Source organism: Engraulis encrasicolus, chromosome 1 (genome assembly GCF_034702125.1).
Source record: "Engraulis encrasicolus isolate BLACKSEA-1 chromosome 1, IST_EnEncr_1.0, whole genome shotgun sequence".
Taxonomy (NCBI): Eukaryota; Metazoa; Chordata; class Actinopteri; order Clupeiformes; family Engraulidae; genus Engraulis; species Engraulis encrasicolus.
In genome coordinates this window covers 47,837,841-47,890,340 of record NC_085857.1, presented here as the reverse complement: position 1 = coordinate 47,890,340, position 52,500 = coordinate 47,837,841, and the positions used below count along the sequence as shown (strand labels likewise).

General features: G+C 41.2%; 3 protein-coding genes and 1 long non-coding RNA gene across 4 annotated transcripts; all 4 read right to left on the bottom strand.

Annotated features, from left to right (window-relative positions):
- Positions 1–2,334: 2,334 nt before the first annotated feature.
- Positions 2,335–18,296, bottom strand: LOC134438034 (adhesion G protein-coupled receptor E3-like). The gene is made up of 11 exons (XM_063187654.1): positions 18,239–18,296; positions 12,087–12,243; positions 11,443–11,556; positions 11,171–11,355; positions 9,452–9,613; positions 7,883–8,089; positions 5,251–5,483; positions 4,399–4,459; positions 3,898–3,989; positions 3,010–3,172; positions 2,335–2,507 (listed from the first exon to the last, which is right to left on the bottom strand). The coding sequence occupies exons 2-11, from the start codon at positions 12,214–12,216 to the stop codon at positions 2,373–2,375; spliced, it is 1,482 nt and encodes a 493-aa protein (XP_063043724.1). The 5' UTR covers positions 12,217–12,243; positions 18,239–18,296; the 3' UTR covers positions 2,335–2,372.
- A 6,590-nt stretch (positions 18,297–24,886) lies between these two features.
- Positions 24,887–26,455, bottom strand: LOC134437975 (uncharacterized). Its single transcript, XR_010032523.1, has 4 exons — positions 26,318–26,455; positions 25,990–26,115; positions 25,698–25,832; positions 24,887–25,009 (listed from the first exon to the last, which is right to left on the bottom strand). It is a non-coding gene; the product is annotated as an uncharacterized LOC134437975 (long non-coding RNA).
- A 1,911-nt stretch (positions 26,456–28,366) lies between these two features.
- LOC134457764 (adhesion G protein-coupled receptor E1-like) lies at positions 28,367–33,502 on the bottom strand. Its single transcript, XM_063209739.1, has 4 exons — positions 33,440–33,502; positions 30,379–30,441; positions 28,801–28,944; positions 28,367–28,503 (listed from the first exon to the last, which is right to left on the bottom strand). Exons 1-4 carry the CDS (start codon positions 33,492–33,494, stop codon positions 28,367–28,369), a joined length of 399 nt encoding a protein of 132 aa, XP_063065809.1. The 5' UTR covers positions 33,495–33,502.
- A 3,963-nt stretch (positions 33,503–37,465) lies between these two features.
- On the bottom strand, positions 37,466–49,276 carry LOC134437883 (microfibril-associated glycoprotein 4-like). The gene is made up of 6 exons (XM_063187483.1): positions 49,210–49,276; positions 48,238–48,291; positions 47,954–48,154; positions 45,468–45,564; positions 38,107–38,274; positions 37,466–37,771 (listed from the first exon to the last, which is right to left on the bottom strand). The coding sequence occupies exons 2-6, from the start codon at positions 48,238–48,240 to the stop codon at positions 37,518–37,520; spliced, it is 723 nt and encodes a 240-aa protein (XP_063043553.1). The 5' UTR covers positions 48,241–48,291; positions 49,210–49,276; the 3' UTR covers positions 37,466–37,517.
- Positions 49,277–52,500: the final 3,224 nt, after the last annotated feature.

The window sequence follows — 52,500 nt, the reverse complement described above, 5'->3', positions numbered from 1 at the left end:
TCACTTGTGTGCTGTGGAGTGCTCTGTCACAATGGGAGTTGGAGTTTCCCAGTTGGGCTTTCGCTTTCACTTCAAGTGTCCATGGGCCTCAACGCAAACGTTGTGTGTGAGGTTGTCATAGCAACTTGCTACTGTATATGTCCCTGCGGAAAGTTGTGGTGTTATCGCCCCCCGAAATGCAAACGTCCTGATAAGTTGAGTAAGAAAGACGTGTTGAGAAATCACATATCATGGCCTCTGAAGCATAGCTATGAGATAAGTCAAGGAGATAAGCAACTCTCATTTTCCTGGTACTGTTTAGCGCGTTTGGTATAGGCTACCTTCCAAGGCACGCCCGCCCGCGTGCTCGCCCGCACGCGCACGCACGCACACACACACACACAAACACACACACAATATATACTCACTGCAATATTGACATCCTGTTTCATTTTTTTGGATGTCAACAGTTTCACAATACTTGTTTGTCCTCATCATCCCCATGTCCCCATTTCTTCATGTCCAGTTAAAATAAAATAACCGTCACAATAACCTAACCCAACAGCAATGTGATGTGTAGCCTAATGCAATGTCATTGTTTCAAATGTACTGGACAAAATATTTCAACAAGTCTTCCAATGTGTCATCTCAATTCACTTTTAATCCAATATAACTCGCTGGCAAGCAACACGGAACAATTCCGTAAGTGCACACACAAGCAAGGTCCAGGTAGAGAAATTCTGATGCGCTCAAGGTTACAATTTTAACTTTTTATTTGGCTACAAAACCTAATAAGCACCAAGGGAAAAAGGTGAAGACCGAGAAGCACTCCGATTACCTGTTTGTGTTTTACACAGACAGGCGTTTCAATTCACTCCTTCTGTCTTAACATTCTGAACCTGAGGAACATTGCTCCAATGTCATTCATTTATTTAGAATATGAAAATGCCAGAATATATGGTACAATAATTATTTTCTTTTTTTTTTTCTTTCTTGTCTTTCTGTATGGAAAGGAAAAAAAGAGTTCCACGTAGCATCAGGGTGTTGACGGTTAGAATGTTAAAAATAGAAATATGTATGTTTTATACATATTTATATCCCCGAAACGCGGAGCGTCGGGGATGTAATGGTTTTGCGTGCGCCGCGTCCGCCGCCGCCGCGTCCGCCGCCGCCGCGTAAGGTCTTTCGTGTTAACGCGATAACTTTTGAACGGATGTTTGGATTTGTCCCAGATTTTTTGGGTGAATGCTCTAGGACAGGTTCATGAACTGATTCGAGTTTGGAGGTCAACACTTTCAAGATGGCTGAATTCAAGATGGCCGAATTTTTGTTTGGTCCATAACTTCTGACCGGGTGGATGGATTTGTCCCAGATTTGGTGTGTGAATGCTCTAGGGTAGGTTCATGAACTGCTTCGAGTTGGGAGGTCAACACTTTCAAGATGGCTGAATTCAAGATGGCCGAATTTTTGTTTGGTCCATAACTTCTGACCTGGTGGATGGATTTGTCCCAGATTTGGTGTGTGAATGCTCTAGGGTAGGTTCATGAACTGATTCGAGTTTGGAGGTCAACACTTTCAAGATGGCTGAATTCAAGATGGCCGAATTATTGTTTGGCCCATAACTACTGACCGGTTGGATGGATTTGTCCCAGATTTTGTGTGTGAATGCTCTAGGGTAGGTTCATGAACTGATTCGAGTTTGGAAGACAACACTTTCAAAATGGCGGAATTTTTCATAACTTCTGACTGGGTGGATTGATTTGCCCGGTAACACCTTTTTTTAATGGTTCACCATTTCAATGAATCTACCATATTAGGTACAGTGTAATAACCAATGCAACAATATTTAATACCATGTAATACTAGTGTAATACTAGTGTAACAATATGCAATGTCAGGTACAGTGTAGTAACGAGTGTAACAGTATGCAATACCATGTAATATAGTGTAATACCAGTGTAACAATATGCAATACCATGTAATACCACTTACGCACAAACACATGATGTAAGTAAAAAAATGACATTGTATTAAATATTGTTACACTGGTTATTACACTGTACCTAATGTGGTATATCCACTGAACCATTAAAACAGTATTACCATTTGCCCCATTTTTTGCTTCATTTTCACAATAGTCGTTTGGTTTTAAGCCTATGCGCGTCATGTCACGTCTGTATATACGTTTACGAAATGGTGGACGGGAGTGGTAGGAATGATGGGGGACTGGAAGCGTCGCGTTTCGGGGATATACCTTAAGCAGTCGAAGGCGACTGCACAGGCAGTCTAGTTATTAATAGGCTGTATGCTACAGACAAGTGTGTGCGTGTGTGCGCGTGCGTGCATGTGTGTGCGTGTGCGTGTGCGGGCATGCATGTGTGGGCAATGTGTGTTCAAGTGTCCCTGCTTGGCTGTTGGGTCAGACTGATGGAGCCAGTTCCTGTTCCTGATCCTGTCCCAGTTCCTGACTCTGGCTGCTTGCTGGACAGCCCGAACCTCTGCCACCACTTCCTGTACTGACACCGCACCTGAGAGAGAGAGAGAGAGAGAGAGAGAGAGAGAGAGAGAGAGAGAGAGAGAGAGAGAGAGAGAGAGAGAGAGAGGGAGAGAGAGAGAGAGAGAGAGAGAGAGAGAGAGAGAGAGAGAGAGAGAGAGGAGAGGAACAGAGGCAGAGGTAGAGTTCCAATAAGTTACATGCGAGGGGGGAGGGCATCTTTGCAAACTCCTGGTCCCAAGGCTGTAATCTGTACTTTGGAATGGCTAGAGGTGTATAAACATTTCTGGGGATGCTCTGTAGTTGCTCTGATCGATTATGAACCAAGGCGTCGAGGTATAAAATTTGGGCTTTGAACGCTACACGCCAAATGTGACTGACTCCTTGGCATGACAGTGCACACCCAGCGTCACAGTACCACAGAATCCCCCCTGAACACCACAGGATGTCCTGTGTGAGTTTACATCTTTTTTGAGGAAACAGTGGATGAGAGAGTGATTTTGTGTGTGTGTGTGTGTGAGAGAGAGAGTCTTTACCTCTGTGTTGAGGAGGCAGTGGATGAGGAAGATGGCGGTTCCTTGCTGGGAGGCGAGGAACAGGAAGAGAACCTCTAGAACCCGACTTGTGGCTGCCCCCATGCCCAGTAACCAGGGGCAACCCAGGATGAGGAACTGGACTGTCAGTTTGAACAGCAGAACCCTGCAGACATGATAGTTTGCCAACAACTCAGAGACTGTGTGTGTGTGTTATCTTATTTAAAGTTATGATGAATTAAATATGATAAATTAATGACTAACAAGAAATGGAGATGTTGTCTTTAACCCCTTAACGCAAAGCCTCTGTCATAACCTTACTATCATCAAAATCGTAATCACAAGTCTAAATCAGTTACCTAAGACTGCTTGCATTTTCATAGCAATCATGTAGCTGAATTATTGTCAGCAAAGAGTGAATAAGCCCGTCGACAGGCCCATCTGCAGTAAGAGTTTATCAGAGTATTGGTGAGCACTGGTGAAATTGCTTCTTAACTACAGATTATTCCAGGTATAGGAAACAACAGGACATGCATTATGGTCTCAAAGGTAGAGTACATTTATTGATTTATTTTCAAAAGATATTTTGCCCTTTTACAGATGTGATCTTTTATTGAATATGTAGAAAGCGAAAAACTAATATTTATTGCTCTGACCAAAGTACAGTACGCTACGTTCTGCAGCCAAAGATGTCTAGATGATTCAGACATGGAGGGTATCCACCTTTTCATATGACAAGTGTAATGAGTTTATAATGAACACTTGGAAATTCATAACGGTGGTATATATTCATGAAAATTGATGAAAAAATAATAAAAAAAGATAACATTTGTGAATGGGCATAATACGTTCTGGAAAACCTGTAAAATACCCCTAGGTGTTGCCTCATACCTTGTGTATTTGACCTTTGAGACGTCGCTGCGTACACCTTTCAGAGTAGACTGGATGGTGATGAGGATGATGACGAAGAGTATGGTGTTGACCTGGAAATATGAGAAAGAGAGTGACGATTAGGATGGTGGTGGAGAAGAACGTTTTGGTGCTATGCCATGCCAAGAGTACTGTAAATTAGACCATGAATGATGTCTGAAGAGCATGGAAGGAAGAGAGAGAGAGAGAGAGAGAGAGAGAGAGAGAGAGAGAAAGAGAAAGAGAAAGAGAGACAGAGAGAGAGAAAGCGAGACAGAGCAAACGAGGAGATCACACAAGAGTGAGAGAAGGATAGAGGGAATGAGTGAGTGGGAGGAGGACAAGGAGAGAGAGAGAGAGAGAGAGAGAGAGAGAGAGAGAGAGAGAGAGAGAGAGAGAGAGAGAGAGAGAGAGAGAGAGAGAGAGAGAGAAAAGAAAAGAAAAGAAAAGAGGAAAATAAAAAACTGCTTGTCTGATACTCACAACAAGGAGGAAACAAACAGGGCCAAGGAAACTCCATTTGAAGCCCTCCACTAGCCAGCACCTAATTTACATGAAATAAATAAAATAAGTTTCATAACTCCTTTATATCTGTAAAGGTGCACTGTGTAGGATGTGGTCAGAATGGGTACTGCAACTATGCTGCTCAAATTTATATTTTTGGAAATTCAAAATGGTGGACCATGGAGAAGATCCCCCATTTCATGTATGAAAAGTGCAATTTTCACAGTCATAACTTAGCATTTGGTGGTGGAGGTAAGTATTCATGAAAAAGGTGACATTTGTGTTATGGGCAGTATGAATTCTGGAAATAAACTACAAAAAAATATTACACGGTGCACCTTTAAAAAGCAAAAACAAAAAAATGTGGTCCCGTGCACAGAGGAAAAGTCTGCTGGCCCAGAACTCGGTACCCATTTCATTATATGTATTGAGAATGGCACACTTTCAGATTAATTTGTCCTGGGCCTGGCCAAAGCTGTCAGCAGCCCATTACATTACCCATGTATCATCCTCTCTTTTGTCTATCACCTTTATTAGTATTCTTACCATTTTCCGAACTGCTGTCGTCCCTCGTGCTCATGGCCTTGTGATGACGTTACAAGACGCATTGACGACAGAAGTTTAATTCAATATCTCGCAAAAGTGTGTGATTCCAAGGTCTTTTTCTCATTTCCAATCGGGATGTTGCATGGGAAAAGTACCCCAAAGGTTGTTGTGTCTAGACTGACTGAAGGGTAACTATTGTTTTCGCCATGGAGGCGGGGCAACAGCAAAGTGCAAGGCCACAAACACAGGTCACGATGGATAGGAGAATGGAACCCATATACTCACTTCTCACTGCCGTGTCCTTCAGGGTTCACTCCAGCAGACACGCCCACAATGATTAGAGCAAACCCGTAACCAATTGGGACGGTGACTTTCCACTGTAGCCACACCCTCTCGCTAGGTTTGACCTGCCTGAGCTTCCGTACAGACAGGAAGAGCATCACGGCCTCTATGAACATCCAGACGAATGAGGAGAGGAAGAGGAAGTGCAGAACTCCAGCCAGGACGCTGCACAGAACCTGTGTTGTGTGAGGTGGAGGACAGAGACAGAGGAAAATAGAGGCACAAATACGTGGTTTCACAGTTGTGTATTTGATGGATAGAGTCCTTAAAATGCGATGTGCTTCTAAAAAAATCACAAAAAGGGAACAGTCAAAAAGGTAACAGTCAAAATGTTCGCAATAGACATTGAAGGTGCGCATGGATAGAGCACATCATTTTCATAACACAGTTGTGTTGTGCCCCCTGAAGGAAAAAAAGAAAAATAATTGAAAAAAAGTAGTGTGCAATAGTTGGTAATCGATGGAAATAACATCTTAACAGGGTGTCTGCAGGTTTTAACAAGTGAAATTTTAGACTTTTTTAGACCTTTTTTAGACCATCATGGGCAAAAGTTTAGACCTTCGCGGAGTATTAAAAAATGAAATAAAGCCAGATTGTGGTCAATTGACACACGCGCGCACACACACACACACACACAGACCGACAGGGGGGGACAAAGGGGATAGTTGACCCGGGCCCTGAGAAAGAGGGCCCCCAGAATTGGGACCCAATTGTATTGTATTGATTGAGAGGGGGGCCCTTTCAGATGATTTAGTCCCGGGCCCGTTAAAAGCCGTCAGTGGCCCTGCACACACCACACACACGCGCGCGCGCGCACACACACACACACACACACACACACACACACACACACACACACACACACACACACACACACACACACACACACACACACACCTGTGCACCTGAATGAATGCAATAGTGCATATTATAAGCATAAAGAGATCTGATCAAAAATGACCAGTGAGAAGGTGCAATGTTCGCTTTCACAATTTCAAGTGATCAAAGCCAGCAATTGTGAACAGCCTCTCTTTACATTGCACTGACTGAGGTTTTTAAATGTGAATAAGAATGCCATATGTGCAAGCCTATATCAAGAGGACCTAACCAAGATAGAAGAACAGAACATGAGCTAACACCACTACTGTACTGCCATAAAATGCTGCCATAAAATGACGTTTATTTGTTTCATCTATTGGAGGTGTCCAAAAGAACGTCTTATGGCAGTTAATACTAATAACAAAATAGTTCGACATTTTGACCAACTCAGCCCTTGCCACTCAATCCAAAGATTCATGCCTTATTCGTTTTAGGGGGGTTGTACCAGAGGTCTCACGCAAGCGAGAGTGTAACCTGAATGACAGCTCAAGAGAGCGCGACGCGAGAAAGATTCTGCCACGGCGCGAGAGCGCAGCTGGCTATGGTATTCAAAATCTAGCGCTCGTTTGATCTATATTTATTTTCAAGCAGCATAACGTGAAGCTAAATGGTGATCAATTCAGAAGCAGCAGACAAAGAAAACGCAAAACGGTGTTATAACAACTAAATTATCCATCGACAGAGCATATATCTTATCCATTGCATAACTCGCTCATAATTTTCCCTGTTGCTGTTAACTCGCTCATAATTTCAGATTAGTCACACACACACCGTCGCTACTCTCTTTTGCTCGCACAGACACAATCAAGCTTCGCCAACTTTGAGGCTAACAACTACGCTAGACTGCTAAGCCACGGCCAACACCTGACTATTCCATCACCACCGCAAGGACTAAAAATCACTTCTTACCTGCAACGATTCACACGGGTGCTGACATATTCCCTTGGCTTGCACGGTCACATTTGTCTTCTGTTTTAAATCGACACCTTTCCTTCCAAATAGAAATCCGTTCTTTTTCAATGAGGTGGTGACTGACTTCCCTCATTAGTTAACTTCTTCCAGGTGTTTAAGACAGTCAAGAAGCCCAGTTATCAAATGTATGGCCACCGCAACGCCAATGTCGTTTTTACAACGTCTAGATATAAACAATGTCTAGATATAACACTACTAACGTGGGCTAGTAGTCAGACTGCGCGGGAATCTTTGGTCAGACTGAGCGGTGGAAGGGGAGGAGGAGCTACAGTACATTTCCGTATCACATCTGTAGTTTTATTATTGTACGTTGCAAACAGCAACATGTCATGTAGAACTACACAGACCATAACTGCCACAATACCAGAAAAAAGCGGCGTGTAAAAGGACGTAAAATGAAAGCAAAACAGAACAAATAAACATTAATCCTTTGTCGATATTTTGCATTGAAACGTAGGTCTTAAATTACTCAAACTCAATTTTAGACTAAAGTGCAAAAAATCCCTATATTTTAGACTTTTTTAGGCCTAAAATGGATAATGTGTAATTTTAGACTTTTTTAGACTTTTTTAGACCCCGCGGACACCCTGATCTTAACAGAGCTTATTGCCAATTTTCATGGTGCTGTCAGGGGGAGAGTTTCAGCGGTGCTGCCCTCTCACACATGCCATCCCGAGCAATCGCCCTGTCAGCCTGCCCCTTGGACCGCCCCTGTGTACTGTACCTGGTGGGCTCTGATTCGTCGGATAAAGTTTTGTGTAAGTAGGAAGAGGCTATGGGCCAGCAGCAGACACACACACAGGTTCAGGCGAGCCACGTTGGACACCCTGGGGTTCCATCGACAGAGGGCAAAGGTCATCACCGCCAAGGTCAGGAACAGCAGGCCAATCAGCACCAAGATGGTGTTCAGAATGCTCATCACAGGGTCACTCTGGAAACGTAAGAAACCACATCACTGATTGTTACATATATGATATACAATAAGTGCGCTTTGACTTTGACATTGACACTGTATAATCAGAGAGAGTAGAGAGATACTTAAAGAATCTCTGGTATAATGGCTTATACTATTACTTTTATAGTGTGCCTTTCCCAAGGTTGTTAAAATGTGTTATGTTATATTTTTTTACTAGTTTAATTCCAGAATTCATGCTGCCCATTCATATTTTTTTTTACCTTTTCCACAAATGCTTACCACCACCATCAAATTCTAAGTATTCATTATGACTGGGGTTGCACTTTTCATACACAAAAAGGTGGATCTTCTCCATGTCAGCTATTTTTAAATTTCAGAAATAGACATTTTTTTGTTTCAAAATGTAGTGTTCTTTGGTCATACTAGTAAATATTACGTAGTTAATTACGTAGGAAATATTCATGAAAAGATCCAATTTGGCAATAGGCAGCACAGTTTCAATGAGCAGCATACTTGCAATACCTACTCTGGCCACCATCCTATACAGTGCACCTTTAATGACAGGGGTAGAGGTAGGGGATTGGAAGGGGATTGGGGGGCATCTGCTGCTTTCTCTGCAGCTGACCAGAAGTGTCAAAAGTACAAGTGGAAACAGTAATAATAATAATAATAATAATAATAATCATAATAACATGCTGCAGTTTCCTTCCATCACAGACGACTTCACTGTATAGTTGGTCTACAGTTACTGTAGACTACAGTATTTGTCTTACGATTCTGAGCTGGTTGGATCAAATCTGTTGCCGTATTATTTCTAGATGTTTTTTTTTTTTAATTAACAGCAGTCTATCTCCGGCAGTGGGAGCAGTGGAATAGCTGGTACAGTATAACAACTATGTAATATAATGTTCTGGTACTGGTGTTGGTGTACTTACACCTCCACTATACGATATATACCTCCACTGAACACCCTTTAATGCAAAAGATGAATACTACGCACTTCAGTCCATCTTCACTTTCACCACCAGGTGTCACAATGACACTGTGAGATTAATACAGAGTGTTCCCCTTTGGGTCATAGAAGGAACTTAAGCAACCGCATCACAGTAAATGAGTAAATGAGCAACCACATTACTGTAACTGAGAATTGATACACTGTGTTTTGCTGAACTTAAGTCTTGGATCCCTCTTTCTTTCCATAAATAAAAGTATGCTCCTCTACTGAATTGTAGTGTATGTTACTGTACTGTACTGTGCTGTACAGTACTGTAGTGTACTCCATCCTACATTGACAATATTGTATGATTTCTACAGGACATTTCCAACTGAGAAGCGATAAGCTACCTTAAATGAAAGTTAATCAAGGGCAAGATTTACCTTTAAGTTGTCATCGACCGTCATGATGAGGGCAAAGGTGGAGAGGTGATCACATGAGCAGGTAGTGTGGCTGGAGTTGGTCGCACTGACACGGCAGCCATCTTGAATCCAGGAAGAGACTTTCCAGTACACACACCACCGCTTGTCCTGGACACTCACATTCTGACACAAAACACAAGGAAAAGGATATTTCAAGCAACTGAGTAACATTTCAACACAAAAGCACACCGTAATTGTCTCCCAAGGAAAAGAAAACAAAAAAACTAAGAAATCGAGGCCAATTACTAATTTAATTTTATTACATTTATTTTTAAATTAATATAACATGCGTAACTAATTTAATTGAGATTTGACTCATTTAACACACCATCATTTGTCCCCAACAATAACGGACTACAAGAAACACATTTGATACAATAGATGCACAATTTAAATAATGGTAGCTGTTGCCTAATGGTTAATGAGACAGGCTTTACAGGTCGCAGATTTGAATCCCACCACCCTTCCACAGCAAACCTCACTCTATGGCTGAGGTGTCCTTGAGGAAGGCACCTAACCCCACATTGGTGACTTTAACCAGTACCCTGTGAATAACTTGAAATTGCTTTGCATAAAGGCGTCAGCTAGGTATAATGTTATATAATGTCATGTAAATAATCTACAGATACCCAGACGTTGTCACCAAGGCTGACAGTGTAAGACAGAAAATGTAACTGTAAAATCCCTTTTACAGTTTGAACATTTCTGAACTGGTTCTTATGATATCAATGTATCATGCACACTGAGGTGTTGCATGTTGATATTGACTGGCTGTGGTGGTATCTTATCAAGCATCTTTGGCAAAACTAGATTATATAATCAAAAAAGATTGAAGGAAAAATCCTTGGTCCAGGCACTTGGTCCATTTGGTAAATGTGGTAAAAAAAAAACAAAAAAAACCTTTATTTACGGTAGTTTAGTTTATTAGGATCCCCATTAGCTGGCCGCAGACACAGCTATTCTTCCTGGGGTCCAACAATAAAATCTAAATTTAAAGGGCAAATGCATTAAAAAAACACCAACGCGTTTCGGCGCCGTGGCCTTAATTTTTTCCTTCAATCTTTTTTGAACATTGAACCCCTTCCAAGAGCAGCAGTTGGTTTTGAGGGACACTACTGGCGATCTACCAACTCTTCTGCTTAGATTCGATAATATTAGATATCAAATCAGTTTAGGTTTCATTCGTTTAGGTGAGATTCAATTTCATTTTCATTCATTTTGAACTCAACAACTAGATATGTTATGAGATTAAAGTGATTTGAAAGAGATAGGCTACAGCTATAGCATATATTGAATGTAGAATATAGAATTGAGTGAGTATCCTGAGGTAGGGCTGTGCAATACATCAAATTTAAATCATGATATTAATATTGCTGTCAAACAATATCGAGTTTCATAATATCGGGTTGAAACTATTTATTTCTTATTTGCCTATACTACCAAAACGTAGGTTATGCTACGGGCAATACAGTCCCCTCCACTTGAGCCATTGCGGGCACAGAGCAGATTTACAACCCAAAACTCATGCAGAACACCACTGTGTTTCTCTAGCTCTCCATTCACAGTGCTGAAAGCACAATTATTGTTCTTTAAAAATATATATCGTTTGAAACAATTGTGATATCAATATTGACAGAAATAATCGTGATCTTGATTTTTCCTATAATCGAGCAGCCATACCTTGAGGTGTTTCATGCGGATGTTGATGGGCTGTGGTAGTGTCTTAATATGCGTATTTGGTAAAGTAATGGAGACCACGTTGGACATCATTGTCGCTGTGGCTCCACTGTCTTCTTTCTTGAAGTGGCTCGCATTGAGGACTTCATGCATCCTCTTGTACACTATGACCACCACTGATGCTGAACCTATGGATAGTAAATTGTCCATCGTTAACCCTGATACGAGTAAAGGGAGGAAGGGTGAGTGAGTGTGTGTGTGTGTGATCTGGGTACCGTTGTTGTTGCGAGCGATCCCCAGGAGGTCGATGTCAACACTAACATTAGAGGTCATCAGTTGAGAGACTCCAGTCAGGGATGTGTTCGGCCCAATGCTCAGGATCTCCACAGCTGATTGGGTGACATGGAAACAAACAGAAACAGAACAGAACAGAACAGAACAGAAAAACACTGATGTTTATATACGGTATCCATTCATCCATCCCTCTACAATTGGTCCAATGCTCAGGATCTCCACCGCTCATTGGATGGTATTACAAAGGGGGAAATATAAAGGCAGTACAATACAAAAATTAACTATATCTATGTATCCATCCATCCATCCATCCATCCATCCATCCATTCATCCATCCATCCATCCATCCATCCATCTATCCATCCATCCATCCACTTATTCACACATTTATCTTTTCATTCGTCCATCCACCCATCCATCCATCTAAAAACGTATTCAATCACAATACAGGAACACATTTATTAACACTGTGTATAAAGAAAAAAACCCTGTTAAATGTTACAAATGCTGTTGTAATGATCTGAAACAGAGATCATTTCAACTCTTTAAGAGTTATATTAACACTGGCATGTTTACGTTGTGCTGAACAGGGTCGTGGTGAGACTATAATCTATACGTACAATACCTGTGGTGTTGGTGGTGAGGTTTCTGCTGGACTGGGTGAATGTGGGCTTGGCCAGGGTGGACACCAGTTCCTCAGTGGACTGAAGCACAGCATCTCCCCTGGAGGCCAGTCTGTCTGGGGGAGAGTCCATCAGATCATCCACAAGACTGGACACTGTCTATGGGGAGACAAAAACATGAAAACCTCCCCCTCTATTTGCATCAGTTTCACATGTAATATATACCTGTATGTAGCCCCTTAATGCGCGCCGTACCTCCTGAGGCACGCTGTAATAGACATTGAAATGTAACTACCATAGCAATACAATACTATGACACAACACAAGCCCTTTAGTAATGCACCACGACTTGGTCATTACCATACTGGTAACAATGAATTTATAAAGCCGCGCCTTAAGGGGTTAATTATCAAATCACCAAACTACCGCCAGTACCTATATTCAGATACATGACTTTATTCCAAAGCTCATGTCAAAGGCAGACAACAGAAGTAGAAATGCAATGTTGATAAGGAAATAGGGTAGGTGGGATGCTGTGGCACAGGACTCTTAAAACACCTGACCATGTACGTGCTGCATGCCCATTGGAAACCCAGGTTAAATCCAGACTGGGGGGTCATTCCAGCTGGAATCAGCAAATTTCTGAAAAATCTCCCACTCGACCCCCTCGGAATTGCCTGAAAAAAATGTATGTGATGGCTTAAACATCCAATAGATCATATCCACAATATCAGAACTCAGCTCTGGATACTTTTGGAACAAAAAATCTGTAAATAAGTACACCCCCTACGCTTGTTTTAGCGACATTGCATGAGTGACCATGTTCAGACTCAATTATCTCCAGAACTATTTGTGTCAGATTCATTATATTTTCAGGGCTAAGAGTCCCAGACCTGAATATCATATATTACAATTTGTAGCACTGTAAGTCAAATCACACCGTAATAATGTGCCTCTACTTTTTGTAGATATCATATGTTCTAGGGTTTCCAAATGTCTGTAAAAACCTCAAAGTTCTACATGTAAGGTTCATCCTTGGTAAATGGTCTGATATGTACCATGACTTTCACATCATAGTATATCTAACAAAAGGGTCCAATGGTTGTTGAGATACAGAGGTCCAAAGATGGGAAAAAAATAATTTGCACCAATGTTTGGAGCAATATTTCCAATCTATGACACTAGTTAGGAACTTTCTGTTTGGTGTTTCTGAAAGAGAATGTTTTTTTAACAACATATAAAAAAATTGGGATGGTGTTTTGCCTCATTCTTTTTATAACGGACTTCAAAATCTCAATTGGCTACAATTACTTGAAGCTATGAGGACCATGTCACCAACCGACTTGTCACAACTCTCAAATCCATGGCTCTGATGTCACCTTAATAGTGAAAACAAGATGGCTACCCTGTGAATGACAAAGCAAATTCTAGGGAAACCATAACACTTGTAAATGAATTGATTGATGCCACACAGCAAGAATAGCACATTGCACATGGCTTTGATAGACATTAATTATTTTAATTGTAAAATCATAATAATCATCATCATCATCATCATTTTAGTAGTAGTAGTAGTAGTAGTAGTAGTAGTAGTAGTGGTAGCGGTAGTAGTAGTCTTGGAATAAAGTGATGAAATAGGAGAGGATTAAAGAATTGTAGCACTCTTGTTTGCAACAAGGACTCCCATCCTAACTAGTCTTTCAATCAGCACCTGTAACTTTATATTTGCTATGAAGCTTGTGTCTTACTCATTAATTTATCAGCTGTATTGCAAAATAACTTAATTCATACTGGCTAGAGATTCCCTCAGACTATTTTGACAGCATGGTCCTGGAGTTTTAGTTAGAAGAGTTTGCTTGCATGCAGTAATCAATACCAGGTGAATATTGAAGGCACAAAAGTTCATATTGGCACCAGACAACCATGTGGTTCTTGTCACATTGTTGCGATCTAATTCAGCTGCTTGCATCATTATAATATTATACCACTGCAATGCTGACAAGTGGATTGCAGGTTAGCAGCAGTGATTACAACATTCATGGTTTTGATACTTGTAGACAATGTTCATTACTTTTAAAGATCATCATCACATTGATCCAGGTGAGATGATGGAAGCCGAAAGGAAGCTTTGCAGCATGCAAAAGCGTTCAGATATGGTGATGGATTGGGGGCGGGGCACAGTTCTACAGTCAGGGTACCTCTGTCGCGGTGACTGTTGGCGGGGGTGGGACTGTTTTATGGTCGCATAGGAAAGTAAAATTTGATTAGAGATGACACATAGGAGGAGACAGTTTGTAAAGAGGTATCCTGATTGTAGAACTTCCCGCCCCCCATCATCCTCCCCTGACCGAAGTGCCCTGAGCATGGTGGTGGTATCCTTACTGAAATCAATACCCATGTTGTCATTGTCCTTCAGGGTACCAATTTCGTTGTACCTGTACAAGGACAATAAAGTTTCATTCAAAGTTTCATTCAGGTGGTCCTCATTGAATTGCCAATGACGGATGGTTGCACACAACAATATGAATGCAGATACCTAATGCACCATCATTGACAATGGCAAGCTACCTTATAAAGTCAACTCATAAGATGCAGCAAGTGATTGAAAGTTAAGTGTGTATAAAATCATTTGTCACAGGCCAGAGCATTGAAAGTTCCTGACTTGTTTAATACATTTCATTTTTTTTTCAAATATTAAATCACCATCAAGGAAGTCAAGGTTGCATCAAGGAAATCATATCAACACCTTGTTTTATTTCCAGAGGTTGTTTTTTTATGACTTCTCTCAAAATGGTACTTCTCTCAACCATCTTGAATTTATTGCTAACGTAGCGCCAGTGAGAACATGTTGCGTAGTCACTTGATCATCTGGCCGATAGCATACTTAAAAAGATGAGGCCAGAATCCCTGAAAAAAAAATCAGAAATACTGAGCTGAACAAACAGCTTTGCCTGGGCCCAGGATAAAGTCGTCTGAAGAGACCCCTTCCCAATACATGCAATGTAATGAGTACCCAATCTTGATTCCCCCATGTCCTTGGCCCAGAACAATTCACCACTTCCGCTTCCCTCTGCACTATTTGATCACAGGCTTATGTCACACCGCAATGCTTTACGATCATTAAAAGGAATGAGGCAAAACACCATTCTATTTTTTTTGCTATGTTGTTAATAAAAATATCCTCTTACAGACACAACAAAAAACAAGTTCACAGCTGGTGTCATACTTTGGAGGTATTGCTCTAAAAAATGGTGGGGGGGTTTTTCATGACGCCACTTTGGATGGATTTGAGGGATGCATGCCACACTGCATTGAGATTTGAAAAGGCATTATACAAATAAAGGGGCAAAACACCATCCCAATTTTTAGATATGTCGTTAATAAGAATATCCTCTTCGAGAAACAACAAACAGCAAGTTCACAACCGCTGTCATATATTGGAAATATTGCTCCAAACAATGGTGTTTTGTTTCCTTCCCTTGATGCTGACTTCCTGGAACTATTTTGGAACTATGCCATTGGCTCCATGAGCCGCCATCTTTGTGTGAAAATGGAACACAAAAATCAAGGGGATTGGCCACCTTCTTAGGATGGAATTGAGGGTTAAGTCAGATATACTGAAATACTGAGCTGAACAAGTATAAAATCACCTATTTGGTATCAGACATTTTAGGTTTTAGTGTACACTGACTTGGCTATTCATTTTAGGTGTAGTAAACCCAATTTTTTTCTAAGGTAACAGGGCTCCTAAGGTACACCTGCATGTCACACAGGAATGAGTTTTTAAAATGCATTATAAAAATAATGGGGCAAAACACCATCCCAAATTTTAGATATGTTATGAATAATAATATTATCTTTCAGAGACACCAAACAGCAAGTTCACAACTGGTGTCATAGATTGGGAATATTGCTCCAAATAATGGTATAAATTAGTTTTTGGACCTCTGCATCTCAACAACCATTGGACCCTTATATCAAATATGATGTGATGTGAAAGTCATGGCACATATCTGACCATGTACCAAGGATGAACCTTGAATGTTGAAATTTGAGGTTTTTATGGACATCTGAAAACCCTTGCAATTTTAATTTCAAAGAAAAGTAGAGGGCCAGTATTAAGGTGTAATTTGACATACAGTGCTGCAAATTGTAATGTATGCTCATCAGGTCTATGACTCTTAGCCCTGAAAAAATAATGGACCTACCACAAATAGTTTTGGAGATAATTAAGTCTGAATATGGTCACTCAGGCAGTGACGCCAAATCAGGGGGAGGGGGTGTCCTTATTTACAGATTTTTTGTGGGAAAAGTATGCACAGCTGAAATCTGCAATGGTGGATATGTTCTATTGGATGTTGAAGCCATCACATATATTTTTTTCAAGCAAATCCGAGGGGGTCGAGTGGGGACCATTTGCTGATTCCAGCTGGAATGACCCTGGGTCATTTAACAACCCTTCTCAATCTGTCACCTACTCGCTTGCTGTTTCTTCACTTGCTGTCTTATCTGAATAGGAATAGGACAGCCTCCAGTTATCCACGGTGTTGGTTTCCTTGCCTGAGCAATGCAGGTTTAGTTGCCTCGCTCAAGGGTGTACGGAAACTACACACTACACTTTCTTCCCACTGTTTCATGAACTTGGACCTCTAGTCCTCTGAATGTAAGATCAACCAGAGACGATTGATGAGGAGAGAATAGTCCGTAAGAAGTTTCATCTGTTATCGATATTAGGGTGGTAAGGAGACCGGACTTGATCCTACTTTGTTGCAATGGTGATGCATAGTTTTGTATGCTTTCTCTTGGTTAACCTATTGGAAATCTTTGGACCAGCTCCCAAACCATTATCTGTAACCACATGTTTTGTTCCTATTTTCTGATAGAATGATGAACAAAAGAGTTCTACTGCACATCCAAGTTCTCTTCAAAAAAGTGTCATAAGGCTCTTTTCCACTGCCAGTTGTCTACCCGGAACAGATCGACATAGCACAACTCGCCCACCTTCATTTGCTTTTCAATTGAGTATGACAGAGCTCAACTCAGCGTGAGAACTAGCCGGCCGGTTGAAGCGAGCTGAGTGGGTCTTTCGCAGCCTATTGTCCAGAATAGCTCGATGAGCTCATCCTCATCGTTAAATAATAAAAAAAATAATCATGGCGGCCACCAGATCAACTCTCTTGGACAGCTCTTTAGTTTGACTCTGTATTACTGTGATATTGTAATCGGAGGAAGAAATCAACATTTTAACATTGAAATATGATGTCGGTGAAATTATTCATCGTCTACGTCGATAACTGAGACAACTGTCGGCCTTTTGTTAAGTAAGCTAGCCTACATTAAGTAATGATACATGTGACAACGGCAAAAACACAAGTCCAACCACACTTCGGGTAATACAGTTTGTAATGGAAACACAAATAAGGCTGGTTTGACAGTACCACTCAGCTCGACACTGTTTGACTTTAGTTTGAAACTGTATTACTGTGATATTCTAATTGAAGGCAGAAATCAACATTGTAAAATTCAAATATGATGTCGCTGAAACTATTCATAGTCTATGTCGATTCCTGAGATAACTGTCTGCCTTATGTTAAGTAAACTAGCCTACGTAAAGTAATGCTACGTGACAATGCCAAAAACGTCCAACCATAATTCGGGTAACACGGTTTGTAGTTGAAACACAAATCAGGCAGGTTTGACAGTACCACTCAGCTTGACATGACATGGCACGGCACAGCTGGGTTGTATGTGGAAAAACGCCTATAGAGTTAAACAGTTCAACAATATTGTTGCCCAGAAACGTTGCTGAAAAAGTTTCTATGTGTATCCTTACCTTTACCTAAAAAGGAGACAATCCGCACACTATTTTCTTGTGCAGGTCTTTCCTTGCAAGTTCAGTACTTTGCTCAAGAAAAGACCTGAAGTAGGTGGATTGTCTCTTTTTTATGGAAAGCTGTCCACTGAATTCTGCACCTCCTGAACAGATGAGCAGTGACCCTTCACCAATTCATTGTATCCTTGCCTTTATCCATCCTGGGTCATTTTCCAACCCTAATTCATCTCTCTCTCTCCCTGTCATTTCCTATCTAACTAACATATCCACTAGCGAAATAAAGGTAAAAAAAAAACACATTTTACAGATCAAAAATCATACCTTCTCTGGCAGAGTAGTAGATATAGATGAATTCAGAAGGTTCAGTTTGCAATCTACATCTGAAACCTATAGGTGAAATGGTGACATACATCGGTGAGGGTTTATAAATATAATAATTATATAGACCTATAATATTTGGTCCCACATGCAAATTAAATGCTTGTGCAAAGTGCATTTTTGAGGTAAAATGGTGATAACAACACAATAGAGATGTGGCGTCAGACTTTACCTGGCAGTGCTTCTTGATGACTTTTTCCAGTTCTGAAAATACAAAAACACAATATAGATTTTCTCTCCACACACACACTCACTCACGACTTTCCTCTCTCACACACACTCTACACACCCTATCTTTCTTCCTATTTTATTTGGCTGTAAAGATCTAAGAATTAAAATGTGTCCCATGTTTTTTGTGTGTCAATTTGCTTGTTCTAGATAAACAGACAGCAGATTCGAACCTCAGCCCCACCTGCACAAGGTGCACTGCTGTTGTGTCCATGGTTACTAAACCGGGGAGCGTGTTCCCACGGCCCATTGGTCCCACATCACTAAGACTTTTAAAGGGCAACTCCTGCCAATTTCAATGTGCTGTTGTATTGCTCACGCTACCCTTGACTTGTCAGTACCCGGTGACGCCGCAGTTTTTGGCCCAGCTCTTTCCGAGATATGAGCTATTCTAATGGGGGCAAGTTTTGTTTACATAAAAAAATGAAATGTAAACAAAAGTTGCCCTCATTAGAATAGCTCGTATCTCGGAAAGGGCTGAGCCAAAAAATGCGGCGTCACCGGGTACTGTCAAGTCAAGGGTAGCGTGAGCAATACAACAGCACATTGAAACTGGCAGGAGTTGCCCTTTAACATTCATTTTTAGGCCCATTTGTCCCACTCCCACAGTATATCCTGCTGCTCCATGTTCCCACATTTCTAAAAATGTATTCAAATTTAGGCCCTACCTACGTGTATATGCTCCATGCCAAGAAGAAAGGCATGTTCTATTAGTTACCTGCGTGAAGCTGGCCCCCCCTCAGACCCAAAATGCTGAAATAACACGGCAGATTGTATGTGCTATGTTTGTGCCGGATAGTGCTGTAAAAATTTTCGTTTGTGCTATTAATTAAATAAAAGCAAAATAATAGCATAATAATGAAATAAAATGGCTGTAACTTTACAAAACAAGTGATTGAAGCATTCATTTCCTAAGCACAAATGAGCACAAACAAATTGCCTTCGATTGAGACTACTTTGGAGAAAATTGGACTGTGTGACGTCACAGGTCAGAAAAATAAAAGATAGATTTATATTTAAATTACTCAAAGGGATTAATAGCAGAACCTTTTTTTACAGCACTATCCGGCACAAACATAGCACATACAATCTGCAGTGTTATTTCAGCATTTTGGGTCTGAGGGGGTGCCAGCTTCACGCAGGACTATTACCTTACTCTGAAATGTGGGACATGGAGTTGTGGAACATAGGGCCTATGTTTGAAAATTTTCTTAAAAATGTGGGAACATGGAGCAGCAGGAATAAGCTGCGGGATCATTGGGCTGTGGGAACATAGAGCTGACCCCGCTAAACCTTGGAGGTCAGATGCAGCACACCGGAAAATCTGTTGACGCAGCTGTCATTTGGACCACAGACAAGGGGACTCTCCACACACACAAATTTTGTTCCAGAAAGGCAGAGAGATCCGGCAATAACCAAAAAAAAAAAATCTTATTTGTGTAATTGTTAACTTTTTTTTATTTCTAAATGTTTGTTTTTTACCATTAAATCATTATTATGTTCATTATTATTTCATTTTTTGGTTTCGAGAACATGTGCATGGTATATGGTGATATTGCATTTTAAACAGTATGTTATCATAATGAAGAAAATTTGAGATAAAGCACGAAATTAGAGATAATGGCGTATCATCAGATGCTGGAGGTTGCACTCCGCTAAATTGGCCCTGGCGCCTGGAGCTGCATGACGCAACATTCAGGCTCATGGGATTTGAGACAATTTTATTACAAATCTCTGCATGTTGGAGCTGAATGAACACATTCTAATGCAATATGAGGGTCTTGGGATTTGCAATGCAACTTATTTCATGTTTTATGTGCAACAGAGGCTTTGCATGTGCTTTAGGCATCAATGGGTTAAATCTGATATCCTTACCTAGACAAGGTCCACTGATGTTGCCATAGTTACTAAACCCTGGTGGGCAGGTGCAGGTGTAGCTGCCAAATGTGTTTGTGCATTTGCCGTTTGGACCACATACAGGAGGACTCAGTGCACACTCATTCACATCTGCAACAGAAAGGCAGAGAGTAAGAGATGAGGAGTATAACCAAGAGTGAGAATTAGAGAGATTGAGTGATGAAAGTTTTACATGCAGATGAACTGTTCATTTTCTAACTGGTATCTTTACCTGTGCAAGGTCCAGTGCTACTGTTGCCTTTGTTGCTAAACCCTGGAGGACAGGTACAGGTGTAGCTGCCAGGTGTGTTCATGCATATGCCATTTGGACCACATATACAAGGACTCATAACACACTCATTTGAATCTACAGTATATACCAGAAGGACAAAATAGATATGTTTAACCCTTGGAATGGAATTTAATTGAATTAAATGGAATGGAATTAGAGAGACTGAGTGAGAAAATGTACCATATTTTCCAGCCTATAAACTGCTACTTGTTTCTCATGCTTTGGATGTTGCAGATTATTAAGTTTGTCGAGCACAAAGTGAAAGGAGTTAGCTTTTTTTTAGTTTTGTAAATATCCCATATTACAATATGGACATGTGCAAATTTAAGAGAGTGCAGCTTACATTTGAGTGAGAATTATGAGAGATTGAGTAATGAAAGGTATACGCACACATGTGCTGTTTCTTCTCAATCTAACTGGTATCCTCCTTACCTGTACAAGGTCCACTGCTGATACTGCCTTTGTTGCTAAATCCTGGTGGACAGGTACAGTTATAGCTGCCAGGTGTGTTTGAGCAGGTGCCATTTGCACCACATATATGAGGATTCATAACACACTCATCCACATCTGTTAAAAACAAAAAACCTGCACTTGATAAAGCACCAAGGCAACTTTTTAAAATAGTTTAATTACAAAATGTATGCATGTTAACACATGTGATGGTGGATTTTTTATGTATTGTAATGTAAGTGTATATTTATTATATATCTCTTATTAAAGTTCATTTATTAATTTTACCAATGCAGTCCAGGCCGCCACGTCCACTCATGCGATACCCGCTATGGCACTCACACTGATAGGATCCAGGAACGTTTATGCATTGCTGAATGGGGCCACATGGATATGAGCAACACTCATCTATATCTAGAGAGAGAGAGAGAGAGAGAGAGAGAGCCCATGTGTGGGAGTTGCGAAAAGCAAAAAAACCTAAAAAAAATAATAATAAAATAAAAAAAAAATAGGACATGTATATGTCCCCGGTTCTCTGAAGGAGTGGAGAGAGACTGTTCTCTCCTACGGGTAAGACTCATCCTATGAGTAACATCACAAATACCATTACCATCCCTGCCGAAGGCAAAAAGGCTGGCCTTTTCCTACCGTCCTCGGGGACTATAAAAGGGCAGATCGCTCCTGCGCAAATCCTCTAGCGAGAAGGGTGGACTAGAGAGCAGTCTCCCTCCACTCCTTCAGAGAATCGGGGACATATGAATTTGGAAATAGACATCCTTCAGATCAACTGAAGTGAACCAATCTCCATGATGCACCGAGCGCTTAAGAATGGACAGGGTCATAATTTCAGAACGCAACACTCTAAAGAAAGAGTTTAGGCATCCAAGGTCAAGGGTAGGCCTAAGGCCACCATTCATTTTAGGCACTCTGAAGCAAAGGGACTTGAGACAAGAGGGTGTACTGACGTCATAATGGCGTAGTACGGAATGATGGCGAGGGGAGTACAATTCTTCTTCTACGGTCAGTATTGGAAGCATGGTCAAGTGCAATGCCACTTCCTCGAGCGTCGGAGTGTGGAACAGGTCATAGGACGGGCGTGAATGTGTGTTAGCTGTCCTTATTTACCAATAGAAATTACTGCTGACCAACAGCTGCAGTTAATTTGGCCTCACACTGTAATATAATATTACAATATAGCCTAATATAAAGTAATATAATAATATATACATGTGTAATATGGGCCCCGGGACACTGAACTGGAAAAATTGGGCCTGACATCAACAAGGGTAAGAATCCCTTATCTAGAGTGACCGCTACTTGGGTTTTGGACAAAATCGGGCATTGCCACGATTTTTGTCTTGTTTTTGTACCCCAGTAATAATGTCCTGAAAAGGAGGGATTACATCCTAGACTAATGCCGTGTACAGACCAAGAGCGAACGGAGCGAATGGAGCGACAGAAGTCATTATCTCTCTATGGAGGGCACGCGACCAGCACTACCAAAGCGAATTCGCCAGGAGGGATTACATCCTAGACAAATGCCGTGTACAGACCAAGAGTGAACGGAACGAATGGAGCGACAGAAGTCATTATTTCGCTATGGAGGGCACGCGACCAGCGCTACCAAAGCGAATTCGGCAGGGGCGAAGCTTCCTGAGCGACCAGAGCGAATTTTAACGAATAAACAAAATCTAATCGTTGACGAATTTGCTATGACGCGGTTCGGCGAAAACCAATTGGAATGTTCATATCAACGAATGTCCCAGCCTGTCAAGCCAGAGCCGTTATGTGATAAACTGAATCAAACATGTCAATCCTGCGTCTAGAGCGAATACAGCGAATTCAAGGAGAAACTTCTTCTGCTACCCATGCTACCAGGCAGCGTAGTTCGTTCATGGTCTGGACACGGCATAAGGGTGTCATCTGAGGGAATAGAACCCATCTGCACTATTGTTTTGGCAGCAAGCACATAAAGTGTTTGCCTGTTATGCCGTCCTGGCCTGTTGGCTCACGGACTAGTGGCAGCGAGAAGGGGGAGGGCTGAATCAAATAAATAGTCAGTAACCTCTCAACCTATTTAGAGAACCAGTGGCCGCTAGCGAGACAGTCACGTAGGGTGTTACACACCTCAGGCGATATGGACCGCTGAGTGAGGAAATTCGTGGGATAATGGGACGATCCCCCCTGCCACGGTGTGATTGAGAATCATCCCAATGAAACGGTTCACGTGAATCAAATTCAGCTGCCTCTCGGACAAGGGCTACGCCAATAAGACAGAGCACACAACATGAGTATCTGTATCGACTACTTTGAGCCCACAGCCTCCTGAGCAGGGGCGGCAATGTATCAGGGGGAAGTTAGCCGATTAGCTTGGTAGCTAACGTAACCTGGCTATGAGTGGATAAGACTCAGATCTTCTATGAGACGTCTTACGACCAGCCATTGTGTACACCGTTGAGGGACAGGATGCGTAAAATGAACCTTTCGCAAGCCCAACAGACGAAACGAAAACCTGGGATTTAGCCGCAGTTAGCACTGCCTTCGTAAGCTTCGTCACGCTGAACCGAAGTACGGCAACAAAACACTAGTAACCTTTTTCTGCCGAAGCAAAAATAACCTCAGTCCAGTGGCAGCCGTCGTTTTTCGTTCCAGATAAGCGAGTATGGGCAGGAATTAAGAGACAGCACAAGATAAGAGTACTCTTATTCCAGTCACTGCTCCTGTTTAGCTTCCCCCGGGTAAGATGGTCAACTAGCAGAGAAGAACGCTGGGCTTCAGTACAGTCATCAAACGTACCTATTTTGCTGCATTCGAAGATAGTCTGGGAGTTGAAGTAATTCAACGCCATCAACCGTTACCACCCAGGCAAGGATTTAGTCGGACAGTTAAACTGAATTACGGGAGGTAAAAGTAAATCGGTGATGACTTGCGAGAGCAAAGGATGGATAGAGGATGTGCGCAGCTGCTCGCTGTCCTTTTATATTCCCCGAGGACGGTGGGAAAAGGCCAGCCTCTTTGCCTTCAGCAGGGATGGTAATGGTATTCGTGATGTTATTCATAGGATGAGTCTCATCCGTAGGAGAGAACAGTCGAACGAGCGAACAACTACTACGATAGTACAACATTTTGCATCAACGCAACACTGATGGAGACTAACCTTGGCATTGGATGTCCTCTGCTGTGAAATTCATCTTAGATGAGCTGAATCCTGATTGACAATTGCAGAAGTAGGAGCCATGCGTGTTGTAGCAATCTGAATGGTCTCCACAGATGGAAGGGACGGATGCACATTCATCTTCATCTAAACAGAAATCGATGTAACAGTTGGAGAATAATATTAGAACATGCAACTGTCACTGATCAGTCATGGCAATTTCTCCACAGATGGAAGGAACGGATGCACATTCTTCTTCATCTAAACGTACACTAATACTGTATAACAACTGGAGATTGATGTTAGAACATGCAATGATATTAATTGCACTAGGGTGCATAATATCATACGTCATCAACGTCAACTGTGAGCAATGGGTCATGGCAATTTCTCCACAGATGGAAGGCACAGATGAACATTCATCATCATCATCATCTAAACACACATTGATGTAATAATTGGAGAAGGATGTTACAACTAAATGTATGTTAGAATGATATTACAACAACAATGTAACTGCTACCCAAATACTTGAGTGTGTATACAGCGTGGTGTTGAAACTAGCCTTGGCATTTGAAGTTAACTCGGGAGGGGATGAATCCATTTGTACAATTGCAGGAGAAGCTTCCTGGTGTATTGAGGCAGTCGGAGTGTTCTCCACAGATGGATCCTTCGAATGCACATTCGTCAATATCTGAAAGGACAGTACACGTGTGAACAAAAGAATATAACATATTATAACATAACGCTGTGTTACGTAATATGTTCCATTGTCTAATGTGTAGGCTAGCTAGTATGGTATTTTCAATGTCAAATGTGTAGCATTTGTTTTACATTGCCAGGTCCAGTGCTACTATTGCCTTTGTTGCTAAACCCTGGAGGACAGGTACAGGTATAGCTGCCAGGTGTGTTCATGCAGATGCCATTTGCACCGCTTATACAAGGACTCATAACACACTCATTTGAATATATATAATAGAAGGACAAAATAGTTATGTTTAAACCTTGTGTTAGAGAGCTGCACACAAAAGGACTCAGAAAACACTTCTCGATATGTACACTGAAAGGCAGAGGGCAAGAGATAAGGTATGTAACCGAGAAAAATAATGAGTAGAATTGAACTGAATTGAATTTAATGGAATGGAATTAGAGAGAAAATGTACCATCATTCCCAGCCTATAAGATGCTACTTTTTTCTCATGCTTTGGATGTTGCAGATTATTAAGTTTGTCGAGCACAAAGTGAAAGCCTCTATATGTATCTTTTTTCTTCCAAATTTAAGAGGATGCAGCTTACATTTGAGTGAGAATTATGAGAGATTGAGTGATGAAAGGTATACACACACATGTGCTGTTTCTTCTCAATCTAACTGGTATCCTTACCTGTACAAGGTCCACTGCTGATACTGCCTTTGTTGCTAAATCCTGATGGACAGGTACAGTTATAGCTGCCTGGTGTGTTTGAGCAGGTGCCATTTGCACCACATATATGAGGACTCATAACACACTCATCCACATCTGTTAAAAACAAAAAACCTGCACTTGATAAAGCACCAAGGCAACTTTTTTAATAGTTTAATTACAAAATGTATGCAGGTTAACACATGTTTATGTATTGTAATGTAAGTGTATATTTATTGTATATCTCTTATTAAAGTTTATTTATTAATTTTACCAATGCAGTCCAGGCCGCCACGTCCACTAATGCGATACCCGCTATGGCACTCACACTGATAGGATCCAGGAACGTTTATGCATTGCTGAATGGGGCCACATGGATATGAGCAACACTCATCTATATCTAGAGAGAGAGAGAGAGAGAGAGAGAGAGAGAGCCCATCTTATAGCCTACCATAATGGGGCTAATGTATAGATTATTACGTTTGCCCAGTTTATCTTCGGATTTCATGTTTTGTAAATATCACATATTACAAAATGGGCATGTGCGGCTTCTAAAGAGCTACAGCCTCTATTTTCATCTGGCAAAATTCACGGAGACTAACCTTGGCATTGGATGTCCTCTGCTGTGAAATTCATCTTAGATGAGCTGAATCCTGAGAGACAATTGCAGAAGTAGGAGCCATGCGTGTTGTAGCAATCTGAATGGTTTCCACAGATGGAAGGGACGGATGCACATTCATCTTCATCTAAACAGACATTGATTTAATAATTGGAGAATAATATTAGAACATGCAACTGTCAGCGATCAGTCATGGCAATTTCTCCACAGATGGAAGGAGCAGATGCACATTCATCTTCATTTAAACGTACATTAATACTAGAGGTGTAAATCACAGCCTCCATGGCGATACGATTGAACATCGATATCTTATTATTTGCAGAGACAAAGTCGGCGAAGGCGAAGGTTATGTTTTGACCGCTGTGTATTTTTATTTGTGAATGTGTTAGTTCTGTCTGAGTTATACGAAGTACAAACAGAGTCGATTTTTATGAAATTTAGTGGGATGATTGGTCATGACCCAAGGAACAATCGATTACTTTTTGGGAGTGATTGGGTCAAAGGTCAAAGGTCAAGGTCACGAAAAGGTCAAAAACGTAAATTGAGCTGATTTTTATGAAATTTAGTGGGATGATTGGTCATGACCCAAGGAACAATCGATTACTTTTTGGGAGTGATTGGGTCAAAGGTCAAGGTCACGAAAAGGTCAAAAACGTTTTTCTTTGCCAAGCACTATATGCCAGAACAACGTGTGCATGCTGAATTGAATAAGAGGTCAAGACTGGGCCAAAAATGTAATATTACGATATTCCGGTCCGATTTCAATGAAACTAACACCAAAATTTGGAGAATGTTATGCCCCACACTCTGAAGATGGGCAGAAAAAAATAAGTGGCGTAGGCGAAGGTTTGCACTCTACCGAGTGCCCGTTCTAGTTATTTGATGCGATGCGATTTGATTATTTTCGATACTTAAGAATGCCCCACGATACGATACAATTCGATTCGATTCGACTTTTTTCCAATTACTTTTCCACCTCTATGGAGCAAGGGCATTGGGCAGGGGCCAGTGATTCGATTATTTTCGATACTTAAAGGTACACTGTGCAGGAAATTATCAAAAAAGGTACTGCAAATATGCTGCTCATTGAAACTGGGTAGCCTATTGCCAAATTTGATCTTTTCATGAAAGTGTACTAAGTAATAAATTAATAATTTCTAGTATGGCCCAAGTACTGTCATTTTTGCAGCTAAAAATGGCTATTTCTGGAAATTCAAAATGGCGGACCATGGAGAAGATCCCCCTTTTCATGTATGTAAAGTGGATTTATTCCAGTCATAATGAATACTTAGTATTTGATGGTGGTGGTAAGTATTCATGAAAAAGGTAACATTAGTGAATGGGTAGCATGAATTCTGGAAATAAACAACTAAACATTTTACACAGTGTACCTAAGAATGCCCCTGATACAATGCAATTCAATTCAATCATCAGATTATATTGTGGTGTATCGATACATTTCGATTATTATATACAACCCTAATTAATGCTATATAACAATTGGAAAATGATGTTAGAACATGCAATGATATTTATTGCACTAGGGTGCATTATATTATACGTCATGAATGTCAATTGTCAGCGATCGGTCATGGCCATTTCTACACAGATGGAAGGCACAGATGAACATTCATCATCATTTAAACGGACATTGATGTAACAATTGGAGAATGATGTTACAATGTATGTTAGAGGAAGAAGAAATCCGCACTCACAAACTGCGTCTCATTATTTATTTATATTACCACTATGTCCAAAAAGCAAACGCGTTTCACGCACTGATGAAGGCTTGTTAGCCGAAACGCGTTTGCTTTTTGGACATGGTGGTAATATAAATAAATAATGAGACGCAGTTTGTGAGTGCGGATTTTTCTTCCTTAAGTTGACGCTTTTTATCTTGCACCCAAAGACTTTCGTTTTTCCAAGAAGTTGAGCGCGTCCTCTGCCAATACAATGTATGTTAGAACGATATTAGAACAACAATGTAACTGCTACCCAAATACTTGAGTGTGTATACAGCGTGGTGTTGAAACTAGCCTTGGCATTTGAAGTTAACTCGGGAGGGGATGAATCCATTTGTACAATTGCAGATGAAGCTTCCTGGTGTATTGTGGCAGCCTATTGAGTTTTCTCCACAGATGGATCCAAGAATTGCACATTCGTCAATATCTGAAAGGACAGTGTACGTGTGATCAAAAGAATGAAAATGATGTTAGAATGTACAACAATGAATGGATTATTATGAATAATTATGTAATTATAAAATAACGCTGTGTTACATAATATGTTCCATTGTCTAATGTGTAGGCTACAGTAGCTACATGTAGTGTATGCTAGTTAGTACTGTATATTCAACGTCAAATATGTACAGTAGCTTTTTTTACATTACTCTTTAATATGAGAGAGAGTTTACTATAGCAAATTACCTGTATATGCTTTACTGCAAATTTACTGTATGAAACTTACCTTGGCATTTGGGGTCCCCTGCCGTATAATTCGAGTTGGTTGACTGGAATCCTTTTAGGCATCGGCAGCCATAGCTTCCTGCGGTGTTGTAGCAAGAGGCGTGGTGTCCACAGACGGAAGGCTGAGGATTACATTCATCAATATCTGCAAAGAAATCAGACCGAAGGCTGAGGTTTACATTCATCATCATCTGAAAATAAATCAACGAAGCCTATCACATTTATCCAATGCGACTAAAAGATGCTAACACCACGGCTGCCCCATGATAGCCCGACAGGCCAGACCATTCATTTTGAATTACTTCAAATACACAAATGATTGAATTACGCCTCTCTGAATTACGCCACATGCTTCCCGCCAAGCTATTTCATCTGGCCTGCAGAGCCTTACGAGACAGACCAATACGATGTTGTCAAAGGACAAAGTTTGGTTGCAGGAGTTTGAAACGTGGCTTTTTCTATGCTGTGGAAACTGCGTACTACAAAGACAGGCATAGTAACACCTTCTGTGCGCTTCGACATTGCATCGATACCTTCACTTCTATTGAATCAGAAGTGAAGTTATCAATGCACTGTCAAAGCACGCAGACAGTGTTACCGTGCGAAAACACCGCCGGCGTTGAACGCGTGGAAAGATTCGGAAGTGATTGACTTTGCATGGGAGAGGAGGCGGCAGAAGCGTGAAAAGCAGCAAACGCATTTCTAGAGGTGAGGGCGTCAAAAGCGTCAAAAGCCTAGGGCGTCAAAAGTTGAATCTAAAAATATGTAATGAGCTCGGCGGCAGCAGGTGTCAGCCAATGGAATGTTCAAATTTTTCTAAACACGAGCTTTGGTTGGTCGAGATTCCTGGCCGAACGCCTCAGGTTTATCGTTTGCCGCGTCCAACGCCCCTGACCAAATGCTTTCCAGGCAACAGTCGGCAGAGTTGTGGCTCTTTCAACGCCTGCGGTGTGATCGCGGCATTACTATGCTTGTCCTTATAGTACAAACTTTCCACAGCATAGAAAAAGCCATGTTTCAATTTGCGAAACCGAACTTTGTTTCATGTCACTGGTCATATAAACCTATGTAAATATGAAAAATATGGAAGACTTTGGTCTCATCTAACTACTGCCCTGAAACTTACCGTTGGTCATGATAAGTCTAGCTACAAATGCTAACAGGAGTGACAGCGCGTCTGACTGACTGGGGGCTCGAACAACTTTCGGAGAGGTACGTATCATCTCGTGTCACTTCTGAGAAGACCATATTTAATTCTTAAAGTACGGTGGTCTGTGGGGTCTTGTGGTTTTTGAGTTTAGCCAAACTACTGAATTCATCTACGTACAGAGCGTTAGGCCTACACTACGGAAATGAAATGGTCAAAAGGTTATGTCAGCATACATTGTGTCTTATTACTGATACAATTTGCTTACAACATCTGGCTCACCCCTCCCACCCAAGCACATCAGGGCATTGAGGATTTAGACCATAAATGGATTGAAGTAATTAGTGGTCGGGTAAAACCAGACTAGCCCCATGGAGGCCTCAACACTTGCAGTAACAGTGATTCATTTCAAGTTAGTGTCAGATTTCTTACCTTTGCATTCTCCATTAGTAAGGTTAAATCCCACAAGACATCCTTGTGCTCCACGCACCATCACTATGGTGCCCAGGGACGGCCATGTGAGAGACCACACACACACACACACACACACACACACACACACACACACACACACACACACACACACACACACACACACACACACAGAGAGACAGGGACAAACACACACAGACACACACACACACACACAGAGACACACACACACGAGCATAAATTTAGGTTCTCATTTTTTCACTCGCTCATTAAGACTCACAGACTCATTAAGTCATATACAATTGCAATAAGCTTCCCATAATCTCTCTCTCTCTCTCTCTCTCTCTCTCTCTCTCTCTCTCTCTCTCTCTCTCTCTCTCTCTCTCTCTCTCTCTCTCTCTCTCTCTCCCTCTCACACACACACAACACACACACACACACACACACACACACACACACACACACACACACACACACACACACACACACACACACACACACACACACACACACACACATACACACACACAGACAGCCCAACCTTAATATCTGTGTTGGGCCCTTCCTTTTTGTGGGGCCCTGCCTTCATATTAACCCTAACAATAAAGAAGGCTAAACTGTGCCCAAACCAAAACAATTCCATACCCTAAACCAGTCAGTGAGGAAATGCTTTTACACTTTTACTTTTACCAGTAATAACAAACCTACCCGAGCAAAAGGGGTCAAAACATGTGGGGTCCAGGATTTGGCCCCCGCATGGAGCGAGGGCCCCAGCATGCAGGTGTGCTCCAACAGCAGACACACACACACACACACAATTTAGTCTCTCATACTTTCACTTGCTCATTCATACTCTACGCACAGACTCACTCACTCATTAAGGATTTTCTTACTCTGAAAATTTGTAATGCAGTATACTTGGAAGCTTCTCCACCTTTACACCCATCATCATCTCTCTCTCTCTCTCTCTCTCTCTCTCTCTCTCTCTCTCTCTCTCTCTCTCTCTCTCTCTCTCTCTCTCTCTCTCTCTCGCACGCACGCACGCACGCACACACACACACACACACACACACACACACACACACACACACACACACACACACACACACACACACACACACACACACACACACACACACACACACACACACGTATGGCTGGGCCTGGACTAAGAAATCTTCACAATCAATTTAAAAAAGGCTGAATTACATGAATTACATTCTGTCTCCGTCTCTGTCTCTCTCTCTATATATTTCTCTCTCCATTCCTGTTCTGCCCTGTAGAATGAACTAATGGAAGAATTTAGAAATGGCTAAAGGCGCTGTTGCAATTTCCCACTGAAGTTGGTAATGCAACGCGTGTCAACATGTGTTGTGTGACTCTGTCTCTCTGTCTCTCTCTCTTTCTCAATTCCTGTCCTGCCCTGTAAAAACTAATGGAAGAAGTTAGAAATGGGTAAAGCGTGTTGAAATTTCCCACTGAAGTTGGCAATGCAATGCGTGTTAACATATGTTGTGTGTCTCTGTCTCTGTCTCTGTCTCTCTCTCTCCATTCCTGTCCTGTCCTGTAATCTAATAAAGTCTAAGTCCTGTCCTGTCCTGTCCTGTCCTGTCCTGTAGAAACTAATGTAAGGGCAAAGGGCAAAAACGTGTTGAAACCCACTGATGTTGGCAACGCAATGCGTGTCAACATGTGTTGTGTGACATAAAAAAGAGGAGTGTTGTGTGTGAAATGAGGTACACAGTAAAAAGGCAGACGAGGAGGTATAGACAAGTCACTCAACAAATAAAACAGTATACAGAGGACTGTGGAGTGAAAATCAATCAGATGGCAACCTGGCCTAACCGCCAATGCAAGAGGAACGTGATGTTTTGTGTTTGTCACTACCCATAGGCAACCCAAAGCATTGCAGGCAGACAGACAGACAGACAGAGAGACAGGGCTCTTTCCAATATGCAGACTCCCATCCTCGGCCTGTGCTTGTGGTCTCGCGTTTCGCTGACGCCCCTCCTCCATAGACAAAACAATAAGGCTGTCCCGCTCTCAGCCTAGCCACAACAACTTTCGGGGGACTATATTCTTCATTCCCCATACCGATGGTAAAGGAGAAAATGAGATTAGAATTGTGCTTCCACAAGATATTGAAATACACTTTTGGCATCAGTAACGTGATCACAAGGCTATAAGCAGGCAAGGGAGCAAGGGAGGACTGGAGTCAGGATATTGGAAACATCCCACAGGCAGAGCAGGTTATTGTAAAACCCGGCTCAACCCCCTTTGGGAAAGCCAGGTAAAAAGACGTATCTTGCTATTGAATGAATGGCTAGTTGTCAATGGGGATTCCGGCTGCAGTCCTGGGGTCCGTATCTCGAAAGTGTCTTTGCTAACGACGGTAGCAACGTCCTTCGTAAGAGCGACTCAACTCTCTCTTGACAGCGACGCTCACCACTAAATCCAAGGGAATGGTAAGACGGTCTTAAGACGGTCTTAAGATGGTTAGCAACGACAAGAATCGAGACCCCTGCCTAGGCCAAACCCTGCCCTGTCACTCTCCCACTTAGTTACAGTCCCTGCTACACAATCAAACTTTACAATTCGCTCCACGATGAAGTGGAAAAAGAGATCACAATAATATTTATGAATATTCACATTTATCATGGTTACTTGGGTAGGGTTATGAAATAGCACCTCAGCTGCTATGCAGACAGGTAACAAATGGTGAAATGCACATAAACACATAAAGCTGCAAACTGCCCCTTATCTTGCTTTCTCTTCCTGGACATAGTTACACAGTTGATGGCCAATGATGGAGATTGGTCCAAACTCGATGCTGGATTTTTTTCATCCCAAAAAGGACGTAAGTATTTAAATGAGTCTTGTCTTTATTCTAGATTAACTGACTCAATTGCAATATGAGTGAATGAATGCAATTCACATCTGTTCGTCAATGTTACTGTGAATATGAGCACTTCTACTGTGGAAAAGAAAGACAGAGACAGGCACAGAGAGAAATACTGAGTTTAAGAATGATCAGAATGATACAAACGCCATCAACAAATACCTGTTATCAGACAGAGAAAGAGGGTGTAAAGGATGGTCATCTTCTTAACAGCCATCCTGATCGCCTGTCTCTCTCCAAGTGTGACAGACAAAGTTCCTCTTTGCTGATGAAATGTGAATAGTTACTTCCTGTTAGCCCTGTCCAGAGATTGGATTTCTTATGACTTGTTTCAAATGTCAAAACAGTGAACGGTTCTTCTATTGAACTGTCTTACATATAGCTCACGTGGAGCTCTAACAGCAAGTCAGCACAGGAGGCCGGCTTTTAAATGTCTATTTCCCTGCCCAGAGAAAATAATAGCAGAACGTCTCTATGCGCTATAAGGACTCATTTTTTAAGCACAAGCTGACTTGTTAAGGTGATTACTTAGTTTATTACAATTTTATTGTATTTCCAAACAGGGACATTGAATGGGAAATAATCTCCAAATAGCTGTTCAGCTTGACAATGGGGAAGCCTTTTCTCCTCAACTGGAGATGGGATAGAAAACTGGTTTTTTTTGGTTGTCAGAGTGTAATCTGTGTCATCTGTTCTCCTGCTCATCGTACCTGGCATGCATGCAAGGTTCTCAAATTATTCCACTTCTCGCCATACTTCCTCATATAACTATTGAATATACACAGTGAAACTGATATAGCCTACTCATAGCACAATCATTGGGCCCAGGATATGCTCGCTGCAAGATGCACTTGCACATCATTATTATTATTATTATTATTATTATTATTATTATTATTATTATTATTATTATAGTGTTTCAAGATTCAAGATTCAAGATTCTTTTTAATGGTCCCGAAGGAAATTTGTCTTGGACATACATAGCTGCCACATACACACAACACTAATACACATGACGCCAAAAAACAAAAACAACAATACACACATACACACATGCATGCATACATACATACACACACACACACACACACACACACACACACACACACACACACACACACACACACACACACACACACGCACACGCACACGCACACGCACACGCACACGCACACGCACACGCACACACACACACACACACATACATAAAGTGCCCTCATAGAGATACTCAAGTGCATATCTACTACAGCCTACCACACATACGTATGTATATATATATATATATATCCTTTATATGGACAGTACAGTGAAGGCAGATGGGAAACAGATGGAGAGGGAGATGGGAATTGAAAGAGGCCGGGGGGTTCTGTTACATTCTGTGAGCAGTGTTGACAAAAGTATTTTATGTACATTTTGTGAGCGGTAGCTCCCCTGAGTACAAGGTACAGTACACAGTCATGCTTTGAGTGTGATATTGACACAAACCTTGAGGGTGCCATTACATATCAACAGTAAAAGATGAAAAACTGTACAGTATATGACCTAGCAAACAGATCGGACATTTTTTTGGAGTAGGAAAAAAAATGCTGCAGTCTGAATTATCCACTCTAGTCTATCATAGATTTAAGAGTCTGATACACAGAATCAGCCATGCTCTCCGAGTTACACCACTTATTCCAGTAGACCCGTAGAGTTCTCAAGTTCTGAGCTGAGTTAGGAGTGACGTTGGTGGAACGACTTACTGTAACATTATGCTCAGTAGTAGTCGGCTGACATCTAGTGGCTGGAGAGTGAAGTTGCAGCCCACTGCTGCTGTTACGTAAAAACAGAACACAGTCAACCTGATTGGCAGTACATTACATAGTTGTTCCACCAGTTATTCCAGGGCTCTCATGTTTTGAGCTGAGTTGGGAGTGAGGAGGGCGACCTCAGCATGGCAGTGTGGAGGATTGCCCCTTGCGGTTTTGTCAAAATTGACTGTACCCATGCATGTGCCAAGCGTTCCCACACATAACATCACAAATGACCCCACTTGGTCATATAACTCACTAAAATAGTCATCACTTGAGTGTTAAGTACGTAAATTAGTAATTGGACTGTACCCATGCATCTGTACCTTGTGTCAAGTGTTCTCCCATGCACAAAATTGATTGAAAATACACATGGCAACACATTCATGAACCTAATGCACCCGTGCATGCTTATCCTGCAGCAAGCATATGCCAGGCCTTACCGTAGCACTGAAAATAAGTAAACATTCCCAAATATTCAGCAAATATTCTCAAACTAATAAATACCCCCTCCCCCCATTCCATTTCTCTCGCTTGCTTACCTCATTTCTGTTGTTAGCTACTATGCTTTCGGTCTGGCTGCTTGCAGCAGGATACGTGTGGAAGGCACATTATGTGCATGAACGCATTGCCATGTGTATTTTAACTCAATTTTGTCTGTGGCGGAACACTTGACACAAGGTAAACAGATGCATGGGTGCAGTGCAATAACTTATAATTTACTTACTTAACCCTCAAGTAGCAACACTATTTTAGCGAGTAATATGGGCAAGTGGGCTCATTTATGTGTTATTCATATGTTTAGGATTGCCAAGACATAAATCATTTTTTGGGGGTCATTCAAGTTTATTTACATCTTTGACATGCTCATCCAAATCAGAATTTAAACATTTTCTTTTGTATTTTCTGACTATTGTTTTCTAATCTGCAACATGATAGCATTTTTTCTTTGTTATTTAAATATGTAATTTGTTCAGTTAATTGATCAAAAACATTCAGAACATGGATAATATATTTTGTATTTTCCTTGAACACCCCCTTTTAATAATGAGCATGTCATTTCTGATGTCTGGCCCCAGATGACAAAGCCACGGGTCTGATCTTCATGCTGAAGAACTTAAGTGAGTATTGATAACCTATAAAATGAAGCCAATTCACAACATTTTCAACGTTTTTGATCACACCCCGCTCATAAAACACTGTTGGGAATAGTGGAATAGTGTGGCTGACAATAGAGCCAAAGGAAAACAATTCCAAATTCATTTGAACACTATTTGTAACTTTAATAATAAAGACTCTCCTCTTTCGTGAGTATCTACTACTAATGGTTGAGCTGACCTACCCCCAGGCCAGAACCTTGACATGGTGTGTGTGTGTGTGTGTGTGTGTGTGTGTGTGTGTGTGTGTGTGTGTGTGTGTGTGTGTGTGTGTGTGTGTGTGTGTGTGTGTGTGTGTGTGTGTGTGTGTGTGTGTGTGAGAGAGAGAGAGAGAGAGAGAGAGAGAGAGAGAGAGAGAGAGAGAGAGAGGAGAGAGAGGAGAGAGAGAGAGAGAGAGAGAGAGAGAGAGAGAGAGAGAGAGAGAGAGAGAGAGAGAGAGAGAGAATGCACCCCCTTTTAATGATGAGCATGTCATTTCTAATGCATGGCCCCAGATGATTTATCTAATCTAATGTAATTTAATCTAATCTAATCATGATGAAGAACTTCAGTGAAACTTCATTGGAAACCTTTAAAGTTATACCAATTCACAACATTTTCAAAGTGCTTTGTCGCACCCCACCCATGAATCCTGTAGGTAATAGTGGTATAGTGACACTGAAATTAGAGCCAAAATGGAAACAATTCCAAAAATAATTAGAACAATATTTGTAACTTTAATAATGTCTTTAAATCACAACAGACTCACTGCTTGTCCAGTGTTGATTACATCATGTGTAGCATCATGTCATTGTCTTAATTTCTTACATTGATTTGAAGCCTTATTATGTTTAACCATAACCAAACACACCAAACCCTAACCCTGATAGAAGCCTTTAGCAAATGCCAGAGGCCAGGGTGAAAGCGAGAGAGAGAGAGAGAGAGAGAGAGAGAGAGAGAGAGAGAGAGAGAGAGAGAGAGAGAGAGAGAGAGAGATTTAAAAATGCCTTTATTTTAACACAATACAGCCATTGCAAACCAAGCCCAACCCCACTATATATTCATACTAAACTCACCATTCTCCCCAACCTCGCACAAAAAAACCCACACACACCAAATGTTTGAAAAAGTCTCCACATCATTGACCAAATGATAATACATGGACTCAACCTTCATGCGACTTTTGACCAGCCCAAAAAAGCTCCCCAAGGGGTCTACAGAGACCAGGTTCAACATTTTATTCTTGCGACGTGTCAGCCAAATGGAGAAGGGGGGGCTTTAGTAATCATCATGCCATTTCTGATGTAAGGCTAACTAAGCCACTGGCCTGATCTTCATGCTGAAGAACCTCATTGAGTAGCGGGAAATTTTAAAGGTACGCCAAGTCACCGCAATGGCATAGTACTTCGTGCCACTCCAGGCATAAACCCCATTGGGATTGGAATAATGTACACATCTGTTGTACCAATGAGCACCTAGATGTTGCCTAGCACAATTATCATACCAATGGTCATGGTCACGGTCATAGGTGGTAAACTTCATCCCATTGTGCCCAGAAAGTGAGTCACCTAAAGGGGAAAAAAGATTTGAAAAACATAAATGTAAAACATGACAAAATTATCAATCTTTTATCAAAATCGCTCAATTGTATTAGGCCTACTTATACTGTATTTGACTGTTTTATGATGTCCGCTTTCACATTTAGTTTCTCATTGTACTATTGCCATACTGTAATACAGATGACTAATAGAAAAGGCATCACATTACATTCCACTTAGCGCCGATGCTTTGATCTGAAGTGACATACTGTGGTTTATTACAGGATATTTAGTCATAGCAATACATTACGCCTTGGTCATTGCCATTCTAGTAACAGCAAATTCATAACAGGGGCCTGACTCACCGGCGCTCCCATTGTTGAACCCGCCAACAGTCAGCCTGTATCCATCCTCCGGTGGGCCGACAGAGAAGCTGGAGTATTGAGCAGCAGCTCTGTTGCCATGAGAGTCCTCCATGTCCACTCGCAGCTCATAGTTTTTCTTGCTGGTGAGTATGTGGAGGTTCTCCAAGCCTGCAGCCAAAAAGAAGAAAGGGAAAAACAGAATAGTTAAAGAATATGTGAGAGAGCTAGAGTTGACTATCCCTAAAACACTGCAAAAAAGATAAACATAAAGTTTTCATATTTTCTTAAAAATCTGACTGTAAGACAGCATAAAAAACTGGACTTTGATTATTGTTATCTATTTCCTTTTTGTCCCACTCATAAATGGTGAAAATGTTACAATAGGGTTGTTTGTCAATTTTCTCTACTGTTTGAATATAAACACTGCACAGCAAATTTGTCAGAGTTAGATTCCCGGTGTTCAGCCAAAATCTGAACATCAAGAGTTGCAGCAACACTACACAGTGATATTTGACTCCTCGGAGATGTTGAGCTAAGAGAGCTAGAGAGTTGATGTTTAACTCCCTAGAGAGTTATGAAAACCACACCTCCCCAAATCTCAAATGATTTGGCAACATGAGCAGCCATTTTTTTGAGTCCCCTATAAGTGATCCAAACTCAATCCTCTATAAGTGAACCAAATTGTGAACCAACAGTTCTGCTCTGTTTTTCTTCTCATTGTGACATTGTGTGTATACTACACTGTACGAAATTTCCCCTGCAAAATAACGACAGTTACTGGCAATTATATTTACCTGTAATTCTAGTGTTATTTCACACCAAACATCAAATACAGCTAAGTGCTGTTTAATGTATCACAGTATATAACATTTTTTCAGCAGCAATCGAACTGTTAAAATAACAGTACTTTACAGAACGTTCACAGTATTAGTATTGTTAAACTAAAAGTGCTCTACAATATTCATACAGTAGTACAGGTAAAATAACAGTACATTTCAGTTAAAAAGTTGAAGATTGTACTGTGAGATGACAGGCAATTACTGGGTCATAGATGCTTCCACAACGGCCAATGCTGATATTGTGCAGTACTTACTGTTGCTCAATACGTGACTCAAAGTAATATTGTCACAGTAGTTGTCTGTTTTTCAGAGAAACAGTAGAATGCTGTTGCAGAATTGCCCTAAATTAACAGCTATTTTATACAGTGTACAAAAAGTAGGTGCTCTTTCTGGTCGTGTTAGGCTTTTTGAGTCCTCTTTTCACCCCCGGTCCAATAGCTCTCTTGTGATTGCACTTGTTCCAGGTTTAACTTGTGAAACCACTGATAGGCTGGTTGTAACAGGCAGAGTTTGATGTCAACATGCTATTTGATTAGTAGCCATCAATGAGCATTAACTTAGAGTACGACCTTCTGCATGTGTTCTAGAGCATCCTACGCAAAATTCTCCACAGCAATCATTTTTTTCTCTTATTGGACTTTGTCATCATACTTTTCGATTGAGAGGCAAATTGACATAGCAAACCTTGTCCCTTTTTTTACATCCTTCTTACCCAACAGAATTAAATATTAATTAATAAACTCCACAGAAAACAGTCTGCTTGGCTCCAGGTGCCTCCACGTTGTAGATTTCCAATTGTATTCAGCAGTGAATTTGCAGTGTTTGCAGTAATTCACTGTAACTTGTATATTTTCCGGTAACAGCCTATGAATAGTTTAGCCTCATTTAATGTGTAAAATATACATATAGGCTAGCATAATTTGAAAAAGTCTCCATGGGACAGTAATAGCTTGATTCAGTCTCTTAGAAGTAGCCCAGTCTATTTGAAACTGACATTCTACCCCATCCAAATCAATCTGTCAATCAATTCCTGACCTCCCCTGAGTGCTAAGGGCTGTCATGCAATGATTTAATTACTGCCTGCACCTGCCAAATCCCTCATCACTCAGGTCACATGGTTCATTTGAACATGTATTTAAATCGGGACTGTTGCATTGTACTGCTCACTGGTTGCTAGCTAGCTGGGTGGCTGGCTGTAAGGCTGGCCTGCATGGCTTGCCCTGGCTTGGCTGGCCCAGCTGGCCCAGCTAGCTGGTCACGTAACGGTGGCTATATGTAGGGCCCCATCATTTACGCAATACAGAAATCACGGACGGAATCACGGAATGTGGACATTAAAATGGAATTTGGTTATAAACGCGGAAATGCGCGGAATTTGCACGTTTCTTATGATAATATTAAAAATCCATTATTTGCGTCATCATTTATCAGTCCAAAGACATGTCAACCACAAAATGTGGTCACAATATTATATGTGGCCCACGCGAGGTGATGCGCAAAAGTTCTATGCGACATAGATCCATGATCCATGTCAGCGCATGGCGCATGAACGCATCTGTCTCCACCGCTTCATTTCCGATTGTCTCCCGTCATAACACTGGCCCGTCAGTGCAGTGAAGAAATCTTAAAAACTCAACATGTCAAAAGTAGGCAAAGTTTGCCTAGTAAACAGGTCAGGAATAATCGTGTTTGTTCTGTCCGTTTGTTCTGTCCGTCTGTTGGACACATGCGATGCGAAAGGACGGACGGCTGGCTCTCCACTAAGATTTAATAAACAATGAAATCATCCCATGCGAGTCATGAATTTGGAGTGTGTTACAACGAATGTGACCGTTGAAAAATAAAAACTAATCAGGCAATGCTTCGATCATGTGTTGTTAATTTTGTTGGCCATGAAGCATAGTGACCAAAACTTTGAAAACGGTCAAGTAATCCTCAGATGAAAAAGGTCCGTCTTGGAAAACATGTGTTCGTGTGAAATGGTAGACGGTAGCTTTGCAAGGCAATGCCTGCATTTAACTTGACCCAAAATTACTGTAATGTAGCTGCACGTTGCAATAATTATTCGAGAGAAACTGATGCAGCCCCACACAGCAAATCGGCCGGTGTTAAATCAACTCCCATGGAGTTAAATTTAACACTTTTCCTGAGTTTATATAATGCTCACCGGTTCCGAGTTAAATCAACACTATGTATAGTGTAAATAGTTTAACTCTATTTCAGTGTTACTTCTTTAACACCCACAGTGTTACATTTTAACTCTATTCTAGTGTATTTTTCACACCAATTTTTCACTTTATGTGTTAACATCTTAACACCCACAGTGTTCTATTTTTAACACATTTGAGTGTTGAATTCCTCACCAATTAGTGTTAAAGCTTTTCACTTTAAGTGAAACATCTGAACACCCACAGTGTTCTATTTTTAACACATTTGAGTGTTGAATTAGCTTAGCTCAACTCACTATAGGGGTTACCATGTAACACTAATTGGTGTTATGTTATACAATAAATACTGCTTTTTCTAAAATGTTCAGATTCTGTACTGCGTTGAGTGCACATTTACATACAGTACATGAAATATACAATCTAAATTAAATTAATTTTTCCACAAGTGATTTGTCTATTTCAAACATTCTCGAAAATACAACCAACCTCACATTAATATATTAAGATTCTTACCTTACACACCACAGTAAGTTACTGTCACCCTACCCACACTACCATGATCCCGCCCCTCCATTCATCACCACAAAAGAGGTAGCTACCATGTTATTGTGGCACCTCCCATTCCCCACCATGACTGAGACAACTGTGGCATGGAACCAGGCCATCACACTGCTCTATCGAATTGATAGACCGCACTATCCATAACCACAGAGAAACGCAAGTATCTGCAATATGTGCAATATTATTACCATTTGATAGTTGTAGTCTCCTGGATGATGGTACATTAACCAGTGTGCATAGAATACTCTGGTTGAGCATAATTAGACAAACCTGAAATTTCTTGATCAAGTAAGCAACCCTCCAAAAAGGATACCCGCTACCATAATACTCACTACCAACTAAATAGCTAGCCAGCCAACAAACCAGTCCACCGGCCAACCAAAAGAGTCAGTTGTCAGCTAGCCAGCCAAAGAGCCGGCTAACCAACTAACACTCAGTTAGTCAGCCAACTAACCAACAAACAAGTCAGCTGTATGGCTAGCCAGCTAACAAACCAGCCATCCAGTCAACCAAAAGAGTCAGTTAGCCAGCCAACCAGCTGGCCAACAAACAGTCAGTTGGTCGGTCAGTTAGCTCACTAACCAACAAGCCGGACAGAGAGCCAGCGAACCAGTCATTTAGGCAATTAACTCAAGCATTGTGACAGTCTGAGTTTATATAGAGGTGAAAGTTAACCATGTGACCAGAGTAATCAGGCATGTGGCAGCTGCAGGTAGTAATTCAATGAACTTGTAACAGTCCTATGTACTCAAGTGAGGTCAGGTACTAATTGACAGATTGATTGGGCACTACCATTGTTCCTGGTTGATGGTAGGCAATGTCAATCATGTCATGCAGCATTTGACTTTCAATTGTGCAATGGCACTTCACAAGATAGCCTAATTTTGTTTACTAGGTGGCAATATTCTGATTTAAAATTGGATGCTGGAGTTTTGGCGTGCACATCCAAGCCAAAGGCATTAGCAGGTGCCAACTTAAGAAAGTGTTTATGTAGCACATTGGTTGCAACTTAATTTATTGGAAGCAGAACCAGCAACATTTCCAATCATAGACCTTCTTCTAATTAGGCCTGGCAATTAGTAATTACAATAAATCATGGCCAGGAGCAACCCAAAGTGACATACAGATATGCAACATTGGTTACTGTCCCTAGGGTAATGCCGGGTTAGGAGAGATTAGAACCTGCAACTCTCTGATTTTAAGTCCACCTCCCTAACCATTAGGCCAAGGCAGCCACATAATGCACCCAATCATGGCCTAGAGCCACGAAGCACCTGTTATAACAGCACAGTAGTTAACTGTGATATGACAAAAAGTCTCTCTGGATTTCACAGTAACAAATTATGGCAGAATGTCACAGTATGTTACTGTGAAATGAATGCAATTAGTAGCCAGTAACTCCCTGTGAGTTCACAGTAAGATATTGTTACACACTTGAAGTGGGCGAAAGTTCAATGGGGAGGCATGTCAGTTGGGTTGAAGGTTGACGCCTTTACAGTAGTTAACTGTGATACGACGAATTCACAGTATGTTACTGTGAAATGAATGCAATTAGTAGCCAGTAACTCCCTGTGAGTTCACAGTAAGATATTGTTACACACTTGAAGTGGGCGAAAGTTCAATGGGAAGGCATGTCAGTTGGGTTGAGGGCTGACGCCTTTACTCAAAGTGATACACAAATATACAATGTTGGTTGCTGTCCCTAGGGCAATGTAGGGTTTGGAGGGATTTGAACTTGCAACTCACTGAATTTAAGTCCACCTTCCTAACCATTAGGCCAAGGCTGCCACATCACACAACATGGGCCTTCAGAGACTTCATGGACATTTACAGCAAACTATTTAGTCATCAACTTCTTGTTTGCTACATGTCTTCCCATGCTTGGTCATCTCCTTTTTTTCACTTCCTCATGTCAATATGTACAACCTGAGGGGGAGGGGCTTAGGACATATGGGCTTCAGATCGTGTCCCATCATGCAATGCACTTATGGAGAGCCATTTATATGGATGGAATATCTTAAGTGTGCTTCAAAATATTACTCCTTGTTATATTCTGTGTTTATTGTAGGGGTTGTACTATTTAAAGTGGTACACAAGAAAAATGACCATATTCCCACCGTCATGAAGATGGTCATGTATATCTCCCAATATATAAAAGCTCATTCTCCTGTCATTTGACAGGAACACGTAGTCAACTGATGATGGGTGTAAACATGTATATCACAAGACATTAAGAATGAAATAATTTGCTGAAAATGTCAATGAAAGGTGTGATTGTAATGAAGAGCCCAACCTGTCTATGACTGAAGTTGTGCCCCAATGCACTAATAATTCAATAGATTCTCCGCCCACACAGTAGTTTACTGTGATGTTTCCTACTTTATCACTTTGGCATGCTGGTTATCCTTGAAGAGCACAGTACAATACTGTGATGTGCAAGTTAGGTGAGAAATGGCAAGTGATACAATGATTTCAAACTAATTTGCTGTGTGCCGTGTGACCATCACAGTAGCATAGTGTACCAGAACATCAGAGTAATTAACTGTGAGATTTCACAGTAAATTACTCTGAAATCCTTGTAAGTTTTTACTGTGCAGATGAAAGAACCGGATGTGGAATGTCACTCTCAATCAGTGTTAGGCAGTTAACTCTTTGAAACAACACAGTGCGCAGAGCTTTTTAAGCACTCCCAGTGTTAAAGTAACACCACAATCAACACCCAGTGACTCCCATTCACACCAGAATAATTAACACCAGTAAAGTCAACTCAAAATAACACTTCCAGTTTTGCTGTGCAGGCCAGCCCGACTTCAGCACAGCAGAGGTGAAATCCCCTCTCGTTGGGTGTATATAATGCGCATGCACATTTCAACTACCGTATTAACTGGAATGTTTTTATTACAATAAAATGAGTAGGTAGGCCTAATAAAAATAAGATTTTTTTTTGGGGGGGGGGGGGGGGTTGGAGAGAGGGGAAAATAAGCTCAAAAATGTAAAAAATTATTTTGAGTAACAAATTACGTTGATGTTTATTTGACTTCAATGTAACGTTGTATTATTGGACTCCCCTGAGTATAATCAGTCCAATCAGTAGTCTGATTGTAACGCTATAATTGGACTCACCTGAGTATAAATCAGTCCAATCAGTTGTCTGATTGTAACTCTATACAGTGTGTAATGGCAATTTAACACTATTTGTTGTTACCAGGGAGTTAATAACAAACTCTGCTTGGAGTTATTGCAACTCTCTGAGTATTAATAACTAACTCTGCTTGGAGTTACTGCAACTCTCTGAGGATTAACACTTTTGAGAGTGTTCTACTAACACTCCACATATTGGGACAATATAAACACTTTCATAGTGTTAAGATTAACACTCTCAGAGTTGAAACTAACTCTCTGGAATTTGCTGTGTGGGATGTGAAGAAATAATATTTGCCATTTGTGATTCTGGAATTTTGACACCACATTTTAAACTATTTACACTCCAGATTCGAAAGATGAAAGAATGAAAATGAGTTGTCCATTCAAACATATCCAGCCAGTACTCCCTAGACGCATTTCACACACACACACACACACACACACACACACACACACACACACACACACACACACACACACACACACACACACACACACACACACACACACACACACACACAACCCAGCTGATACTCCCCAAACGGATTTCACACGCACACACACACACACACACACACACACACACACACACACACACACACACACACACACACACACACACACACACACACACACACACACACATTACCCAGCCAGTACTCCCCAGATGGATTCCCGAAGCCTTCCTTGTACTCCTGCCAGGGCCTGTAGAAGTTCACTGTACCATCCTGTCTTCTTTGAAACACCTGCGCACACACACACACACACCGACACACACACACACACACACACACACACACACACACACACACACACACACACACACACACACACACACACACACAGATCAACACAAAAACAACAAAAAACTAGATTGCATTCTCACAGAAAATGCTGGAAGCGGGCTTGCCTTTTTTCGGCAGAGATGAAGCAAAGTACTATTGAGAAAACAAAGCTAAAAGAACTGTTGGAAAAAATCCATCCACCCAGTCAGAAGTTATGAGCCAAACAATTCAGCCATCTTGGATTCAGCCATCGTGAAAGTGTTGTAGCTCTGCGCTTTAGGCATGTACTAAATGACATACATCATATTTTAAGTTGGCTAAGGAACACTGCATATGATATAGTTTTGAAAATCAACATGGGTCAGAGTGGGATTTGAACTCACAACCTCCATATCTGTGATCCAGGACCTTTGCCATCGATACTAAATGACATACATGGTATTTTAAGTTGGCTAAGGAACACTTTAGGCCAGTCACGGGTGAGCGGTTAGGGCGTCAGACTTGCATCCCAGAGGTTGCCGGTTCGACTCCCGACCCGCCAGGTTGGTGGGGGGAGTAATCAACCAGTGCTCTCCCCCATCCTCCTCCATGACTGAGGTACCCTGAGCATGGTACCGTCCCACCGCACTGCTCCCCATGGGGCTCCCCATGGGGCGCCGCTGAGGGCTGCCCCCTTGCACGGGTGAGGCATAAATGCAATTTCGTTGTGTGCAGTGTTCACTTGTGTGCTGTGGAGTGCTGTGTCACAATGACAATGGGAGTTGGAGTTTCCCAATGGGCTTTTACTTTCACTTCACTTTCACTTTATATGATATAATTTTGAAAATCAACATGGGTCCGAGTGGGATTCGAACTCCCAACCTCCATATCTCTAATCCAGCACATTTGCCATTGATACTAAATGACATACATGGTATTTTAAGTTGGCTAAGGAACACTGTATATGATATAATTTTGAAAATCAACATGGGTTCAAGTGGGATTTGAACTCCCAACCTCCATATCTCTAATCCAGGACCATTACTATTGAGCCAAGCAGCTGCCTGCCAAAATCATTCCAGATAGACAATATCAGATTGCATTGAAGAGCTGAACAATAGACTTCTAGAATTGTTGTGCAGCTGCTTGTTAAGAATAGAATGTTAAGAGAAACTGACAGTTGAGATGGAACCCTTTATTGGCAGCACCTGTTGTGATTGTCTGTATAGCAGTTAGTATGGTGCTCTAAGGCAGACTGCAGAATCAATAACAGTTTCTAGGTCTTAAAGGGACACTGTGCAGGAAATGGTCAAAACAAGTACTGCAACTATGCTGCTCATTGAAACTAGGCTCCCTATTGCCAAATTTGATCTTCACATGAAAGTTTACTAAGTAGTAAACAAATGTTTTCTAGTATCGTCCAATTACAGTCATTTTTGCAGCTAAAAATGGCTATTTTAGGAAATTCAAAATGGCGGACCATGGAGAAGATCCCCCTTTTCATGTATGAAAAGTGCAATTTTTCCAGTCATAATGAATACTTAGAATTTGATGGTGGTGGTAAGTGTTCATGAAGAAGGTAACATTAGAGAGTGGGCAGCATGAATTCTGGAAATGACCAACTAAAAATCTCACACAGTGTCCCTTTAAGCTTATCGTTGTAAAAAAAACTAAAAAGAATTGGCATATGTCCTTTCAACAGATTGAAGTCATGAATGTGATCTATCTAACAGTCTTTGAATGAAGTTTATAGGTTAAACGGTTCAGTCACAAATGGACCTCTTGTGGAACATGCGCTGACCTCTTGAAAAAGGCACTTCAAGACTCAATGGGAAAAGCAATGGGGCCAGCCCTGTCATTTTTACACACCTGCCATTTAAAAAGTAATGGGAGTTGGGAGATGAAACTTTGACAATTTGGAGACATCCCATAGAGCTTGCTAACAACGCGTCAACTAAACTTGTAGGTGAAAGTGTTGATGTTTTATGACCGAAAAGCATCCTACACTCTGATCTGTAGAGTGGCGGAACCTTGGTTCATGAGGGTTCTACCATTGTTTTCAATGGGGACCCAAACTGGCACAAAATTGGCAAAAACGGAAAAACGACAAGAGACACGGACACGCTATAGCAAAACAAATGATCTCAAAGCCAAGCCGGTCGTTTTAGTGTTTGAACGGTGTCTCTATCTCGAAAGGCCTAGGAGGAGATCCATTTTATATTTTTACTGCACTGCACAAGAAAGCAACAAAGCAAGCAAGCATAAACGGAATTAAAGATTACTAGAATCGGGCCTTGCTCTGCAAGCCCGCTTAACAATCATTCTGTCGGCTTCTAATTTCAATCCTGTAAGTGTTGGAAAAAGAACTCACTGTCCATCCTTCTCCATCTTCCTTGTGGTTTTGGCAGCCCATGTCACAGTAAACATTGACAGGGAAACCGATGCCATTGGGGAAGATGGTGTAGACTTGGCTGAGCTTCTCTCCATGTGAGTGGATTTCGTCACAGTCAAAAGGAAAACGGACGTCACACAGCACTAGCAGAGGCAGCAAGAGCGCTCCTACAAACCTTAGCTGCTCACAAACAAAGGCATTATAATATTGAACATCCACATCACATCTTTATGCTTGAATTTCGTGTTCATTTATAATCTTACCATGATTCTGTAGAATCCAGTCTATGACGCCAGAAATACTAGATTATCGATAGTCTGGAAACATTACAGAGAAAGTGTTGTCATGTACAAATACATCGCTGGTACTCGCACGGGGGCGCGCGCGCGCAAACACACACACACACACACACACACACACACACACACACACACACACACACACACACACAAAGAGGCCTCACAATCTATGTTAAGTATGATTTGAATGTTTCAAGTTAGTGTAGTGTTCACTGTTTGTTGCTGCTGTTGATGAGCCATTACCATGACATATCACTTACAGTTTTCAATGTAATTTGTTATTTTGATGCTCATTTGTTTTTGTTTTTTTTTTGTTTATTTGTTTTGTTAATTTGGTCAATTTTTTTTTACATACTGTATTGCCACGGCAGTAAAGTGCATTCCACAGATTCAATCACTGCGAAAATATTTACGCAATTTTACGCCTGGGACTTATATTACACAAGTGCACAATTGACATCAAATTTAATTTGTGTGCAAAACTGACATAAAATATGCATTCCAAATGAAACATGTATGGCAAAAGGAATAATGTACTCTGGTGAAACTCTTGACTGTTGCTGAAAAATGTTCAACCTTTATAGCTTTATGTGTATCCATTCACTGTGTATCGTGACGCTATACAGTAAAAATACCAGTGCACTCTTACATTTCAGATTTGGTCACACTCAAAAATAATGTTAATTTTAGTCAGTGGTAAATAAAAAAATCTACTCTGTATTTTGTGAATATGATCAATGGAATATGAACACATTTTTGTCTATTTAGGCAGTGTTCAGTGCGCCTTACAACTGAAATTGCGTGGGAAATCTGTAAAAATGTATAATCCACTAGAAATTCACTGTTCACAGTATTGAAAATACTCTATTTGGAGTTACATCATTTTACTGTTGAATATTTATACCCCATTTTTTACAGTGTAGAAGCAAAACTTACCACACGTCTTGTACTGAAACTCCTCTTTGTCTTTCTCTCAGGTGCTGGTGTATACTCTTTGTTGTCACGATGCATATATATCTATAGCTTGGGACACGCCTTGTTGTACCTCATCTTGTAGGCTGTACTACATGCTGTGTTGCTCATGTGTGCAACGCATGTGTGTGTGTGTGTGTGTGTGTGTGTGTGTGTGTGTGTGTGTGTGTGTGTGCGTGTGTGTGTGTGTGTGTGTGTGTGTGTGTGTGTGTATGTGTGTGTGTGTGTGTGTGTGTGTGTGTGTGTGTGTGTGCGTGCGTGCGTGTGCTCGCAGAGCTATTAAGGCCTTGTCAGTATTTGCCTGGAGGCCCACAGAGGCAACAAGAAAAACAAAATCTAATCCTTGGTATTAAAATCAAGTACCAAACTCAAATGAAGAGTACTTTTCCAACATGTTTTTGTTGTGTATCTCTGTTAATATCCTTGAAAGTCATGTTTGAATTTGTCATGAAAATATCAGATGTCCAAGTTCCCATTGTCCCACGATGATGCTGCCCTCAAATGGGAATTTAATAAATATTTATGAAAATGGCTTTAATGTTGGAAATATCCTCTTCAAAATGCAGTATATCCAGAATTTGTACGTCAAATTGTACAGAGCTTGTTCAAGTCTAAGTAGTGTGTGTGTGTGTGTGTGTGTGTGTGTGTGTGTGTGTGTGTGTGTGTGTGTGTGTGTGTGTGTGTGTGTGTGTGTGTGTGTGTGCGTGTGTGTGCGTATGTGTTCTCGCAGAGTTATTAAGGCCTTTTTCTGTATTTGCCTGGAGGCCTGCAGAGGCAACAAGAAAAACAAAATCTAATCATTGGTATTAAAATCAAGTACCAAACTCAAATGAAGAGTACTTTTCCAACATGTTTTATTGTGTATCTCTGTTAACATCCTTGAAAGTCATGTTTGAATTTGTCATGAAAATATCAGATGACCAAGTTCCCATTGTCCCACGATGATGCTGTCTTCAAATGGGAATTTAATAAATATGTATGAAAATGGCTTTAATGTTGGATATATCCTCTTCAAAATACAGTATATCCAGAATTTGTACGTCAAATTGTACAGAGCTTGTTCAACTCTAAGTAGTGAATGTGTATGTGTGTGTGTGTGTGTGTGTGTGTGTGTGTGTGTGTGTGTGTGTGTGTGTGTGTGTGTGTGTGTGTGTGTGTGTGTGTGTGTGTGTGTTGGTGAGGGAGGGAGGGATACGGTGGGCACGCCTCCGCCACACATGCAACTTACCTGTTGGCACACATACCACATGTGGGTGGGTGAGTACACACACACACACATATACACACACACAAACAAACACACACATCTTTAGGTGTGCAGGTGTGTGTCTGTGCGTGTGTGTGTGGTCGGTGTGTGTGTGCATGTGTGTGTTTGCGTGTTTGTGCAGATTTACCATAAATTACAGTAAATAAATTGCTCTTGGTTTCCTCCTTCCAAGAACCTACCAACCTGCCGTCCTCGCGCCGTACCCATTGCTTCAACTCGATGACTCCCCGCCACCGTGGAGAAAAAAATCATGTTGACATTCTAAACAGTAGGCGGAAATCAGTGTGCAGTGCTGCCATCGTACCTCAGACTAACTCGGCTGCCAACAACTGTTTTAGTTGTTAAACAAGCCATGTTTTGCCAAGGATTTTCACATTTCATTACACCTACCTCCTCGCTCCAATAAAGGAGTCATCACCATAACTTCACGTTGTATCAGAGACCGTAGAGGTTAGACAATCCTTACGTTGGCAGCCCTAGTCTATTATTTCATTGATATTTTGAACATACTATATATTTTGTAGTCATGCATGTGTCTACAATTTATTTGATATACTTTACTCAAAGTTAAGGTCAGGAGTGTGTTTATCAGCGGTCTTTTAAAACGAGAGGTGACCGCTTAAGCATGTTTTCCCCTGCAGACGCTTGGATAACCATAGCAATAACACAAGCTCAAACAGACAGAGAGCGCCGTGCAGAAAGACGCTTTCTTTGCCCAGGTTGCAAAGTTGTGAGAGCCCTGTGCTTCACGTAGACTAGGCTATAAACCGCAAATAACACGAATTGCACGCAGATTCCCCCAACATTAGGCTAAAGTAATACAGTTAATTTGCTGTGCGATGTCTGGAGTAAAATCTGGAGTAACATGGTGGCCACAGATATTTGGAACACGACCGACTGTCAGTCTAGTTTCTGTCAATGACTTTGCCTCGCACCTCGAGGCCAGAAGCACAAGGCAAGGACGAGAGGGACACACGGATGTCGTAAATAGGTCGTAAAAACGGACCGATGGTCACCCTAGTGAGTGTGTGAGTGTGTTTGTGTGTGTGCAGGAGCTTTCTTGTCTCCGGACTTTACATTACTCATAGTTAATATGGTGAAAATTTCCTGGCCATCTGAATGTAGGCCTAATGTCATGGCATTTAATGATAAAAACGTTCATAATTAAATTGTTTCCAACAGATTTATTAGTCAAGATGGTGGGGAGTTAGCTGGTGCAGCAACCAGCCAGCAATGTGCGAGTTTTCTGACTTCCCGGTGACTTTTTAGATTAACGCTTTTAGCGACCGTCTTCAGGGCGTTTGGAATAAGTGTGGAGTGCTCTCGCTTCACTAGGCCTATTTAAGTTAAAATGCGCCGCGCGCAGCACCAACAAGACAAATCTGTCTACTGGCATGTTGCAGGATGGCAAATTTTGGGCATGAGACAGAACAACAGTGGAGGAAAACGTTACAGAATCCACGCACCCGTTTTAAGTCCAGTCCATACAGTAACCGAAAAGAAGTGAAATCGCTCAGCACACACAGTGTCTAAACAACAAACACTGTAAAGGACTACTAGACCTACTGATAAACCACTCTTAATGCAAAACTAAAATACAGTAGACTAATATCTAACAATCTCATTGTTATAATGAATTAAATATGGGCTTTGTCAATTAGACCTACGCGTTTTTCAACATGGGGGGTGAGCTGTAAACTGAACAGTGAACTAGTAGAAAATTAACTTTCCCAACACTGCAGAAAACACAGTTAAGGACTATACTCTCTATTACTACTACTACTAATAAACCACTGCTCTAATATACAACTAAAATACAGTTATATCCAGCAATGTCCTTGTTAACACTAATTAACCCATTAAATAATGGCTATCTGTGGAGCATTTATATGGGCGTTGTCAATGAATTTTGATTATTTAAAAAAAAAAAAATGTTTTGGGGGGGGTGAACTGAAATGAACTAGTTAATTTATTTTGTGAACTATGAA

What these genes read in the sequence shown, in the direction of transcription:
- LOC134438034 (XM_063187654.1), bottom strand. Translation starts at nt 12,216, where the DNA reads ATGGACTCTCCCCCAGACAGACTGGCCTCCAGGGGAGATGCTGTGCTT. An exon ending in CTGTTTGTTTCCTCCTTGTT is followed by an intron (nt 3,990 to 4,398) that starts GTGAGTATCAGA and finishes TCATATTTCCAG; the next exon opens with GTCAACACCATACTCTTCGT. An exon ending in TCAAAGGTCAAATACACAAG is followed by an intron (nt 3,173 to 3,897) that starts GTATGAGGCAAC and finishes TCATGTCTGCAG; the next exon opens with GGTTCTGCTGTTCAAACTGA.
- LOC134457764 (XM_063209739.1), bottom strand. Translation starts at nt 33,494, where the DNA reads ATGGCTGTTAAGAAGATGACCATCCTTTACACCCTCTTTCTCTGTCTG. An exon ending in CTTTCTCTGTCTGATAACAG is followed by an intron (nt 30,442 to 33,439) that starts GTATTTGTTGAT and finishes TGGGCACCATAG; the next exon opens with TGATGGTGCGTGGAGCACAA. An exon ending in AGGGGACCCCAAATGCCAAG is followed by an intron (nt 28,504 to 28,800) that starts GTAAGTTTCATA and finishes CTGTCCTTTCAG; the next exon opens with ATATTGACGAATGTGCAATT.
- LOC134437883 (XM_063187483.1), bottom strand. An exon ending in ATCTGGGGAGTACTGGCTGG is followed by an intron (nt 38,275 to 45,467) that starts GTAATGTGTGTG and finishes TTTTGGCTGCAG; the next exon opens with GCTTGGAGAACCTCCACATA. An exon ending in GTTCAACAATGGGAGCGCCG is followed by an intron (nt 37,772 to 38,106) that starts GTGAGTCAGGCC and finishes TTTCCCCTTTAG; the next exon opens with GTGACTCACTTTCTGGGCAC.